General features: G+C 38.8%; 2 protein-coding genes across 2 annotated transcripts; one reads left to right on the forward strand and one right to left on the reverse strand.

Moving 5' to 3' along the window:
• Positions 1–27,834: 27,834 nt before the first annotated feature.
• On the reverse strand, positions 27,835–29,022 carry LOC149233596 (uncharacterized). Its single transcript, XM_089382235.1, has one exon. The coding sequence runs from the start codon at positions 29,020–29,022 to the stop codon at positions 27,835–27,837; it is 1,188 nt and encodes a 395-aa protein (XP_089238361.1).
• Positions 29,023–42,671: 13,649 nt separating this feature from the next.
• LOC149233597 (uncharacterized) lies at positions 42,672–48,205 on the forward strand. The gene is made up of 3 exons (XM_089382237.1): positions 42,672–43,301; positions 44,039–45,480; positions 45,604–48,205. The coding sequence occupies exons 1-3, from the start codon at positions 42,672–42,674 to the stop codon at positions 48,203–48,205; spliced, it is 4,674 nt and encodes a 1,557-aa protein (XP_089238363.1).
• Positions 48,206–72,089: the final 23,884 nt, after the last annotated feature.

The following is a 72,089-nucleotide window of genomic DNA, read 5'->3' on the forward strand; positions in this document are numbered from 1 at the left end:
GAAATTTGATAGTTGATTTGCACTATTCGACGCCACAAATCTGATGGTGCATTTAGATTTTCCATTTGCTCATTTCATTTTTCGGCCATTTTTCTAAGTGTAGTGCAGGTGTCAACATTCGATATGCGAGCAGTCATTCCATGAGTTTCGACGCCACGAGATTGATGGTACGACCAGCTTCAGTAGTTTGATATCCTTTTCTTCAGATGGCCTCTGGATGTGAGGTGTATGCAGTGTGTTCATGTACTTCTTTTTGCTATGCATTATGCTGCACAGATCACTGTTTGATGTGGGATCTTGTTTTCTTACTGTTTCACGGTTCCTACTCGATGTGATGCAGAATCATTTGTGGGATGTACTTGTTGTCATGATTCGACATGTTTTATTTGAGATCCCTTTGTCGTCATGTTGACGGGATACTCATGTTGTCGCCATGTATGTTTGCATTGAGATCCCTTTTATGCCATGTCGGTGGGATGCTCGTTATCATCATGCATGAGTTTATGTCATACTGATAGGAGTCATTTTTGACTGAGAGTTCCTGTAGCGAAACATTTCTTGGAGTCACTGCTGCGTGAGGACATTTTCCTTGTATGATAGAGATGTCACTTCTTATGTACATCATCACTATTGACAATATTTAATGCAACGACTTATACCATCTTGACATCAGGGCCCGGAGATGTAGTCTCTCTTGGACGAACTCCATTATCAACGAATTATGTTTTCATGTGTTGATGATTGTCATGTTCCTTATTCTTTACAACATGCAGATGTATTCATTTATGTTCTTTTAAAAATGAAATTTAACACATCACGAAAGTAAAAGGTCTTGGAAGGGTCCTTTGTCACACCCGGACTCGGATCAACTGGTATCAGAGCAGTCTTTGCGTGGATGTGAATTGCAAGCATGAACAATGGAACGTGCAGTGAGAGAGGATGAAAAAGCGATGTACGAAATCATGCTCAAAATTTTTAAAAGGGTGGAAATAATGTATGAAACTCTACAGAAAGAGACAGAGGAAAAGAAGCGATTGCAACGTTAGTTGTAAGCCACGGAGGAGGCCCTGAAAAAACTGAAGCACAACAAACATAATCTTCAAATAGAGAACACTGAATTGAAGATGCTTCTACATGAAGAGAAGGAGGAAAAACAGAGTTTGCTACGACAACTGCAAGCTAAGGATGAGGCCTTGGAAAAGCTGCAGCGTGACCCATGTGAGGTAAAAAGTAATTCTCTGAATTCATGTATGTGTCCTGATGATGATTTCAATATTTTTGAAAATCATACCATAGGTATTGGCTCCAAACTGTTGAAGAGAAAGGCTTGGGCATTAATGGCCAAGGCATTTTCAACCCCATTAAAGTAGAAGAATTACCCCGTCAAGGAGGACTTGGGTATGTCAGAAAGGAAGTTGGGGAATGCGCTGAGATAGCTAGCGAACCACCAACAACAGATGATAAGAAGCCCTCATTGGTTCTTTCTAAATCGACGGAGGAGGTAAAATATGTTGATTTCCTTTCAGTTTCGTCTTCCCATAGTATGATTCTGTTGGAGATTTGGATATCCCAATTACAGGGACAAACATGAGGGTCCTTACTAGGATGAGGCACGAGGAGGAAAAAGAACTTAGTGTTAATAACCAAGGCATAACTCAACCACCGGAGGTTGTGCAGAGACCTGAATTTGCAGGCTTGAGATACACCGAAGGAGAATGCTTGAAGGTGTCAAATTCTTTCGAGCCATCGTCGAAATCGTTGAAGAAAGAGAATGATGAGAACAAATCCCCATCATCCCATGGCAGTGCCCATTGCAGGGAGAGAGCTGAGGCAAACTCTCATCGCCATACTTACACCAGAGACAACAAGGAATGGAATAACCACCCTCGACATTCAAATGTTCATTTCGATTATAATCATGTTGTTAATGATGGACATAAAACATGGCATCCAAAAACATGTACCTTTTGTGGATTACATAACCATACATTTTCTAAGTGTTGGAAAAGAATGGCAACACACAAAAGGATGAGACATGAAAGACCCTCTCAACAGCATGTAAAGAAACATGTTAAGCAGGTCTGGAGGAAGAAGATGTATTGTAGTCATTGCAACATAAATGGCCATCAAAGAGCCACATGGTGGAGGCTCCATCCAAAGTAGCGCCTTAAAGACGAAGTGTTGGTGCATGAAACAGGTGAAACAATTGTTCGACAAACAAAACCACCATAGGGGGATGACCCATTCACAATGATAAGTGAAAAATGGTTTCTAGATATGTTAGCTTGTCATGGTCGTGCTTTTGTAAATCATTTGTTGCATTTTAAAATGTAAAAGTGATGATGTGTTTTCCATCACATGTTCAACAACAATGATGTCTGATCTTATTTTGAGTTGCATGATAAACTGTGAAAGTGATGTCGTTTTTCTATTATTAGTCAAAGAAGTAATAGTGTTTGGCCTTATTTTTGTAAATCATGTGTCACAGTGATGGTGTGTTTTCCATCACTTGTTGGAGCAACAATGATATGTTGGCCTTGTTTTCGTCGTTGGGGTATTGTGTCCATCTTGATGTAAACTTGACCATCGAGTATGTGTTATAAAATCATGGCAAGTGTGGGATGCTTGGGTCATTAGTTGGTCATGAAATTTAAGCATGTAATTTTCAAAACAATGTACTACAGGTTGCAGAGGTTGCAGGTATCGGCTCATTGCCTAAGGCTTCGAAGAACAAAGTTGAAGGAGATGGAAGCGAGACCTTTCAGGACGCTTGTGATGCAGAGAAGGTATAGAGAAGTTGCAGATTATTTTTCATGCTTTTGGGGGACCAAAAGCTCCTTAGTGGGGAGGATTGATCTAGGTGGCTCCAGAGACACACAGAAGAGAAAGAGGGCTTCTGGAAGATCGAAAATCAAAGTGATTAGAATGCTTCAAAACCAGGACCGGAGTGTTTCGTCGGCCTGATCGCAACGGTGCGAACGGTTTGTCAATCCGAGCTTGTATGAGGGAGAATGAGCCAGTCAAAGTTTTGGTTGACTTTCGCTAACTGGGTAGGCTTAATGGAGACACAATTTAGAATTTTTCCGACGGACGCAATCCGGCCAACTCCGGCCGGATTCTAGGCGAATTTGTCACCTCATTAAAAGGTCTCCTTCGGTCCAAATTCTGGATTTTCAAAAACGACCATATTGTTTTTTTATAAGAAAAATTATTTAAAAAAAGGGGTGGCGGGCCACCAACCCCGCCACCCCAATCCTTATATATATATATATATATAATTGGAGGGGTGGGCCACTACCCCTGGCCCCTCCCCCATACTTGGAACCCCGTGGTTTTTGGGCGGGCAATCGCCGTTGCATGTGGAGGAGTAAAGGTGGGGCGGCCCTTGAGGCATGGACCCAACCACAACCAACCGCCACATTAATAAGGATACGACCCCGTTGGAGCCAACGACAGGTTACGTGGGCGGGCTGCCCAATGCGGGCCCAACTCGACCCCATTTTAAAAGTAATACTCAGTTAGTAAAATGGGAGGGGGCGGAGTTTGACCGCCCAACCTCCTCCATAACAAACGAATATCTAACCACTTTGCCCGAAAATTTATAAATAAACTCATTTTTGTCAGTGCGCCGGGAAAGCATGGAGGACCTAGGGGCGCGCACCGAAATCGAGACGTAATATTTTTAATTAATTTATTGCAAGTGGAACCATGATTGGGTGAAATTCTCAAGGGGGTGAAATTTTTGTAGTGTCCAAATTGGACAAATTTTATGTTGATCCTATACCTCTCGGCGACACGAACCCGATGGTGCAGTCAGTTTCCTGATTTGAACAGCAAATTTGCAGAGGACTCGGAGGAGGGAATATTTGAAGAATCTAGGGGGAATCTAAAATATTCCTTAAGCCCCAGATTTCCACTTTCTTAGAATTCAGAAATTTGACAGTGAATTTTGCATTATTCGACACCACAAATTTGATGGTGCATTCAGATTTTCCATTTTCTCATTTCATTTTTCGGCCACTTTTCTAAGTGGAGTGTAGGTATCAGCGTTCGACGTGCGAGCAATCATTCCATGAGATTCGACACCGCGAGATTGATGGTACGACCAAGTTCAACAGTTTGACATCCTTTTCTTCAGATGGCCCCTGAATGTGAGGTATATGTAGTGTGTTCATGTACTTCTTTTTGCTATGCATTGTGCTGCACTGATCCTTGATGTGATGCAGAATCATTTGTGGGATGTACTTGTTGTCATGATTCATCATGTTTTATTTGAGATCCCTTTCTCGTCATGTTAATGGAATAATCATGTTGTTGCCATGTATGTTTGCATTGAGATCCCTTTTATGCCATGTCGGCGGGATGCTCATTATCATCACGCATGAGTTTAGGTCATACTGATAGGAGTCTTTTTTGACTGAGAGTTCCTATAGCGGAACATCTCTTGGAGCCACTCCTGCGTGAGGGCATTTCCCTTGTATGATAGCAACGTCACCTCTTATGTACATCATCACTATTGACAACACTTAATGCAATGACCTACACCATTTTGACATGGGGCCCTAGAGACGTAGTCCCTCCTTGACGAACTCCGTTATCGACTTATGTTTTCATGTGTTGATAATTTTCATGTTTCTTCTTCTCTACGACATGTAGATGTATTCATTTATGTTCTTTTAAAAATGCAATTTAACACATCACGAAAATAAAAGGTCTTGGAAGGGTCCTTTGTCACACTCGGACCCGGATCACTAAGTTGAGCCTAAGTCGGGGCCAACAATTTTATTGGATGGGAGAAGAACAATTAGCCTCTTAAGGTTTAAGAGAAATAAATATAACAAACAAGCTATAAACATTCAAACCATGTACACCATGATTTACCGAGAAAACCCCAATTGGGGGAAAACTAGCCAACAATAGATCTATTATTGTCCTTAGCTAAAACACAGCCAATCCGGTCAACAACCTGAGCTTTGACCGCTCAACCTTGATGCAATACAATGCAGAAATACCTAAGCCTTTTAATGATTTCAACTACATCTAATACTATGAGCCACCAATACAAGGTGCCCAAAACCACAAATGTTAACCATAACTATTGACACAACCTCAACTCCACCACTAGGTCAAGTTTATCTAATAATCCCCCCTTTAAACTTGACTTTGGGTTTTCCTAGGCCAAATCTAACCAAACCACCCAAGTGAACTAGCCACCACTCACTTCCAAGCCGTACCAAGTCATCGTTAGGGTATTTGAGAATTTCACATGTTATCCTAGCTCAACATGCTTTATCATACCATCACGTGTCCCCATATCACCTAAGTGGACATTCATACTTTACCAGTGATTTACTGGGGTACGCATGCCTTATCAGGTCTTACAGTTGTATGCCCATTTGCATGAAATTTTTTGAACTCCATTAATTTTTTCTTTTGTTTTTATTGCCATCCTTGATTTAAGCCAACATTCTCTCATTACAGATTATTTTCCACACCAAAATTCAAGCATGCTCTTCCTCTTGAAAACTTTGATTGATATATATATATATATATATATATATATATATATATATATATTGTTATTGCTTTGACTTCACCCTACTTTTCCCATGATATCAAACATTTCAAAGACATCATCTACCAAAAGGTATCCATGATATCTCATTGAAGCATTCCGTCAATAACCAACTTCCATAGTTTCTCTCTTTATGGACCTACACACCATGTCCCAACTCAAACAAGTTGTCGACACTTAATCTTTTGGATTAGGTAAATTCATGTAAATATTGTAAACAGGAAAATAAAGAGAATTGGAAGACAAAGAGACTTTGGGAGATGAAACCCAATAGTCTCCCTCTCCATGTATATATCCATGTTCCATCTTAATGAAAAAATAATTCAATTTGTGGAGTTACTTCTTGGTCTAATATGGAATTAGAGCCAACCCCTATTTTTAGTTTTTTGCTCCTTATAACTCCTCTCTCCCATGACAGGTAATCAGTCTTTGATTCCCCTGGATGTGCACTGATTTCTCTGTCGATTCTCTGTCTCAAACCTTCACATTTGATTTCTTCGTATTCCCTTGCTCGCTCTCCCTCTTCAGATTTTCCTGTCATTTTTTTCATACCTGAAATTTTCATGGGACGTCATTCTTCTCACGAATATTTTGTCCTCATTGTTATCTTGGCAAGCAAATTTGTGAAGTTCTCTTTACTTCCTTGTACTTGGCCCCAATATCCCTTTGCTACACCCTCTCCCCGTGACAATTTCATTCTTAGACTGGATTATAAGTTTGATGCTGCATCGTTTAGTACATTGATAGCATAATCAAAATGTTGTTGAGTGGTGGTTTGGAGACTGTGCCGAGGAGAGGAGAATGACAGGGCGTTGTTGTTGAGGAAGACATGCGTAACCATGGTGCCTCCACGCAGTGTAACGGTGGTGCCTCCACACAGGACCTAACTACGGACCGTGGTGCAACATAACTGTGGTGCCTCAACCATTGGGAAGCCAAGCGAAGTGAAGGGAGCATTGTAGGTCTTGGCGTTGCGGTATATAATATCGTGTTGCCCAAGCCCGTGCGTTGATATATCTCCTGGTGCGTGTTGTGATGGTGATTGAAGGTACACTGGTGATTGAAGTGTTGAATGTTGCATTGAAAAAAAGGTTGTTGCATTATAAAAGTCAATTGGTGATAGCCCAGATGAATATTGATGGACCCTTGACCATGGTACATTTTCCGTTATGTGTTAAAGCTTTTTGAGGGCCCCAACTTATGATATGTAAAGAGTTAATTTAGTATGATGCGCACTGATTTTTTTTATGTTCATGAAAGTTGTATGTTACATGGTGGTTCATGATATGTATGTGTGGAGATTAATGCATATATAATCATTGAGTTTTTAAAGAAGGTGCATTCATAGTTTATAATTCATATGAATTATGTGAGGATTTGAATGCATAGTATGTGAATGATATTAAATACATTATATAGTGCATAGTAAAGCATTTGTATGGAGGTATATTGATGACATTTTGAAGACATATTTTGGTCCCAATTAAAAATTATATAATGCATTCACTCATTTCCATAGTGGGAGTAGTTTTCACTAGCAAAGAGAACTATTCTGAGTGGTCTCAAAAAATAAAACACACCCTCATTTTCAATGAGTTGTGGAACGAGATTTGTGACGGAGAAGGAGATAATAAACCTGAAAAACCCCCTTCAAATAAGGAGCTTGCCATTTGGGAAAACGAGAACAACAAGGCCCATTCCTTAATTGCGACATCAGTAAATGAAGAGGTGAATCGACATATTTCGTCATTTTCAAATGCTTTTGAAGCTTTAAAGAAGTTGAAGGAATTGTATGACTCATACTCTAAACTTGAAGTTGTTCAATTGATGATTAAGTTGTTCAGTCTTGAGTTGAAAAATGATGACCCTCTTGCATTAACATCAGAAGTAAGATCCATTATACATGACATAAAAGCCACTGGTGTTGAAATAGATATTCCTCTCATAGCTTATGTCAAGGCACTATATCCCACCTATTCACATTATCTTTAGTCATTGCAAGCAAGTGGCAACCTTAAGGAGATTACCTTTGACTCCCTTGAGAAGAAATTTGCTAAAAGAGAGAAGGCTTTTGGGAAGAAGACAACTCCTTAGTATTTTGAAGAAGTTGTGTGCCTTGCATAAAAGGAGAAGAATCATGCACAAGATTCTTCTAGAGGAAGAGGTGGTCGAAGAGGAAGAGGAAGGAGGAATTTTAGAAGTAGGGGGGCAGACAATTCCAAGGAGAAAAGTCTGATCTTCATTGCATACGATGCAATACGGATGGGCATGATGCTTCTACATGTAAGCAGCCTTGGAAAAGAGTTGAGCAGGAAAGAAATGAAGGAAAAGGTAAAACACATGAAAAAGGGAAAGGAAAAGCACCCGAGTCCGCTCATTATGTTGTGGCACATTGCAATATTAGAGTAACTGAAGATTTATTCAATGCTTCACTTGTTTCATGGAAAGATGCATGGTTTCTTGATTCAGGGGAAACTTCCTACATGAATTTTAGGAGAGATTTCTTTGAAGAACTCATTGATAATGTTGATGCAGAAGTATACTTTGCAAACAAGTCAAAACTTAAGCCATCAAGGATTGGCACCGTTAGGCTCAAATTGCCTCGTCTTTCAGAATTTCTTCTACATGATGTTTTATACCTCCTGTAGCTGAGGAGAAACTTGCTGCCTTTGGTCCACATTCGTCAGCAAGGACACTCCATTCATTTATTTGATGGCAAGGTTGAGGTCAGAAAATCATCTGATCACTCACTTGTCATGATGATGATAGAAGAAGAAAGACTTTTGAAGCTGCAAGGAACCTCTGCTTCTGCACATAACTTCTCATACAGTTCTCACTATGATGAAGGTACATTTCCATCAAGTCTTTTATGACATGCTAGATTTGGACACTTGAACTATGACAACCTCCGTTTGTTGAAGAAAAACTGTGTTACTGGTTTGCCTACTTTTCCTAAGAAACTTAAGCAATGTGATGCATGTATCTTAGGAAAGCATAACAAACAATCTTTTCATGATTTTCATTTCAGAACACATAGAAAAGTTGAACTCATTCATTTTGATTTGTGGCCCAATTCTTGTTCCTTCTGCAAATGGTAATAAATACATTATGACATTTATGGATGACTACACCAAAATGTGTTGGGTTTATTTATTGAAAAACAAATCTGAAGCTTTTGAAATGTTCACGAACTTTCATGCATGGATTGAAAATGACGCACAATATCATATTGGATCTATTCGTACTGATAATGAAAAAGAATATACATTAAATGAATTTGGAAACTATCTTCACCAACATGGGATCAAACATCAAACAATCATGTCTTATAATCCCCAGTAGAACGGAGTAGCTGAAAGAATGAACAAGACAATCTTAAATATGGTATGTTCCATGATGTTTTTCCAGAATGTTAAACGGATGTTTTGGGCTGATGTAATTCTATGTGCCATGTATATAAAGAATAGGTTTCCATCTTATGCTATAATAACAAGACTCCCTATGAAATGTGGTATGGCCACATGCCTTCGATGATGCATCTCGGGTTTTTGGTCCCACCTATTATTCCTTGATACCTAAGGATTAGAGAAACAAAATCAATGCAAGGAGTCACAAATGTATCTTCTTGGGGTACTCAAATACCTCCAAAGCATACCATCTCTATGATGAACTTATAAGAAGTTTATAATATCTAGAGATGTGATCTTTTCTTGAATCTTCCAATATTGACAATGTTGTTGAGCGACGACTTGATTGTTTGGATAGATTCGGACATGCAAAGTTTTTTCAAGAATTTGATAATGAGATTCTACATCTTGAAGGGGGGATTATTATAATGGATCAATCAGTGGAATATTCTTCTGAAGCACTTTCTCACCCACATGAAGCTCCAACCACTGATGACAACTTGAGTGATGTGATTGACAAAATTGGGAGACTAAATCTTGATTCATCCCCATCTCAGTCAACTGAGCAGCCTGGGCCATCTCAGAAAGGTCCTCCAAATAGCTGATAAAGACACTTGGAAGTGTTCATTCTGATGAGGTTGGAAAGATAGGAACAAGAAGCTCAACCAGACAGAATGGAGGTGATGTACACGATTCTGATTCACCTATTGATATGGATGTTTCTTATGATTGTGAATTGAATTTGTCTATAGATTTCGAACCAACTTTCTTCAAAGACACTGATTGTCATGATGAATGGAAAGAAGCGATGTAAAAAGAGTATGATGCTTTGATAAAGAATGACACCTGGAAGCTGGTTGATCCTCCATTGGGAACCAAACCAATAGGCTGCAAGTAGGTCTTCAAGAACAAGTAAAAATTAGATGGGTCACTTAACAAGCATAAAGCCAGGATTGTGGAAAAAGGTTTTGCACATAAGGAAGGGGTCGACTATGAGGAGACTTTGAGCCCCACATCAAAATGAGCTACCATCTGGACACTCTTTGCCTTGGCAACAAAGATCAGTTGGAAATTCCATCAAATGGTTGTAAAATATGCTTTCTTGAATGGAGATCTAAAAGAGAATGTTTTTATGTCCCAAATAGAAGGATTTGTTATGAAGGGTCAGGAACACAAAATATGAAATCTTGTAAAATACTTGTATGGTCTCAAGCAAGCACCATGAGCTTGGTATAACTGAGCATCTTCTAAAACTCAAATTCAAACATTATGATCTTGATGATGCAACTTTGTTTGTCAAGAAAGTTGGAAAAACAATTGTATAGCTTGTGGTTTATGTAGATTATCTTATGATGAAAAGGAACAATGAGAGCTACATTGTATCCATAAAGAAGGAATTGAGGAAAGGTTTTGAAATGACAAATTTGGGTTATGTTCACTACTATCTTGGTATTGAAGTAACTCAACATCCGAAGTTTATATTCCTCTCTCAGAAGAAGTACATTGGAGATCTGTTGAACAAGTTTGGCATGGATGAGTGCAATCCTTTGATTACTCCAGTGGCATAAAACTTAAAGCTCACATCCACTAAAGGAAAAGAATTTGAGGATGCAATGAAGTATAACAACTCATAGGAAGCCTCAACTACCTGACTACTACCAGATCAGACATTTTATTTGTTGTTGGAATCCTATCCAGGTTTATGCAAAAGCCTTGTGAGGGTCATTGGTCTACTGCAAAAAGAGTTCTAAAGTACTTGAAGGGAACTTAAAACTTTGGACTTAAGTATACATAGGTGGGCGACTTCAACTTTATTGGATCCTATGATTCAAACTTTGATGGAGATAAAGAAACTGGGGTATCTACTTCAGGTTATGTTATGAGTCTTGGATCAGGAACTATCTCCTGAAGGTAATGCAAACAATGCGTTCCAGTAGATTCCATAACTGAGGCAAAATATGTGGCAGCAGCTGAAGAAACAAAGGAAATTGTGTGGCTTAGAAAAATTCAGGAAGATTTGCAGGAGAAACAAGTGAATTCAACTCCTTTTTTGATTGACAACACTTCTGCAATGAAGTTGGCCAAGAACCCAAAGTTCCATGATCGAATGAAGCACATCAATACAAAATACCATCTGATATGACATCATGTTGAGGCCAAGGCAATCCACCTACACCATTGTTCTAGAAATGAGAAGATTGCAAACATCTTCACCAAAGCGCTTGGAAGACAAAAGTTTGAAAGATTCATAATGATGCTTGGAATCACCAAAATCCCTTCAGATTAAGGTGGGCAATGTTGACACTTAATCTTTGGGATTAGGTAAATTCATGTAAATATTGTAAATAGGAAAATAAAGAGAATGGGAAGACGAAGAGACATTGGGAGATGAAACCCAATAGGCTCCCTCTCCATGTATATATCCATGTTCCATCTTAATGCAAAAATAATTCAATTCATGGAGTTACCCCTGGCTTGACACAAGTACACGTACTTTTCATTTTTATTAAAATTTACAAACTCTCATACAAAGTAAATTTTTTAATTGTTTTCACTCTTATCAACCCATCAATTTTTTTTTAGAAGCTCAAACCCAAAAAAAAAAATCCTTCTTCTTTTTGAAAATCCTACTTCAATCTTCTTAGCAATAGATTGATTTTCACCAAAATTTTTCTTCAAAAAGAAAAACCCTAGAAACAAAATTCAAATTTTGAACAATTTTATCTAAATTTTTTTTACCTGGTGACAATTCCTTTTTAGGTCTCTATGTTATGAAACCAGCTCAAGAAAAGATAGAAAAGATAGATCAACACCTTAGAATTCAGCCTCTTCGAGGGGGCAACCTCCTTTACATTACATAAATGAACAATTCTTGGATGATACAAATGACAAAACCTCCTTTCTATATATAGGAGTCTAAGGAGTCACAATATAATCCAGCCGACCTAACAATAATAATATAAAGCCACAAAAATAACAATAGAGGGATTCTATGGGGCACAGAAATAACAATATGGGGGTAATAGGGGCACAACAATATAAATAAGGGGTATAACTACAATAGTAATGGGGTAATCACTAGTATTATAGGGACCCAACATGCCCCTCTCCTTCAAAAAAGTGTTGTCCTCAACGCTTGAGTAGTTCTGGATACTTCTGCATAAAATTCTCATCCTCCCATGTGGAATCTTCAGCGGATAAGTTCTTCCACTTGATAAGATACTCTGAAATTGATCGATTTCGTAGCTGTCGAGTTCTTGTTTCTGTGACTGCTTCTGGTTCCAATATAATTTTTCCTTCCTCATCAAGTTCTGGCAATATTGTTTGAATTGGGAGCTTGTCACCTATAACCTTCTTTAAACATGAAACATGGAAAACTGGGTGCAATCGAGAAGCTGCAGGAAGCTCCAATTTGTATGCCATAGTACCAATCTTTTGCAACACCTTGTACGGACCATAATACTTTGGTGATAATTTATTATCCTTCTTAGCTTGCTTTAGGGACATTTGCTTATATGGTTGTAGCCGTAGGAATACCCAATCACCTACATCAAAACTTCTTTCACTGCGATGTTGATCTGCCTGTTGTTTCATTCTATTTTGTGCCAACACGAGGTTATCCTTTAAGAGTTGGAGGACTTGTTGTTGATGTTCGATGTGATGTTCCACTGCCTGAACCTTAGAATTTTCTCTTAAATATGATGTGATGGATGGTGGTTGATACCCATAAAGTGCCATAAATGGGGTCATTTTTGTTGCTGTATGGAAGGAAGTGTTATACCACCATTCAGCCAGAGGCAACCATTTGACCCATTGTGTCTGTTTATCAGATACAAAGCAACGAAGATATCCTTCCAAACATTTGTTTACTATCTCAGTTTGCCCATCAGATTGAGGATGATAAGATGAGCTATGAGCTAACTGAGTACCAAGACAAGAAAATAATTCTGTCCAAAAATTTCCAGTGAAAATGGGATCTCTGTCACTTACAATAATCTTTGGGTTTCCATGTAGCTTTTGAACTGTTTCCATAAATGCAGTAGAAACTGTACTGGCTTTAAATGGATGTGATAATGCACAAAAGTGTGCATACTTGGTAAGTCTGTCAACTACCACCATGATGACACTCTTTCCCTCAGACTTGGGTAAACCTGTGATAAAATCCATTGAAACCTCCTCCCAACGTTGGCTTGGAATGGATAAAGGTTGTAATAGACCTGGTGTCTTAATTGTTTCAACTTTATTTTGCTGGCAAACCAAACATTCCGCCACAAACTTTTGAATATCTGATTTAAGGCCATCCCAAAAAAATTCCTTCTTAACCCTGTGGTAAGTTTTTAAAAATCCTGAGTGCCCTCCTAAGGGAGAAGTGTGCAATTCCATAAGAATCTTTTGTTTTAGCTGGGAATTCTTACAGAGGTATAAGCGATCTTTGTACCATAACGAATCATTTTGCCAGCTAAATGTATCAGAAGTACTGGAATCTTGTTGTAGCTTTCGAATAAGTGCCCACACTTCTTCGTCATTCTTCCATTCCTCCCTTGCTTCGTTTATCCAATCTGGTTGGATAATAGAAATGGCACACAACAATGCTTCCACATCCTCATCCTTTCTTGAGAGTGCATCTGCCACCACATTTTGCTTCCCTTTTTTGTAGATGATTTCAAAGTCATAACCCAACATCTTTGTGACCCACTTTTGTTGCTCTTCAGAGGATAATCTTTGTTCTAAAAAGTATTTAAGGCTATCATGATCCGTTTTTACCTTGAAGTGTCTTCCCATTAGGTAGGGTCGCCATTTCTTAAGTGCATGGAGTATTGCCAACATTTCCTTCTCATAAATAGCTTTGCTTAAAAACTTTCCCTTGATTGGACGACTTTCAAAAGCAATGGGTCTTTCATCTTGCATTAGAACAACACCAATTCCATTTCCTGAAGCATCACATTCCACAATAAAGGTTTTTGTGAAGTCCGGTGTAGCTAAGACCGGTGCTTGGCACATTGCCTCTTTAAGATGTTCAAAGGCCTTTGTTGCTTCCGGAGTCCATGAAAATGAATCTTTCTTCAATAATGTTGTTAGAGGTGCTGCTATTCTCCCATAATTCTTAACAAACTTGCGATAATACCCTGTCAACCCAAGAAATCCTCGCAGATGCTTTATGGATGTGGGGATTTTCCATTCCTTAATGGCTTTAATTTTGCTAGGGTCTACCTTAACTCCTTCATGAGATACAATATGACCCAAATATTCCACCTCCTGGACTCCAAAGAAACATTTGGATCTTTTTGCATATAATTGTTTCTCCTCCAATAGTTGTAGCACCCTGTCAACATGTTCAACATGATCCTTCCAAGACTTGCTGTAGATTAGTATATCATCAAAAAATACTAACACAAATTTTCTAAGGAATGGTTTGAAAATTGAATTCATCAAACCTTGAAATGTTGAAGGTGCATTGGTAAGGCCAAAAGGCATGACCAAAAATTCATAATGACCCTCATGAGTTCTAAATGCCGTTTTCGGAATGTCTTCAATCTTCATTCTGATTTGATGATATCCCGAACGAAGATCCAACTTGGTGAAGTAAATTGATCCATGCAATTCATCCAGTAATTCATCAATAACAGGAATGGGGAACTTATCTTTAATAGTGAGCTTGTTGAGCTCCCTATAATTCGGACACATGCGCCATGATCCATCCTTCTTGTGCACCAATACTACTGGAGCTGAGAAAGAACTTTGACTTGGTTGAATTATACCAGCCTCTAGCATTTCTGCAACCATACGTTCAATTTCACTTTTTTGGACATAGGGATATCTGTACGGCCTGATGTTTGGAGGAACACTTCCTGGAATCAGATGAATAGCATGATCATGATCACGCATAGGTGGGAGACCTTTGGGAGTCTCAAATACCTTGGAATGATTGTCCAGGACTTTTTGGAGATCTGGAGAAATAGATGATTCCAATGTGGAAACATCTAGCGAACATAATTGTGCAATTACACCTCTTTGCTCCTTTTTTAGAAGCTTTGTCATGCCATTAGAGCTGATTATCTTTCCTGGTTTCCCTGCAATACCCCTTAATTCAACTTCCTTTCCTTCCGTAGAAAATTTGATGAAAAGTTCTTGAAAATTAAAAGCTATTGTACCCAAGGATTGTAGCCATTGGACTCCTAGTACAACATCAGCACCTCCCATTGGAATGGAAAGCATTGGGCTAGTCAATACATATTCTCCCATGGATAGCTTGATATTATGGCACTTTCCAGAGCAATTTATTGTTCCTCCATTTGCAATCATCACTTGACACTCTGGTGCTGGATATAGGAAGCAATTCAATTCTTTTGCTACCCTACAATGAATAAAATTGTGGGTGCTTCCTGAATCAATCAACACTATTACCTTTTTCTTCTTGATTTGTCCTTCTATCTTGATGGTTTGAGGAGTGGTAATTCCCGCCAATGCATTACAAGATATGGTCGGATTTATTTGTTCTTCATCTAGGCTTTGTTCCTGGAGTATATCTTCTTCTTTTGACCTTTCTTGCTCCTTTTCTTCTTCCTCTTCACAATCTATGTAGAATAATTTCTTCTCAGCACACTTATGACCTTTAGTGTATTTGCTATCACAACTGTAACAAAGCCCTTTTGCTCTTTTTTCTTCCAATTGTTGTGGTGTCAACCTTATAGGTTGTGGAAGACTAGGGGCAACAACACTTCCGTCTTTATAGTTGTGAGTGGTATGCTTCCTGGTTGCCATAATTTTGCTTTCCATTTTTCTTGCTAACCTGAATGCCTTCTCTAATGAATCAGGTTCCCAAAGGCGAACATCATGTTGGATATTATCCTTTAAAGACCCTATGAACACATCAATCCTATGCTCCTCTGGAATATCTTTTACCCTTATGTTCAATTTTTGGAACTCCTCAATGTGCTCCATTATTGAACCCTTTTGTTTGAGACTTATCAATTGGCTAAAAAAAGTGTTGCTTTTTGTATCTTCATAATGTGCTATCAATTCTTCCGTAAAAATTGCCCAAGTGATAAATTTTTACGAGAGCAAAGCCATTGATACCATACAAACTGATTTGGTTCCAAATATACAGTTGCCATACGTACCTTTTGTGTGTTTTGCACATTATTGAGATCGAAGAATTGCTCCATCTGTAATATCCATGTGGCGGGATCCTTGCCATCAAACTTCCTCATATCGATTTTTGGAATATGGTGATTCTTCGATCCAACATTAGCGTCTATGGAATCATGATTAACATTTCTTTTGTTCTCATCATGAGTTTCCTTTACTACCTTTTCACCATTAGTGACCCTTTCTTGTAGCAACTTCTTCAATTATTCCATGTCTGTCTTCAAATCTATCTTCAAATCTGCCATGTCTCTCTTCAAATCTGTCTTCGAATCATCCATCTTAGCTTCCATGGCCTTTATCTTAGATTCCACGCCACTTATCTTAGCTTCTGTTAGCTTTTGTGAGCGTGACATTTGTTGCACTTGTTCTTGTAATTTTGATATATCATGTAGCATTTCTTCCTCTTCTTCATGAGTCATGCTAGAGCTTTCAGGTTCCTTACTAGGTGTTTGCATTTTCTTTCCTCGGGGCATCAGTTACCGATAATAATGCTTTACTATGCCCTTTGAATTCCGTTAAACCAAGCTTACACAAAAATTAAAAAAAAAAAACTACACACCTTTTTTCACTTTATAGAAGCCTGATATTGAATCTGATGTATCTCTGTAATTTCGGATCATCCAGTTCTGAAATTGCTACCTGTAGTAGCCTTCTGCGTCCTCTTTCCAATGCCACAAGTCTGAGCCAAATTGGATTCTCCAAGGAAGAGTTATGTGAAATCTCCCACAGTGACTTGCTTTTAGACTGGTTCAGTAGAGCGAACTTGTACGACATGCCACGAGTCACTGTTTCAATCTTTGAATCTGAAACACACACACAAGAAACTACATTCCATCCTCTTTCTTTACCTTCTTACGAAATTTCAATCCGATCCCCAGAGAGAAAGTTATGACGATTTTCCCCAGGTCACCTGTTTTGAATGTAATTCAGGAGTCTGCAAAAAGACCAACTTCCTCAGATCATATCTCCGCAAATATCGCGCGAAAAGCTCTAAAATTCGGACCCAAGGTTCAGCACGATTTCTTCTCAAATGGGTTTTTTTTTCGACTTCTGAAACATCACAGAAAAAAAGTTATAGCGAAAATACCACGATGACCTGTTTGGAGCAGCGAAACCCTAGAATCCAAAGCTTTGATACCAAATGTTATGAAACCAGCTCAAGAAAAGATAGAAAAGATAGATAAACGCCTTAGAATTCAGCCTCTTCGAGGGGGCAACCTCCTTTACATTACATAAATGAACAATTCTTGGATGATACAAATGACAAAACCTCCTTTCTATATATAGGAGTCTAAGGAGTCACAATATAATCCAGCCGACCTAACAATAATAATATAAAGCCACAAAAATAACAATAGAGGGATTCTATGGGGCACAGAAATAACAATATGGGGGTAATAGGGGCACAACAATATAAATAAGGGGTATAACTACAATAGTAATGGGGTAATCACTAGTATTATAGGGACCCAACACTCTAGGACTCTTTGTCCACTCTTCTTTACTACTGGTCATTATCTCTGTGTGGGCTCGACTGGTCTTTTTTGACTAAACAAGGCAACATGCATAAATCTTCCTCCTAGTCAAGGCTCTGTTCTGCATTGGGTTCAGACTCTCTATGGCGGCGACTGCTTCAGTCAGCAAGAAAACCTCGATCAGCTAATTAATTGCTTCTGGTGGCTCCCAAAATGGTGGCTTTGCATACCTGTGCGAGCTCTAGATAATTTCTAACGACCCTTGCCAAACTTCAACGTGTTGAAAATAGCAACAAGACATGCTAAAAATAGAAATGCTATAAATAGAATTTTAGGTACCAGTGTTGAAAATAGCAACAAGGAATGATAAAATAGAAATGCTAAAAATAACATTGCTATAAATAGCATTTCAAGATATATTCCAATTTTAATTAGTCCCTGAATTAAAATTGAGAATTAAAATTCGAATTTAGTCTTAGCAGCTGCTTGAAAAATAAATAAATAATTAATTATGGATTAATTAGTTGGAGAAATTCAAACATGAAGTCTTTGTGAAGTCATGCAACAGTTATCCCTTTGATTGAGGAAGTTATCCTTTAATTAAGGAGATAAGGATGAGTTGTCTTTGAGTTGTAATTAGTTAGCTCAGTTAACTGAGTTAAGTCCAGTTAAATTAGTTCCAAACAATTGGAGGAACTAATTGTGAGTTCAGTCAGTTAATGCATGCATGCATGCAACTAGTGTTCTCCAAATAACTGAATATTCTCTCATAAATAATTCATGCATGTCAATTCAGACAAAGACCCAATTGAGATTAAAGACAGGGACATTATCCTATCAGTTGGAGGAATTTTCCTATAAAATAAACTCATCCATGTAGAAGAAACAAGGTTCCTTGAGGATTGCGCAGTTTTATAGGGTGTGAGATCAGTGTGAGTGATCAATGTTAAACTTGGTAACAACTGGATCACCCAAGAGAAACTGTGCAAGGAAATAGGAGGCTTAGAGGGCAGAGGAGAAGGTTTGTGAGAAGCCTTGTTTTCCTGTGAGCATCCAGGAGGATTGTACTGAAAGCTCGCTAGTTGTGAGAGCTAACGATTTGTGTAATTCTGATGTATTTCCACCTTGTATGATAATACAGATAGTGGGGTTTTTAGCTAAGGCTTTCCCCTGAGTATTTTCTGTGTTTCCTCTTCTTATGGTTATATGTGTTCAAATTTGATTCAACTCGATATTTAAGCTTTCACAAGTTTGATAGAAGTAGATTATAGTATTTTGCTTTGGTATATTGCATTATCGAGTTAATCTACAGTCAGATTTTCTACATAGATCTCAGAGGTAGATTTGTAGAGAATGTGCAGGAAATTCTACATGGTATCAGAGCAAGGTTTTGTAGAAAAAGTTCTACACAACGAGTGACAACTCTTCTTACTCATCTCCAGGCTTCAAAAACTTCTAATGAAAGCGTTGGCTACAATATTTTTTGTAATGACGACGGTTATGTGGGCTTAAGACAAGGTCGGCTCCTCATTGTGACTTTCTCAGGGACGACAGGCTTAGTTTCTCCTCTGGCTACGATAGGTCAGTTTCTCTACTCCTTTTATGGTGATTTCCTACTGCAATCTTTGGCAGACTTAAAGACTTCTCGTGGCAATAACTTTTTTATTCACACTTTACTTCATGGTCTCACAACCATATAGCTTTGATACCACTTGTTATGGTTCAAGATAAATAAATATAACAAACAAGTAACAAACATTCAAACCATGTACACCATGATTTACTTGGAAAACCCCAATTTGGGAAAAACCATCCAACAATAGATCTATTATTGTCCTTGGCTAATATAAGCCAAGCTGGCCAACAACCTGAGCTTTCATCGCTCAACCATGACTCAATACAATGGAGAATACCCAAGCCTTTTAATGGCTTCAAATACATCTAATACAATGAGCTTAATACCATGAGCCACCAATACAAGGTGCCCAAAACCACAATTGTTAACCATAACTATTGACACAACCTCAACTCCACCACTGGCTCAAGTTTATATAACATAGCTCACAATGGGATGCTTAGCATGAGGATTGTTTGATACTCGACCAAGCTTGGATGCCCCTTGGGATAGTCTTAATTCCCCAAAACTAGATTGTATCTTCAACCCCTCCCCATAAGATTTAAACCTATTTTTTCATCCAACATTACCTTAACCCAACCTAAATTTAATATATATAGATATTTATATATATTACCCGTTCAAATAAATGAACGACAAAACCATAAAAAAGTATTAAAGTCGTGGATTACATTTTTCAATAGTTATGCTATAAATTATGTCGATCTTGTCCGGCCTACACATTTTAAATGATTCGTCATTGTGGTTTTCACCATTTACCTTATACCTATTGTTTTTGGTTTTTGGTAAAAAAGATTTGACTTCTATTAAAACCAAAAGATCTTATAAAGTCTTCATAATGTTTTTAATAAATTCATATTAAAATAAATTTAATTAAAAATTAATTTTTGACTTTTCTAAGAATCATTATTTATTTATTTGTATTTGGTTTTAAATACATCTATTAGAAAAAAATATTTTAAAAATAATAAAATTGAAAAAATACCTAATAATGACACCTAGCACAAGTTCTCATTACGTTTAGGGATTTTGTTAAAACAAAAGCAGCAACACTGCATATTATGTTGTTTTTTTTTCCTTTCTTATTTTCTTCATATTTTTCATTGCCGAATGTGCTTCTCTTTGTACAAACCTAGATGATATGGATACAATGGCTTCCAAAGGTTACAGGTGGAATTTGTGACTATTGGCAAGGATGATCAATCAATTGTTCTCTGTGCACGCATTATTGCATTTTCTTATATCATCTTCAGAGCACCAGATTAAAGGTATGGAAACACATACCTTCAATTAGATTATCTTTATCATCATTGATGCAGATCCCTGTTATAAACTTTACTTGAGAATTATTATTATCAAGCAAACTTTGCTTGATATTACGGGTTGGGGAATTAGTTGACCCAACCTTTTTGACATCTTAGGACTTTTAATGTATAAAAATTTCTGATGTGACACCATTTCTTAATCTGTGTAGCTCAGAGTGTCAGACTTCAAAGAAAACAAACAAATTGTCACTCCTCCCGATTTGACACGTTGCTTAATTTCTCAACTCAAGAGGAAAAAACAAGTTAATTGAGTTTGTTTAGATGGACATAGTCTAATTGGGTAGCAAAATGATTTTTTAAGCTATAAATCGTATAAGAAATTCACAAAATTTTATCATGATGTAAGCTCTCTGCAGGATGAAATGATATTTTTTGAACAATGGTCTATTTTAACTCCGACTAATCATTTAGAGCCCTCAGATCATCATTTGCTCACCTGGGTTTTGTCATGCTTTTCCTTGGAGACAAGCCCAGGTGTACCATTCCATCACTGTTGTATTCACTCCATCATTGGGTTTTGTCATCTAGGTGCATATTCAACTAATGTATAAAAATTTCTGATGTGACACCATTTCTTAATCCGTGTAGCTCAGAGTGCTAGACTTCAAAGAAAACAAACAAATTGTGACTCTCATTTCTGGTAGAATATCCAAGAAATATTCCTTCGTCAACCTGAGAATCAAATTTTCCTGGCGAGTGATCATTGATCTTTATGAAGCATTTGCTTCCAAAAATCTTGAAGTATTTTACTGACGCAGGTCTTCCTTTCCATAATTCATAAGGAGTCTTCTCATTATTTGGTATTAGTTGAGTTCAATTCAAGGTATAAACTGTTGTCCCGACTGCTTCCCTCCAAAATTTTGGCTGCAAGTCAGCAGTTAGTAACATAGTTCTTGCCATTTGTTGAATAGTTTGGTTTCTCCTTTCAACTACCCCATTTTGCTAAGGTGTTCTAGTAGGGGAAAGTAGTGGAAAATGGTGGAAAGTATTGAAGGGAACCTCCTGTATTAAATTTTTATACATTAGTTGAATATGCACCTGGATGTTGGTGAAGTTGAACATTCAATACTCCCAATGTATAATAAAATGTTGGGGAAATCTTTAATCATTAATGGGAGAAATTTGCTTCTATCAAATAATTTAGATAAGAATGGTGTTGTCAACGACTAGCACTATCTATGCAAATTTGGTTTATTAATATTTTTTTTTTAACTTTCAAAAGCAAAAAAATTATGAAAATATACAACCATTCATTAAAAAAAAATGGTGATCATCTTTTATTGTTAATTTATAGGAATGTCAGTTTTCAACTACAATAAAAGAGATAAGTGCAAATAAAATTATCTTTATGCCCGTAAAACAAATTGAAATATTCTAATACTCTTGAAAAACAAATGAAATATCATTACTTGAAGTGTAGGTTTAGCTTCCACTGGTCTATCATCAGACATTTGAATATGGGCATCTCTCCTTTGGGTTTAAAACTTCAGTCCATATATAAATCCATGTATTTTCCTATACTCCCGGAACTTAATATGAAGTCCACAATAGCCACTTAAGCAAACCCATAGCCCAATATAGCCACTCAAGCCAACCGATAGCCCAATTGAAATCTTTAGGGTGAATGACGCAACCCATTATCATTCCAATGCTTATTTGTATTGTTCATGACATTTTTTTCAGTACGAAAAAAAGTTGAATATATTATATATAAATCTGGTACAGGATAGAATGTTATAGGGTAAATATAAGAAAAAATTGCCTTTGCCATATAACAGATGGAAAACATGACTGCATATACAGAAAAACATATAACTTGGCGAAATGACTGCATATACAAAAGAAACATCTAACTTGGCAGATAGAGTATTAAACCCATAATCAGTGAAATGAAACTAACAGTGATACCTGAGCATGATACTGTAGATAGATAGTTAGGTTCATGAAAACATACCAGGACATTATTGAATTTCCTATATACCCGGCATTGAGAAATGTTGAATTTGGTGTGTGACGGACCCCACTGTGATGCTCAAGTTCCATATTCTGCACTGTGAACGCAGGCCCCTCTTAGATAGTTCATCAGCGATCATATTCTGGGAGCGTTTGACATGGGCGATGGAGTAGTGCTTTGAAGATTTCCAGATAGAGGAGATTCTATACATCCATCCGGCAAGATTGGCATTGTTTATGGAGTGTTTGCCGGTAACATGATCTATAATGATTTTTGAGTCTCCATAGATCCGAAGGGAACCAATATTCAGGAAAGAGCAGAAAAATAGAAGACCATATAATGCCATGGCTTCAGCTTTATTGTTTGTCCTTGAACCCCCGTTCCAATATATTGCATAGTGCTGGTCCTCCAGAATATTTATGTATACTCCGCATGCACATATTCCATCTTTTGCAACACCATCAAAGTGTGCCCTCGGATATAACAACTGGGAATGAGAGGATTCATTTGATTTTGTTTCACTTGTTGGGGAATGGATGGGAGGATAGTGAGATATAAGGAGATGACATGATGAAATAAGTTCTTGAATTTATCTTTGTAGTCGTGAAATATGACCTTATTCCGCCATTTCCAAATATACCAGAACACAATAAAGGGGATTGGCCTCCATATCACTTCTAAGTACTCCACCATTCAAATGCATCTTTAATGGATGAATGAGTATTGTTCATGACATTTAGCTACATCAAAATTTCCAATTGGGAATTTTTGAGGTCAAGTTAATGCCCATCCTAACATGAAGCATGGAATCAACAATTAAATTGTTAATTGTGACCAGAATTGGGACCTTCAGCTGCAAGGGGATTGTATGCAACTTTTCATAGTTTGATTTGGGATTTAATTTGGGCTCAATGCTGTTATTTTTTTGGATAACGTAGTTTTTATTATTATTATTTATTTTAAGATTTTCATGTTTTTTAACATTGATATTCTTATTAAATTTTAAATTTTTCCTGATTTTGAGCTTTTCCTTTATTAGAGTTTTTACTTTCATAATCTCTAGTTTTTATTTATAGAGTTTTTTCTTTCATCTTTCACAATTCCCAATTTTTATAATTTCTCTTGGGTCTAGTCATGATGAACAATGTCGTGTTTCTTTTGAGGTTAATTGAGAAAGTTAATATGTTTCTTTCGAAGTTAATTGAAAAAGCTAATAAATTTTACATGCAACATTATTGTGCACCTTACATAATTTTACTTAAAAAATGACTATATATATATATATATATATATAAAACCATTCATTATATATATATATATATATATATAAATATATATAATGCTTTTTCAAATAATTTTCTTAAAAATTATAATTAAATTTTACTAAAAAAAATCATCAATTATTCCTAATATAAAAATGAAATAAAAAATCATTAATTATTATATATTTATAATTTAATTGAAATGAAAAATAAATTTGTTAATAGTTTTATTTATTTTATTAAATGATTTTTATATTATTTTTAATTAAATTGATAATAGTTTATAAAATTTTAACTTATAGCTAAATATTTATTATAAAAATATAAAATAAATTTAAATTTAACAAAAATATATATATTTTAAATATAAATCTACACATATTTCTTACCTATTAAGAAATAGTTAAATTAAAAATTTCCAATCTTAATTTTATTGTTATATATGTATTTATAACCTTAAAATTATATTTAAAAGTTTATATATATAACCTTAAAATTATATATTAAGGTTAATATAGATAATACCTTATAATATATATTTATCTATTTTTAAAATATGTATTTTTAAAAAGATTTGATAACGTTAATTATGGTAATTTGGAAAAAGATCTTATATAATCTATTACATATTTTTTACCTATTAAAAAAATAGTTAAATTAAAAATTTTCAATCTTAATTTTATTATTATATATGTGTATTAATAACCCCTTACTTTTATATATATATTAGGGTTAATACATATATTACTTTATAATAATATTTATATATATTAGCGTTAATACATATATTACTTTATAATATATATTTATTTATTTTTAAAATATGCATGTTTAAAAAGATCTGATAATATAATTGTTGTAATTTGGAAAAAGGTTCTTATATAATTGGTTTTTCTTTGACGGAAACAGTTAGTATGATATATTAACTCTTGGCAGAAATGCCTAAATTCAGGTTACAAAGAGATAGGCAGTGCTCAGATTTCTCCTCGGCCAGGAACCAAATGGCTTCCCCACTAATGAGCCTGCGAATTTTGCAAACTATAATACGAGCAATCTTCTCTATCTTCCCTAATTTGCAGATACAAACAAACTGCTCCAATAAAATACAGTAAAACATTTTAATCAGACAGTTATGGGATGGGATCCCAACCTTCATCTCCATCTCTTAAAAGGACTCCGAGGGGGAGGAGAACTGCTTTATTGGCTTCAGCATCAGCTTCTTTGTTGTTATCTCTCTTTACATGAACGAATTCCAAACTCTGAAAGGATTTTAACATGGATCTAATTCTGCTCATCAATTTTGATAACCTTAAATCTGAAGGTGAAGAATTGTCCACAATGGCTTAATAGACTGGGAATCACCAAATACTATTGCATCTTTGATACCTAGAAAAATGAGCTGCTTGAGCCCCTGGAGAAGAGCCAGAGCTTCAGCTTGAATGCTGGTATTGAAGCTCACTCCCTAGGCGTATCTAAATTCAGTTCTACCCTCTGCACTTTTGACTACTCCACCTGCTCTGGAAATACCAGGATTGCCTTTTGCTGCCCCGTCAAAAAAGAGAGCATTTCTTGCCTTCTTGGTGCAAAACTCAAAGAATTCTGCAGCCTTAAGGCGAATTTGCCAGTGTTTTAGAGGAGAGGGATGCCTGACTATATCAATGAAGTGGAGATCAAGAGTAGCGCCCCATTCAGCGTCTTGTTCACTAAGATCTGCCCCGTCAAGCTGATCTCCCAAACAGTCTTTTAGCTGGCTTTTAATTTTTACCCAGACTATCTTGGGATCGCTCTTCTTGTCTCTGAATATCCTTTGATTTCTTTCCAGCCATATTTGCCAGCAGATTAATTTGGGAAGGGCGAGCCAGGCTTCTTTGATGTGAGCATTCTGAGGAGTGCCACCAGGGTACGTTAGCTTCCAGATTGAGAACAGGTCTGAGCAGCGATTAGGGGGGGCGAAGACGATACTCCATGGGCCTAAGGCCTCTTTCCAAAGTTCTGCAGCAAAATTACAGTAGAGCATCAGATGGGAGGCATTTTCTTCGTCTTCCCCACATAGCGAGCAACGGGAGGGCCCCATATAGCCTCTTTTCCGAAGCCTATCGTCGGTCAAAATTCTCTGATGGCATAGAAGCCAGCAGAATGAGTCGATTTTAGGGATCGATGTCTGAGACCAGATCCCCTGCCAGGGCTTCGGGTCAGGAGGTACATGAGGATGCAAAGTGATCTGCCTATAACCCTGCGAAACTGTGTAACGCCCAGGGATCGGACCCCATCCCCGAGTGTCTGATTTTCTGCTGTTCAAAGGGGCTTTGCCTTTTAAGAGGGATAGAAAGATTGTGTAATCTTTGGAAAGGTTCTTAGGCACCTCTAACTTTTCCCAACTCTGCCAATCACCATTCTCCCAATGAGATATGTCCCACAGAGTTTTAAAACCAGCTTTGTCCATCCAATCTTTCAACAAAACCAGGGAGCGATCATCAGCTAGGGGATCACAACCCATAATACGGTCATCCCAGATTTTAATGCGCTTTCCATTTCCAGGGATCCAGTGCGCATGGAGATTAATTAAGGAGGAAGCTTTTGCGCACAGTTTGTGGATCATCGTTCTAGAGGTTGTAATGGGATTGTCCAGACAACGTGTTCTCTGCCCACGGAAATATTTTTTCCACAACGCTAGCTGAGCCCAACCCGGATTTGGGGCAATTATCCTCCATAACAGTTTTGCACCCAATGCGATATTTTGCTTACTAATATTCTTGAAGTTCAAACCACCTTCCATTCTGGGCAAGGAGATTATATCCCAGCTTAATAGAGGGATTTTCTTCTCATTTGCTTTGCCGCCTTTCCAAAAGAAATTCCTTATGTACTCCTCCATTTTCCTCATGATGCCAATAGGAGCCATCATAACTGCAGACTGATAAATGGGAAGGCTGTTCAAGACAACTTTTATAAGCACTGTCTTGCCAGCCAGATTGAGCCAATTGAAGCCCCAGGAGTGGATTTTGGACTTAAATTTTTCCAACAGAGGCAGCCAGTCTCTGCTGAGAGCACTTTTTTGGAAAACAGGGAGCCCCAAATACTTGAAGGATGACCATGAAGAGGAGGCTGCGAAACCAAAACAGCTGGAGATGGCTTGGAGCGATCTGGCAGTAGAGTTCCAGCAGTAGATATGACATTTGCCTTTATTGAGGCTGCTTCCTGAGTCTTCACAATAGACATCCACCACATCTTTAAATCTTTTAGCCGAGGGCAAGGAGGCTGCACCCAACAAGAGAGAGTCATCCGCGAATAGCACATGGTTTATGTTTTTGACACCTCTTGCGATGTTCAATCCCATTATTTCTTGATCAGTCTGCTTTTTATTCAAAAGGAAGCTGAGAACATAAGCTTGGAGGACAAAGAGCAAGGGGGAGAGTACACACTCTTGCCTCAACCCTCTATAGGCTTTGAAGAAATCAGTAGCCCTCCCATTCACCAAAGGGGCAATCCAGGGCTCACTAATACAAGCCTTGATCCAATTGATAAATTTGAGGCCAAAACCAAATTTGTGCAGGACATCCAACAGAAATCTATGTCTCACCCTGTCAAAGGCGCTTTCAAGATCTAACTTGATAACCATTCCTTTCTCTTTCCGGGTCAAGCTTGAATGGATCGCCTCTTGGACCAGGATAAAATTGTCCACAATCTGTCTTCCCTGAATAAAACCTCCCTGATTCTCAGGAATAATGTCTGGAAGAATGGTTTTCAGTCTGTTTGCAATCACTTTTGTTATCAGCTTGTAGCCTATATTGCAAAGGGAGATAGGATGAAATCTGGTGAAGGAATTGGCGCCTTTTTCCTTAGGAATAAGGGCCAGGAAAGCCGAATTGGTGCTTCCCCCAATTTTCTGACAAGCTTGTGATTTCCGGACCATTCTGCATAAATCTTTTTCCACAATCTGCCAACAATTCTGCAAGAATCTGGCAGTAAAGCCATCTGGGCCTGGGGCCTTATCTAGCTCCATTGCAAAGAGGGCGGTTTTTATTTCATTATTAGTGACTTCAACTTCCAAAAACTAATTCTTTCTGGCAGAAATCAGAGAGGGCACCTCATTCACTAAAGTTGAAATATGCCCCAGTCCCTCTTCTTCGCTGTACAAATTTTTGAAGTGAAGGAAAGCAACGTTTTTTATGCTTTGTATATCTCTGTGTTTGATGTTCTCTTCCTTGATTTCTGAGATGGAATTGAAACTTTTCCGAGCTTGGGCTTGCTTGTGAAAGAAGGATGAGTTCCTATCTCCTGCCTTAAGCCAAAGCCTATGGGATTTAATCCTCCAGTACTCTTCCTTGGCCAAGCTTGCCTTGAGTAGCTTTTGCTGAAGTTCAGCCTCCTTGTCTAGAATTTCTTTTGTGATCTCTTCATTTTCTGATTTCAGATGATGAATCTCGAGACATTCTTGGATCTTTTTCCTTTCCACTGTTGGGTTAGGAAGGGATTTTACCCAAGTTTTCATTGCAGCTTTCACTCTCCTGAGTTTTTCCTCCCAAACAAAGAAGGCAGAGCCATTGACTGGTTGCTTCCAACTATCTTTTACTAGTTGCATAAAGGACTGTTCCTTGACCCAAAGGGGACTGAATTTAAAAGGGATAGGACCTTGATCCATATGGGCCAGAAGATCAAGTTTGATGGGTCTGTGATCGGAGACACTACAAGGGAGAATATGCATTCTAGACTCTAAACCAAGAAGAAGAAAAGCACTTTGAACAAGAAATCTGTCTAACCTTGCAGCAATATGTCCCGGACCGAGTCTTTTATTGGACCAAGTGTACTTGCCCGACGAAGGTTTAATGTCGATCATGTCCCAATCCTGAAGCAGATCCTCAACCCATTCTCGCGCCGGATCCCTTACAATGCTTCCTCCATGCTTTTCAGCCAAAGATAAGGTGAGATTTAGGTCCCCTGCAATGATGATGTTCGCTAAATCTTCAGAATCTGCCAAACTTCTAATGGAATCCCAACAGATCTTTTTCTCTCCTACGCTGACTGGAACATACACGTTGAAGAGACAGAGGGTCTCTTCTGAATCAACGTGTTGCAGCTTAGAGAACAGCCAATGGGTGTTGGCGACCTCTTTGATCCTTGAGAATTTGTTTGCGTTCCAAAGGGTGCCCAGGCCTCTTGAGGCACCACGAGCTGAAACAGCTTGCCCTTCACTTCTCTTCCACAATTTTTTGCCGATATGGAGGAAGGCCTTGTCCTCCATTTTAGTCTCCTGGATGAGGAGTATATCAGGAGATTCAGATCTTATCAGGCTTTTGATGGCTTCTTCTTTTATTCTGCTCCCCATACCCCTACAATTCCAGGAGACAATCTTCATCACTTGCTTTTTGAATGGAGAGCTCCTTTAGAGCTCTGGGACTGATTTCTGGTCGTCTTCGGTGTTTTTTCCAAGAGTTTCTCGAGGGTTGGTTGGCTTCCTTGGAGTTTGTCTTTATAAGTCTCCTGCTCTCTTTTTTCACGGGCAGATTTTCGGCCTCTCAATGATCTTCTAGCCGAGGTTTGCGAATCCCCTATTTCACCTTCTTCTTCTGAGTCCTCTGAACCTTGCACTTCCTCAGCCTCTTCTGTGGGTATCTCTTTCGATCTGTCTGCATTACTTTCGACTTGCTTTGGTCCCGAGGGGGGCTCTTTGTGGGGCGATCCTTCTTTCTGCATCTCTATTTCTTGGGTGTCTTCTATTGCTGAGCTTAACTGTGTAAATTTGTTTCCTTGTTCTTCCATGAAAGGTGTTTGTATCCCAGAGCCTGCCTGGGGGCCTTTGCCATTTATATTACCAGTTCTAGGGGCTTTGTGGGCAGTTTTGGTCCTTTTGACCTGAGTCCATCCTTCCTCCTTGCCTTTCTCCACTTCACTATTCTTTGGACAACCTCTAGCAAAATGGCCATAGACATGGCATTTCCGGCACTTGAACGGAAGCTACTCATAGTCCAGCTTTTGAACATGAGTCCAACTTCCAACCCTGATCTTTATTGCCTCGGGAAACCGACCTCAAGGTCAACTTCAACACAGATTCTAGCACAGTCGTATTGGTCTTTACTGTTTTCTTGATCAATGAATTTTCCCAAGGTGTTTCCGATGTGCTTAAGAGACTCCCAATTCCAACAATGCACTGGCAGGTTGGGCAGCCTAACCCACACAGGGACGGCTGTGGGGACGTCAACTGCTGGGTCAAAATCGGGCATCCACTTATTGAGATACAGCCCCTGAGGGCCCATGAAATAGGGACCGTTACGGAATATCAGATCCTTATCATCCTTTTCAGAGAATTCAAACAGAAAGAATCCCTTCCCTAGAAAATACGAAGTGACTCTGCTTTTAATCAGCGACGCCCAGTTCCTTGCGACCCAGCTCTCCGTGGTTTTGGGGGAGGGCCAGAGTCTAGTGAACTATCCAACCAAAGCACGCTCAGCCAAAGAAAGGGCGACCTGAATCGGACCCTCAGGAGGGAGCAAAATCTCAGGGATGTCATCCAAACGTTTCACAAACTTCGCAGCCTCGGTCGCTTTCTTCTTTGGAAGAGAATCCAAAAGTTTGAGAAAGGCATCAGCATCAGAAAGGGGAGGTGGCGGGGGTGGCTCCATTGATGCAGCGACGCCTTAGCTCGATCGAAACGAGCACACACAAATCCCAGCGATCAAAACATGGTCCTTCTAGCCAACACAGAAGTGATAGAGCCCCTGTAAAGCCAAGAAAAGAGCAGAGGGCCGATGCGCCGCGCAGAATGGCCAGAGCGCCGCGCAGGTTCAAAGCACCGCGCACAGTCAAATGAAACACTGGACGACCGACTCAAAGTGTCGCGCCGACCCAATGCGCCGCGACTCCCAGTCTAGGCGCCACGCAGGAACAGCTCAGGTATTGGAAAACCCAGCCCACAGGAGAAGAGCAAAGCCCTTCGAAGCGGCCACAGGGCCAAGGCAACGACCTCAATCGCAGAGGAGATCAGTTGCAGAGCGGCGGCAAGCAGGTTTTTCCCAAATTACTAATTGGTTTCTTATTAACATATTAATAGTTATTTTATAAACAAAATATATATTAAATTTCTGGTCATAGTTTATTTGATCATGTTTATATCATCACTTTCATTATTGTGCTATTCAAAGTACATGTTTTCTATAAATAACATCATTTTTCTTCATTGGGATTTTATGTTTTCTTTAAGAAAATTTTAAGAATTTTTTCAACTATGAACAACCATGTGGTATTCATAAACAATTGTTTTATTATGTGAAAAGTCATCTATTTTCAAGATATTAAAAATACAATTTCATTTTTTAATATGGATAATTTTTACATAGCAGTTTTCTTTTTATTTTAGTTATAATTTCTATCATCAATTGCTTTTCGCATAAGAAGCGGGTACTGCTAAGCAATTCTGCATGTTACAATTGTTTTCGTAACATTGTTATTATCTGTGTTTTAGTTTTCATCTTTGATTTAAAAATGAGTGTTTCTCACAGGAGAGAGCTAAACGTGTAATAAACAAAGATATAAAATTATTGAGTTAAGTATAGTGATCACGATGGATTTTGTTTTAAAGATTTTATTTGATTTAGATATTTTTAAAGCGAATACATTTTAATTTTAATTAATTTATTTAATTAAAAAATCTCAATATATGACGATAATTTTATTATACATTTAATCAATGTGTTTGACAAAATAGAGTATTTTATCTAGGATGGACATCTTATGTAACCATTTACTAATTTAAGATCGTAACGTCAATGCTTTTACATGGTTAAACCCCTTTAATAGGGAAGCATCCACATTCAATGTGGCCACTTCAAGTAATTTATTAATGCAAAAGAAAAATTTGTACATAAAAATGTTATTCACAATCAAATTACCCCTCCTTACTCTTTAAATAGAGATCATGGGCCAACTTGGTGTTAAGCCATGTAACAATAACCATTAGTATCGAGGAGAATATGCGTTGTTGGATCACTCTATGTTTACAACATATAATAATTGTTGGATTAGATAACTACAAATGCATACTAATGTAACACACTTTTATCTAAAGATGCACTAGAACAAGTTGATTTTTTTTTAATAATAAGCAAAGAATTTATATTAATAAAAAATTTACAGTTAGAACACACAACTAAGATACATTGAAGAGAATTGTATAGGGAATGTTTACTTCAGAGATTTTGAAAAGAAATGACATATAAAAAAAAAAGCCTCCTCCCATCAAAATGATAAAGGCAAGAAACCGAACAATAAACCTTCTATAACTTGATGTTATTGTTTATTGAATATACATGTAGATTCTTACAAGTTGCTTGCACAAAAAGATGAAAAAATAAAATGCGTCTAAAATTGGAGTGGAATTGACCCCACACTAGATCCAAGGGAGTTAAGAGATTGTTGGGTACCAAATTTTGTAGATCTCTTTTTGTTAGATTTTTCTACCTCTTGTTAATGGAGGGAAGGAATTGTTGGAAATACTAAGAATGGGGGTGAATTAATATTTCATTACTAATATCATTTTTTAGTTTTTTAACACATTGATGCACATAAATCATGAAACACAAATATACATATAAGAAACATTTATACAATTTATCTTTGTAAATATTTTGCAAACTTCTTCATAAAAAGTAAGGACCAACTTGCAAATTTTGTAGGCACCAACCTACAAGAGATTTCAACCCCTAATTGAGGACCAACTCAACAACTTCGTATGCTCCAACTTACAGGGGACTCCAATCCCCTAGCTGAGCACCAACTCAACAATTTTGTAGGCACCAACCTACTTCAATTTGTTCCTTGGACCCGTTAACAACAATTCTTGATTACAACCATCTATCCTTCTTATATTCATTAATTCTCTACTCTTAACTTAGCTTAAATCTTCAACTTGGCTTAAATTTCCAACTTGACTTGTCTCTTCAACTTGATTTGCCTCTCCAACATAAAATCCTTCCTTAGTATAATATTTCCAGAGTAGGAATTTTCAAGTTTCAACTTCCATTTAGTTGTAATAACAACCCAAAAAAGAAATCATTGTCATCACTCCTGGTATCCTTCCCAAGGATCAACATATCCTTCTTCAAACTTGTAGTCTTCAAATCCAAAACAATGTCAAGGAAACATTCTTCCTTAATACATTGGTAACTCAACTAAAAAGCCTTGAAATATAAATCATCACCACCTTCCTTGTTTACCTCTACCTCCTATTCTATTTACTCAACAATCATCCTCAACTTGATCCTTAAAACAATCATGTCAACACAAATCTTGGTCTACACTTTATGCTGACTTTCGGGCCTATAACAAGGCCTAGTTTTGGATTAAAACATGTTAGTATGCAATAGAGGTATACTTTAGTTTGCAATAGGACAAAAAATTTGAGCCTATTTGAAGGTTAGCTACTCAAGTATTTTGCCTGTCAAATTTAGGCATGTTTTAAGTCAATTACCAACTTCAAAAACAATAAAAAATTATCCCAAAAATAAACTCTTAAAAAGTGAGCCACCTACAACTCAGGTAGGGGCAGTGTTTTCTCCTTCAGAACCAACTAGAGTAACATGAAACTTCAATCTACTTCCTAGGGCTCGGCCCCCTCCAAAAATACCATAGCCTATCACAAAGTAACACCATAACGAACCACAACAAAAATTACCTTAGATCAACTTAGCCTCCTATAGAACTTGGCCAAGACTCAACCTCCCTTCTTTTCTTGTTCCTTTACTGTTCTAAAAACATAACTAAATCACTCTTCCCTCATCTCACCCTCAGCTCAAATTGGCACTCTTTCCTCAACTCGGTCTGAACTTGGATCTGTGGTTTATTTCAGACCTTATTCAACTTCTTCATCACTGAGTTTCCTACCTTCAAATGAGCCACACATTTGGTATTTATACCACACAAGAGGAGGGCCAAAAAGCTAACTTTTCCATTGCCTGGGTCGATTGGTGCAACTAGTAGAATGTATAATGAATATTCAAAAAATCATTTCTCCTTGACCATGAAGAGTTAGAAGGCATGCCATATATCATTCAAAATGTATCGGAATAAGATTTCCAACCATATATCCTATGCTCCCATTTGTGTTAAGTAAGTAGAGTAAACATTCCCTCAAAAATAAGGTATCCAAATGGGGCCTGCTTGGACAAACTTTGAAATCAATAACAACCATTTTCAACAACCTTCCCCTTTGTTATTGATGGAAATACTTTGATATCTACTTTTTTCTTACAATTTCCCCCTTTGTCTCTATTCTCTTCATCCTTCTTGTTAGGTGCTCCCCTTGTCTGCATTCTCACCCACTTTGACATCAATAGAAAAGGGACTTCCCTTGAGTTTGTGCTTCCTAAGAGCATTCTAGACTTAAGGATTGAACAAGGTTACTATTAACTTGTTTTTCAAGATTATAGTGCTTATTCTTGACACTTTCCTTACTTCATCAATCTCATCTAATGTGTGTGATTAATGTATCGAATTCCTTCTTCAATGGGGATTATACGATATAATGAGAATGCAATGATATTTTTGTATGTATCTTCTATGCTTGATACTAGAGCCAACAATGCAATTCTTGGAAATGTAAGGTGTAGTTCATTTGACCCTTTCCATATTTTGACAATGAATCATATGAGAAGAAAACATAGGAGCCAACTTGTGGACCATAGTTAATAAAGCATCTAGACAATAAAACACAGGTTTCATATTGATTTTCAACATTATCATATTCAACTTCTTGTCCGGCTTAGGATGGGTCTTCAAATTACGAAAAACAATGTTTCCATTTTACATAATCTACTTCCATGATTGTAGTGTCCCCGACACTCAACAAAACAACACCAACCAACCACACTGCATAAATGTCCTTAATGAAATTGTGGAAGTATATATACTATGTTATGTCGTAATATCGACATACCAATTAGAAAGTCTATTTCATACCGTGATATCGAAGAGCGAGAGTCCTATGCTCAAGAAAATCCCCTTCTGTACTGTCCCATCTGAATTATGAATTATATTTCCTTGCTCATCTTTGAGAAGCTGTTCTTCCATCTGTTTAATTAAAGTAGGAGAGGATTATGTTTCCCACCATTTTGATAGTGTGCCTATGAAACACTGGATAATTGTTTTGCAGGCTTCTACCTCAGTTTTTCCTCTTAGACACATAAGTTTATATTTGGTAAACATCATGTCTACCATTTGTCTTATCTGGCCGACACTGAGGTTATCTATAGTCCATTCCCTATGAGAATTAGGGAAGAAAGTGTGGGTTTCAGGCAGTTTGCCTTTTCCTCTGATATCAGGTGCTGAATACCTGCTGTACTGACTTTCCAAAGGCTCATATATAGGCATAACTTCTGGCTCTTTTTCCTCTTCCTTAAACAGACTTGCTATAGAAATATGTTCACTTGGAGTTTCAACTTTTTCTGGTTCTTGGGATGCAATTTCTTTGGGGAATAAAAAAGGAAACCTGTCGACTGGCTTGACAGGATCCTGAATACAGACACTTGCTTTATGCAAAAAAGAAGAAGGAACTGGTTTTTCTGTTTTGGATATAGATAATTGATTCATCTTCTGTACCAGTTCATTTATTTGTCCAGATGTAGAACCAATATGTTCTACCATTTTGTCTTCAACATTCTCTAGCTTTATTAGAGATTCTCTAACATATCCTCTAATTACTGAAGTAGAATTTTGAACATTATTCAAGGAATTATTTACAGAATTTAAAGAAACTTGGACAATATCAAATTTTTCTTTGACCTCTTTGGATTTGGCCATGTTCATCTCAAGACCTTTCACAGCTGTGTTTGTCCAATTTAGCTGTTCAGAAGTTTTATGTATTCTGCCATCAGTACTAAATGCACTGTCATCCTTTAATACTAATGGTCTTTCTTTGGCAGAATTTTGTCCTTCTCCAAGCACTATGCCTTTGTATGGAGTAAAAGTTGTAGGTGTTTCAACTTTAAGGCCATCTAGTGCTATCCAAGAATGTTGAGATTAAGTGGATGCATTAGTCATTAAAATCATTTTTTGCTTTCTCTTTTCTAACCAAACATAGAATGAAATCCATGTGTTAGTATAGTCCATGTGGTTTTTCCATTCTTGAGACAATTTTATTTTCTCAGACATAGAATGACTGAAACCAAATTCTTCTGCTTTAGGATTTGTAAAAAGATCCCAATTCAACATGGATTTCATCCATTTGGCAGGGACTCTATTTTTAAGACATCCATCCATTAAAGTAAAGAATTTGTGCATCTCCATGACTGCTAGCTTTTTGCAGTCATCCGGAACAGAACCAAATCAGCAATCTGGTATAAGGCCATTAGCTTGCTCAAGATAACCAAGACCATATCTTGGTTTGGTTGGTCTCATTACTGAAAACATTTTGGTTAACCTCAGATCTTCATTTTCCAAAATAGGAATCTCATGCATCATTAAAACATGCTCTAACTCATGAGGAAATGGAATTTCTGAGAACATAGGATTAGGACATGGATTGACATAAGTTGTAGGTGGGGCTTCACCAGTCCTAGGATGATGGTTCTCATGGATTAGGAAATCTACAAGCTGGCTTAAAATAACTGGATAATGACACTCTGGACATTTAACTTCTAGGGAAGAAAAATTTACCATCTTGGCTAATTCAAACAATGAAATATGTTTGCAAGTATTTACAAGAGAACTTGTGCAAGCAGTGTCAACAAGTTCAGGGTTTCTGTATAATGGTGAAATCCTGCACATTTGATCTATCCTCTTTCTGTCTATAGTAGATCTACGAGGGAAGATAAGACGACAGATGAGGACTCTTCTCTGATATCTGTAGAAGTAATTTTCTTAACTGATGGAGGCCTAGGGTTTGAAACCACCCAGTGTTCAGGGAATGTCAAATCTTCCCACCTGATTGTTTGGTGTTCTATTTTTTGATTTCTAGAGTCTGTTAACACCACAACACTAGCTTTAGAATCTTTATTGGGGGCATGCATAACAACAGGATACATGGTATTTGTGTGCCTGAAGCAACCTCTGGTTTGGATTGCTATATTATGTCTTTTCTTATTCATATCAAATCCAGTTGTTTGGATTTGAAGCTGGAGAATGCTCTCAATAGTTTCATCAAAGACATAAACTGAAAAATTTGGATAGCAATCAAAATACATTGGACCATTTGAAAGAGGTGCAGCTATCCCTCCTATTAATGAATCTGTATATTTGTTGTGTGTAAGATCTCGGACAATGGATAACACAAAAGTATTCAAACCCTGATGTGTTAATGCATGTATTCCAATTCTGATACAACCCAAATGAAGGTACTGGGTTTTTAGATGCTTAGCCTTAGCCTGTAATTGTTTGGGGTTAAGTAAAGGAATAGATTGTACACAGTCAGAATTTTCCTGAATCTGACTGATAGATTCCTTTATACTTATCCTAGTAGTAGCAATTAAATGGAAGGCAGACAGATCTGCATAGACTTCTGAAGCATTAATTGAAGGTAGCTGCCATCTAGCAGAGGGTTGGCTTTCTTCATATTCAAGTTCAGCAGAATTTAAAACCTTACTAGATGCAATAGCGAACATATCCCGAAGGGGATTTTCTTGAGCAGAGGACTCTTGCTCTTCGATATCATGGTATGAAACAGACTTTCTAATTGGATCCATTTTATAGAGTGATGAAAATGAGTACTAACCCGGCGAACTAGACGTTACTGGCTCTGATACCAATTTTATGCAAGGGCTTTCACAAAGCTTGCTACAGTGCCGTGTGCTCTGCGTGTTATGCTGCTGTCGCTCTCTGTTGACTTGGCCTTGCTGTGTCTCTTCGTTTGTCTTCACTGATCGACCTCTGGTGAACTTAGTGCGAACCTACTTGGATCTTTCATGCTCTGTGACCTTACATACGACTTCCTCGCCTTCCAATGGTCTGGCGTCCCTTCGAACCTTTGGTGAACCCCTAATGAACTTTGAGTGAAGATTATGAGACAACTACTACACAACAGCACAAATTAAAGCACACAGTACTCGAAAGCGGAAAATGAAATAACACTCTTTTATTGAATTTTTAGATATCGATTACACTTGATTTACAGTTTGTTCATACCAAAGATGGACTGTGTTCGAATTTACGAGACTGTTGCTACTCAATACTAAGATAGCTTACTAGAGGCTACTTGGTGATTACACAGACTCTGTCTTGGAACATATACTCAAAACACACATATAGACAAACACACTAACGATCTAGCCACTTTAGGTTCTCACCAGTGATCTCACACTGATGCGTAGGCTTCTCAGATCACCTAAAGACTTGAGTTCTTCTCGTGATGCAAGCAGATGAGACGGAACATCCGCAGTTGCATAGCAGGAGAAGCTCTCGACTCCCAACTTCAAAATACACAATAACTCTAACTCTCGATGCCCTGAATGAGCCCGGATCTCTTCGTTTTATAGGAAGAAGAGGGGAAAAACATCCGACCATCGGACCAACAAGTTTAGTACAAAAGATTCTATCAATCACGGAGATGTGGTTCAATATCCACCAAAATTCAAAGAAGTGCTCCGAGTCTCGTGACTAAAGAATATTTTTCCTATTACAAGATTACAATCAATCCTACGAAAAGAATATTATCTACAAAGTGGATGCCTTTTAACCAGTTAAGGCCCATGAGGAAACTGGCCATGAATAGTCCTCATGACTGGACAACATAATTACACAGTGGAGCTTTCTGGATAAACCCACGGAAACCTTTTTATGAAGAAGGACTAGCACTGTCGGATGATTCACCGAGAGCTGTGATTCTTGGGAACCTACTTCTGGGATAAATGAGGCCGTCCCATGCCTTTGTATAGATCCGCCGAACTATCATAGGTTTATTCAGCACATATTGATGCTTTATTTTAGTCATGACTAGCCATTCGTCATGCCTAGCCATAAATTGTTGTAGTATATGGTGATCTGGATAATTTAGCAGATCACTTACTGTGGTACAAGGAATATGAAAACATTCAATGGCATTTCTGTGGTAGCATTTGTCACATGACATCTGAAAATAACTTTCATAAAAGATTGGATCTATAACAATGCAATTTACTCCATAATCTCTCCACTAGTCACCTAACCATCCTGAAAATTGATTTCTTTGCATGGACCTAATTGATCCAAATTTTAATTTTGTATAATGGATTTCTTTATTTCCATCAACATTTAGGAGATCCCACCATTATTTTTGTAACCTGCAAAATTAAAAACAATGTCAGGAAAAATAATATTAGGTTTATTTTGTGGCCATAAGATATGAGAATTTTTGGTGATTGTCCAATCTGTGTTTTTGGTTCTGTTGATGAATAAATATCTGTGATAAATATTTCTTTGTCTTCCTCCTTCAGACCAGATCATTGCGATGTCATGGAAATTATTTTGTAATGCCTCTTCTGCTTGATGAGCTGCAACCATACTGCTAGTATACACCATATCATGGATCCAACGATTTCCTTTGGGAAATACTCTTCTTTCAGGCACTAGGTGTAAAATATCTGTATGTGGCTGTAGATCTACATCTAAGACTTTTGTTTGTCTTAGCTGCCAGGTTGGCTTCTAGTTCTCCTTGTATTCTTCCCAGCTTTGGTCCTCTTTGATAGTTCTGAGAACTTCTTGTTGATTATTTGGGTCCCATTCAGTAACAATAACAAAAACATGTTCTTGTTCTTGTGACTGGGTTTGTATGTATTCTCAGTTGAGAAAATCAGGTAGACAGTTGTCTTCTCCTTTGATGTGTTCCACTTCGAAATCAAAATTTGCAAAAAGGGCTTGCCATCTGGCGAATTTGGCTTCTCCAGCTTCTTGATATCTTTATTAAGCACCTTCTTAAGGGTAGACGCATCTGTCCTGAGAAGAAATGGTTTATTGACCAGATGGATCTCGAATTTGTCAATGCTATTCCATGCTGCTTTCACCTCTTTTTCTATAGTAGAATATATTTTCTCAGTGGGGTTCCATGTTCTTGAAGTGAACTGGATAACCTGTTCTTCATTATCTTTTTTCTGTTTTAATATACCCCCCCATCCGATGTTGCTGGCATCGGATTCTACAATCTTATAAGCTGCATCAAATATATACAGTATGGGAAGGTCTCTGACTTTGGCTTTAATCTTTTGAACTGCTCTGGTATGGAGTGGAGTCCAAGGTTCAGGATTTTTGCGCAGCCTTTGATTTAATAAGCTTATGTCCTTGGCGCAGTCTTGATAGAAATTACTTACGTAATTTAAACAACCAAGAAATCTTTGTAGCTGCGTCTTGTCTGTAATGATGTCTGGAAATTTGTTAGAGAATTCCAGAGCATGTTTTTGCAAGGAGATTTGGCCATTGAATATAGTATGGCCAAGAAATTTAATGGAAGTCTGAAAGACTTCGATTTTCTTTTTTCTTAATACAAGACCATTCCTTTTTATTGTATTTACAAAGGTCTGTATGTGTTTAAAATAATCTTGCAATTTTTTTGAAAAATAAGTATATCATCTATATACACAATCAGCCAATCGAAGAAGGGTTTAAATATAGAGTCCATCACCTTCTGGAACTTGGATGGTGCATGCTTTAGGCTGAAAGGCATTACATTCCATTCATAATGTCCGGCTAGGACACTGAAAGCTGTTTTAAATTTATCCTTCTCTGATATAGAAACTTTCCAAAATCCTGATTTCAGATCGAACTTGGAAAATATTTTTTCTCATGCTATTCTGCTTATCATATCTCCTTTGTGGGGAATTGGATATGTATTATCTACTAGTACTGAGTTCAAAGGCTTATAATTGATGACTAGCCTTGGGATGCCTCTGATTTGTTCTGCTCTTTTATTTACATAGAACCCATAACAATTCCACGGGCTCTCTGATTCTCTGATCAATTTCTTACTCAACAGATTCTTGATTTCTTTTTCGCAGAGATCACGATATTCCTTGTTCATCGGAATTGCCTTACTTTTACATGGCTTACCTGTATATTCTGTTTTATAGGGCAATTCAACACAATATTGCTTTCTGTGCCAAAAAGCATTTGGATCTTCTGCACAACATTCTTTCTCTATTTGTGCCTTTAATTATGAAATCTTCTTTTGTATTGTTGGTAAGCTTAGCTGTTGTGAGATATGAATGGTGGATTTCAGATCTTTTAGATCTGTTAGCTTTGATTCAGCTTTCTTTAGCTCTTCCATAGTCTGAACCATTGTCGAGACTCGTGGAGCTGAGACATATGGTAATTTAATTTTTCTTGGGCCATTCGAGGAGGTAGGAAGAGTAATAAAATATCCACCCTTATTATTTTTTGTTCTAAATGAACCATGTGGTTCAAATAACAGCAAAAAATATGTTACCTAAAATACAATCAACAGGGATGTCAACAACTGTATATTTTAATTTTATGCAGTGATTATCAAAGCACATAGATGACTTGGGAATTTCATACTTCAGCGTTTTACTTCCCAAGCCAATAACTTTTCTTTTTGCTGTCATCCAATATTTAGCAGGGATCACTTTTGTATTTAAAATATTTACGTCTTCTCCAGAATCAATAAGAGCAGTCAATTTGAACATTTGTCCCTGTATGCAAATATTTATTTGTACATGATGTTGCTGGTATTCGATGGCGAGTATCCTCATTCCTGAAAACCTAAAGCTATATCTTTTCTTCCTTCATAAATCTGTACGTTTGGCTTGTAAAATTCTTATGTATCATATTCTTCTATAGGATTTGCTTCATCAATAGATTTGCCTTTTTCTAATCTCACAATCTGAGATTTAAGAATAGAAATTTCAGATTTGAGATTATGAATTTCATGACTTACCTCCCCCAAGATAAGCGGACGAATTATGAATTATGAATTATATTTCCTTGCTCATCTTTGAGAAGCTGTTCTTCCATTTGTTTCATTAAAGCAGGAGAGGATTTTGTTTCCCACCATTTTGATAGTGTGCCTGTGAAACATGGTGTTATATGCTTAATTTGCAATTTTAATATCTTATCAGAAGCATAAAAATATTAATGGTACATACTACACAAATAAAATCCATGAACAATAATTCAAACACTTTTTTGAAAAAAAATAATTATATATATGTTATATATATTAATTCATATTTTTTTGATAGGTAAGAAATATGTAATAGATTTATATTTTAAACTATATATTTTTGTTAAATTTAAATTTATTTTATATTTTTATAATCAATATTTAATTATAAGTTAAACCTTTATAAACTACTATCCATTTTAATTAAAAATAATATACAAATTATTTAATAAAATAAATAAAACTTTTTGAAGTTATTAATAAATTTATTTTTCATTTCAATTAAATTATAAATATATAATAATTGATGATTTTTCATTTCATTTTTAATTATAAATATATAATAATTGATGATTTTTCATTTCATTTTTAATTATAAATATATAATAATTGATGATTTTTCATTTCATTTTTATATGGATAATAATTGATGATTTATTTTTTTAATAAAATTTAGTTATAATTTTTAAGAAATTTATTTGGAACTATTAACAAAATCATTTTTCTTTCAATTATATATATAAAATGGGTGGTTTTTCATTTTGCTTTTCTTTATATATATAAAATAATTGGTGATTTTTTAAGTAAAATTTATGTAATTTGTATGAAAAACAATTAATTATATATATTTTATATATATTAATTCATATTAATAAAACTTAATTAAAAAAAAATAAATTAGAATAATAAGAATGTATCGAACGATGTGAGGAGCGCGCGGAGCTGGATCGCGGGAGCGCTGAAGACTTGTGAGCAGCTGCAGCTTCGTCGCCTCGGCCTGGGCCGCGAGGCCTGCCTTTTGGGGCCTGGCCACCGCCATGGCCCATTCAGATCCATCTTCTGGGGATGCAGAGAAAGCTTTCTCTGATCTGGTAAAGTCTCTGCCCCCCGCCCGACCGAAACCAACAACTTCAAAATTTGTCAAGAAACTGGATATTCTCCAAGAAGTTCAGCTACCTCCATCTCTCCCTCGAATGGCAGCTTTATCTTTAGCAGAAAAAGGGCTCATAGGGCAGTTTACAGGCTTATGGCCTTCACCAAAGACAGTCCAGAGATGGGTGGAAAGGAATTGGTCTGATAAAACACAAGGAAAGATTTCGATTCGATTCTGTGGTAAAGGCTATTATACCTTTCATTTTGAAACCAAGGCAGACAAGGATCTGATATTCAGGAACGGGCCCTATTTTATGGACTCCCGAGGGTTATATCTGAACAAGTGGACTCCTGACTTCGACCTTGAACTAGATATTCCTAATGCGGTTCCGGTTTGGGTCCGTCTTCCCCATCTCCCCCTGCATTGTTGGGGAGATGATTCAGTCAAAGCAATAGGGAATGCAGTAGGTAAATACATTGACAGAAGCGAGCCTAAAGATAACATGCAAGCCTGTGCAAGGATTTGCGTAGAAGTGGACCTCGGGAAAGGCCTGCCAGAAGCCATCAAGCTGAAGGTGGATGACTGGAGCTACATACAGCAGCTGGACTACGAGCAAATACCCTTTAAATGTAAGGTATGTCACGAATACGGCCACTTTGCTAATAGATGCACTAAAATAACTAATCTTGAATCTGAGGATCAAGGAGGACAATGGGAAACTGTGAAAAAAAAGAAAGCAGCACCTCAGTCAAAACAAGATCCACCTTCTGAACAACCGGGCTCTTCCTCCCCCTGCCCCACCTCTCCTCCTTTCAATCCTCCTGGACCTTCCCATGAATCCTCTTTCCCCTCATCCTCCAACCCTTTCCTTATTTTATCCTCTGATGATCCTCAGACTGATCAGCCCTCTCTGGATCTGACCGATCCTCCCTTGATTTCTTCGATTCCCTCTCAGCCCCTCATTGATCCTCCCCCCCTCAGAACCACCAGAAGCTCTTCAAAAGACATTGGCGCCTCCAGCGATATCCACAAGAAGCCGGGACCAGGAAGAAAGTCAGCCAAGCAGCATCGGGAAGAAAGCACGCAAAAGGACATAGCCCTAGGGATCCAAACCCCTATGGACTCCTTCATTACAGGATCTCAAGAAAAAGAAACAGCAGGTAAAGACCATGAGAGGCGAGCACCTCCTCGCTCGAACGCCTCATGATGAAGCTTTTATCTTGGAACAGTAGGGGTATGGGGCACCCCTCTAAATCAGCTGCCCTACGAGATCTTCTTCAAACAAAAAGACCTGAAATTGTTCTGATACAGGAAACTAAGCAAAGTCAGAGCGAAATGCAAATAATTATAGATGCCCAAAAAAACTTTTCAGGGGCCAGTAGCAACTCCAGAGGAGCCTCTGGAGGAATCACAACCATGTGGAACAAGCAGTGCTGGGACTGCAAATCTTCTGTCCTCAATCAAAATTGGGTAAGGACCAACCTTAGTAACAAGGAAGAGAGCTGTGACTTCATCATTTATAATGTCTATATCCCCAATCATTACCGGGAAAAGGAACAGTGCTGGAAGGAACTGAAGGAAGACATAGACAACGAGCAGAACTCAAATGTTATTCTAGCTGGAGACTTCAATTTAATCCTCCATGCGAACGAGAAAAGAGGGGGCAACTTCACCTCCGATCCCTTCAGAAGACAGATGGAAGTGATAATGTCCGAACATGAACTGATGGATATCATCCCAAAAAATAGAAAATATACCTGGAATAATAGAAGGTTGGGGCCAGGCAATATTATGGAAAGACTGGACAGAATTTTGGTTAATGTCTCCCTCCTTTCTTCCTTTGCTGCAGGCCACACCAAAATTCTCAGTGTCACAGCTTCAGACCACTTTCCCATTCTCTTAACGCTGGACTCCCATTCTCAATTGGGACCAATCCCGTTCAGGTACAATCCTTTGTGGAGAGACAACGTTGAGGCCGAAGCTATCATAGAAGCAACCTGGAAGCACCATGTTGAAGGCTCTCCAAGCCATATTTGGGAAACAAAACTTAGAAACACAAGGAGAGCTCTCAAGGACTGGGCAAAAGTCAGCTATCAAGAGCCAGAAAAAATAAGAAAAAAAATACAGCAGGACTTGGAAGAAATCCATAAACAAATAGAGGACCATGGATTCACCCACCAGCTGAAAAGTAAAGAATGGGAAGCTCAAGGGCAGCTAATACAAATCAAGAGAGCGGAAGAAATCAAGTGGAGAATCAAATCGAGACAATTATGGCTGAAAGAAGGTGATAAAAATACGGCTTACTTCCATAAGCAAGCCACAGCCAGAAAAACAAGGAACAATGTAAACACTATAATTGATAGCCAAGGCAGTCAGCATAACGACCAAGAATCCATCAAAAGAGCTGCCTTCCTTCATTATAAAAACATCCTCACGGAAAATCAAGGAGATGTCGACTATTCGGCGCTTCTACAGCATCTACCGGAAAGAATCTCTCCAGAGGAGAATGACAGTCTAAATCGTGAAATAACAGAGGAGGAAATCGGAAAAGCTATCTGGACTTTACAACCAGACAAGTCACCAGGTCCAGACGGGTTCCCAATAAATTTTTACAGGGATCATTGGCATTTGATAAAAAAAGACCTTGCAAAAATGATGAAGGGAATCCAAAGAAAAAGGAAAATGGGGGGCTTCACAAACTCAACGTTCCTCGCCCTCATTCCTAAAGAAAATCGCCCCACTTCCTTCTCCAGGTTTCGACCTATTTCATTGTGTAACACCTCTTATAAGATCTTTACAAAAATTATAGCTGCTAGACTCCAACCCCTTCTCCCTTCCCTTATATCCGAAAATCAAGGAGGCTTCATGTCAAACAGGCAAATTCATGACACCATCACCTTGGTCCAAGAAGCTATTCATTCCAGCACATCAAGGCAGGAGAAAGGTTTCGTTCTTAAGCTTGACTTAGCCAATGCTTTTGATCGAGTAAGACACTCCTTCTTGTTTGCTGTCTTGAGGAAAATGGGATTCAATTCTGCCTTCATCAGCACCATTGCTGCTTGCATCTCAGGTCCCTGGATTTCGCCTCTCATAAATGGGCGCCCTTGCGAAGCATTTCAATCCTCAAGAGGGTTAAGGCAAGGTTGCCCTCTTTCCCCTTATCTTTTCATCATTATGGCTGAATCATTTAGCAGCACTTTAGATCACAACAGAAGAGTTGGCCTCATCTCTGGTATCAAGTTTGGAAACGGAGTGAAGAATATCAATCACTCACAATTTGCTGACGACACTCTGCTCATTGGAGGGGCTTCCACTACTATTGCAAGGCGCTTCAAGATCCTTCTCGATCAATTCATGGAGTACTCAGGGGGAGAGGTCAACTTTCAAAAAAGCTGCATCTATGGATGGAATATCTCCAATCAAACAGCTCACAGCATAGCTAACATTTTTGGAGTTGCCTACAAAGCAAACTGGGACCACTTCACCTACCTTGGGATGCCGGTCACCATGGGCTCTCTAAAAGCCACTACCTGGAATGAAATAATAGACAAAGTCAAAAGGAAGGTCCAACAATGGGGAACTCAATGGCTTAACCCAGCAGGCAGATTAATTTTGCTCAAATCAGGTATCTCCTCCTTACCTCTATATCGATTCACTCTTTACCAAGCTCCTGCCACTTTTTACTATAAGCTGGAAATTGCCCTCCGCAACTTCTTATGGCAAGGAGGGAAAAAAGAAAAAAATAGATTCAATTTGGTCAGTTGGAAAAGCGTAATCCAATCACAAGATAGAGGTGGACTGGGAATTAGAGCCCCTAAAATTCTAAATCTCGCTTTTGGGATCAAAATGGCTTGGAGGTTAATTAATGAACCAAAAGCCTGGTGGAAACAGGTCATTGAAAGCAAATACCTCTCCGACAAAAGGCAAAGACTTCTTGAAATTGATATTCCCAGTAGAGATTCTACTAAAATTTGGCACCTCTGTAAGAAAGCAATTCCCATCCTCAATCAAAACATCTCAAAGATCCCTGGGGGAGGGAACAGTATCAATTATGCCACTGATAAGATAATGGGTCTCCAACCTCTAAACACAGTCGAAGAAGCCATTCCCTTCATCCTCCATCTTAATAGCAAAGGCATTCAGAGGCTTGATCAAATATCAAAATGGGATGCTGATACAGGAGCCTGGATTAGTTGGGAATTTCCAGTTATCCCCTCAAATCTAGAATCAAGCTTCCAAGCCCTTCAAAAAAACCTCCAGAACAGAGCACCCATTAAAAAAGGAGCAGCAGATGGATTTCGATGGGATCCCACGGGCTCAAGCTACACCATCAAGTCCGGCTATCAATTTATCTGCAACAGCACCTATCAGACTCCTATCTGGAATCAATGGAGAACAATATGGAAATCTGAGGCCATTCCCAAGGTTAAATTTTTCATATGGCTGTTGTTAAAAGGCAAAGTCCTCACTTCTGAAAATTTAAGAAAGAGAGGGATACATGGACCTTCAATTTGCCCCAATTGCTGCTCAGCAGAGGAAACCATCTACCACCTATTCCTCGATTGTCCCTTCGCGAAGAGATGCTGGATCAACTTGTCCAACTTGGGCAATATAACATGGCAACCTCATCAGAACATTGCAGAGGCAATTCAAGAATGGAGAAGGAACTGCCCATGGAAAGATAAAAGGAGCAAGATTGTCAAAAGAACTTGGGATATCATACCTCACAATCTTCTATGGAAAATTTGGCTCACAAGAAATAAAAAAATCTTCCAAAGCAAAGAGAGTAATGTTCGGATGACATGCAACAAGGCCCACATCTTGGCGCAGGAGACAATTGCAGCAAAACACACAGGGAAAATCAAAGCAGCAGATTACTCAATTGAGGAGAGGTCAATTATCAGGCATATTCTAGGCCATCCAGGACATCAACAGGATACTCAGAGAACTGATAGACAGCATCAGGATCAAACCAGGGAGTGGGAAATCAGACTTCCAAACCAGGACTATAAGAGGTGGATCCAGAGTAGCAATTGTCCAATTTTATACTTTGATGGTGCCTCAAAGTCCAACCCAGGACCAGCAGGCGCGGGAGGAGTTATTCTAAATGAATCAGGAGAAGAAATCTGCAGCTATGAATGGAACCTGGGAAAAAAAACAAACAACAACGCAGAGGCCTTAGCTCTCTATCAAGGTTTGTTGCAATTAAAAAACCTGGGTATTAGAAAAGCACTAGTATTTGGAGACTCTTCTATAATTATTGGCCTCATGAATCATAACCAGAGATCACCGAACAGCAGCCTTCAGCAACATATTCGACGCATTAAACTCCTCCTCAAATACTTTGAAAACATCAGACTCTACCATATCCTTCGCACGCTCAACGTGGAAGCTGATAAGCATGCGAATAACGCAGTTGGAAAACAGGAAGGTGCGTTGAGGCACAACAACAGAGATACCTTCCAACCTCTGCCATGACACAGGCAAATCCTGACATTGCCCAGATTCGCAGGTCCATCAAGCATGCGAAGGGCATGGCTTCAACAGCATCAGGACATTTTGCAGAGAGCACGAAATGCACAAGCAGTCTTATCCAAGCATCGATTCAAAGAATAATCTACTACCCAAGGAAAGCCAATCAACTCAGTGCCGGCCGGAAGATCGAAAACACTGCATCAGTAGATCGCCAAAGAGATCTCGGAAAATATCTCATCACTACCGAGGGTCCGGCTCCTGCTAGGCACCCAGGCTATCGGTGGATTCACTCCATAAATATGGGCAGAGGCAAGCCAAGATTTGTCATTCACTGCTATGCGAAAGAGCAGCTACACTGGCTTGATGAAGGCGCTCTCGTTCAGAGTCGAAGAAAAAACCAGTCTCTGGTATTGTCTCTTCCTGCTCTGTTTAACTTTCCTCTAATTTCTGTCGTGGTGTTTTTCAGGAGTAGTCTCTGCGGGGCGGCTAGTCTAGCTGTTCCACCCTCTCTTCACTCTTTGCTTTCTTCTCATCGCCTCTGCCAACCGCCTTCCATCTTCCCCTCTTGCCCCTTCAGCAAGTTTTCCTCTGTTCCATCCTCCCTCTTCTTCGTCGTTCTTCCTTCTGGCTTGCGCGCCTTTGCCCCGCCCCTTCTATCCTCCTCCCTTGTCGCTCAGAAAGCGGGATCTGCTATCTCCCCGGACAGCGTCTTCAATTTCCGTCTGCAAGATATCATCTCCAAAATCTCCCTAATCTCTCCCGCCTTCTGGACTCTTTTCCCATTTTGCATCCTCCTTTCCATGGCGCGCAGTGAGGATTGTCTGCACTGTGCTGACCTTCAATTTGAGCTGGAAGAAATAAGGACTCAGCAGTCACTGATAGAGGAAAAACAGGGTCTGCTTGCTGCAAGGTTAGAAGAGCATGACAGGCGTCTTGATGAGCACAGTAGGAGACTTTATGAACAGGACCGCATCAACACGGAGAAGTATAAAGCAGAAATCCAGCTTTTCATGCACAGGGTGTCCTCTCTCCGAGAGCAATTTGAGCAGCTCTCAAATCGCTGTGGCCATGTCGAGGAATCGCTCGCCATTCTGAAATCCTGGCTGGAAAAGAACACCATCGTCACCAGCTCCTCCAGCGCAAATCATGGAGCCAAAGATGAGAATCCAGAAGAATCAACAGCAAGACACATTCAACACATAATGATTGACTGAATGAAAATCAAATGTATCTTTTTGTTATCCTCCTTTATTAGAATCTATACTAGTGCCATCTCTAGCAGTAGTAGGGAAAAAAGTAGTCTAAGGATCAAGGGGGCAGCCTCATTTTGTAAACCCCTTGCCTCCTCTCAATCTGCGAACTCTATGTACAAAGAGGAATTTAGACCCTCGTTTTTTTTCAGAATATAATACATAGCAACCGACTTTTTCAAAAAAAATAAAAATAAAACTTAATTAACAATATAGTAAATTATAAACCTTGCAACATAACATTAAAAGTAAAATTTATTTAAACCTAGGCATGGAACCCGATCACATAGGGGCTCGTGGTTCTGGCCTTACCCCACCATAAGGTGTGCTCTACCATGGGTCCCTCCATAAATTCGAGCCTAAGAATACCATACCATATGTTCAATTCAATATATAATTAATATATTATATGTGGGCATACATCCACAACCTTATATACTAAGGTTTAATTAAATGAAGGCCCATGTTATATATATTAATTTACATTAATAAAACTTGATCAAAATTATAGTAAACTTTAAACCTTGCGACCTAACATTACAAGTAAAATTTATTTAAATCTAGGTGTGGAACCCGACCACACAAGGGCTCGTGGTTCCTGCCATATGCCACCATAAGGCGGGCTCTATTGTGAGCTCCTCCATATATTCACATCTAAGACTACCATACCATATGTTTAATCCAATATATAATTAATATATTATATGCGGGCCTACACCCACAATCTTATATACCAATTTTTAATTAAACAAAGGCCCAAACCCTAGTTAATCCAATGGTGGCAGGGCATCACAAAAAAATACTGAGATTAAATGAATCACTCCCCTCCCCCACTGACATCATAAAGGGGGTCCACAATCAAAGTTCCAACTTCGGGTTCCACTCCTCCCATTCGACGAATATCTTACCTCGGGATTTTTTTACATATAAGATCAAATGCAGACTTCCCCTCCCTCACTGATGTCATGGGGGCTGCTGCTCTGTAATCAACATTCCAACTCCCTCCTCACAGTTTTAGTTCCAGTTATGACATTGAATTCGCCACCCTCATGGAATGCTGAAATCTCCACATAAATGTTGCAGCCCTCCACCTTGTAACATTCGTGGCTCGGTTCCTAGCCACTGTGGCCACATTTTGTAATTCTATAACTTCCCATGACTCTGCCTGGAGTTTCGCAGGCTCATCATGCACCTCTCTGAAGCCACAATGTAACCATATATAAATATAATCCATTTACATAATAAATCTATCTCCCAATGCTAATAGAATGAAACATTTCATACATGGAAATACATTACGACTATATTAATCTTTACCATGCTCGCATGCATACATACATACATACATACATACATACATACATACATACATACATACACACACACATATATATATATATATATATATATATATATATCTAATGTGGTTCACAGACACTGGGTGGCCGCTACATCCATGAGAAAATCCAGGCAAATCAACCCAAAGGGATCTACTCGTTGACCAAACTAGGAAGGCCTAACCCAAGGGCATCGAGGAGATTTGACCCCATGACCTTTCCATTGGCAAGGTACTTAGCAACGATAACTCGACCGATTGAGATATCCCTTGGGGCTAATATATATATATATATATATATGACCTCATCCGGTTAATCCTGTACTTATCCTTAGTAACCATTTATATGCCTTCCTTGACACATGTATACTGGTTATGTAGTGAATTTACATTATTCATGTCAATGGGGTTTTGACAGACATTTGATAGCAAAACTATAACTTTTCAATTATGTTATGGATTTGGTCCATTCCAGCCCCAAAAACATCAAGTCTAATCTATAATTTTATTAGACTTTGCCAGATATCCTTTATTGACATATGCTCTAGGAAATGACAAGATTTCTTTTACTTCCACCATATATCCCTTTGTCAAACATATGTTGGTCAACCTATAAATTTCAGCCCAACTTAGGCTCAATGATGTAACTTGCTCTTATACCAATCTGTAGTGTCCTTGACCCCCAACTAGGAAACACGAACCAACTACACTGCATAATTTCCTTTAAATTAATTATGGAAGCATGCATACTATGTTTTGTCGTAAATATTTAGCCCACCTCAACAATAATTTAATTATGGAATGCATCTCTACATGCTATGAAAACATGGTGCATTGTGCTTAATTTTCAATTTAAATATCTCAACGAATGCATACAAATATTAATTGTACATACTGCAAAAATAAAATCCATGAATAGTAATTCAAACACTTATCTATTGAAAGAATCTGGCTGGCCGCGATCTCTCCATGTTCCTCCCATCCATATACCATGTGGTTCATAAGCTCAACCATTGGTCACCCCCAAGTTGGGACAACAAATCAATAAGAAATAGTTGGCTATCAACAATAAACCCAAGTTACGACACCAACCCCAATATCCTCAACCTCCCATCACAAGCTCATGTTCCCTTGATCGGCACCCAAGTGGTGTAGCTCAAGTCCCCTTGGTGGTTCCCACCTTTTAGGGAATCTTACGGTTGATCGGAATAGTATCATCCTACAATGTTAGGAGCTATGTTGTTGTTTGGTGTCCAAGTGCCAAAAATTGAACCGAAATCCCCACAATCGGTTCCAGAGCCCCAACTAGAATGCACCAACTATCTCCAACTGAATTCCCCACAGTAAATCCATGGCACCAAGCCATAATTAGGGCCAAAAAATGATCCAGAATCTTTTGCTTATAGATGTATGAAAAAATTACATGCATAAATTGTATCTTAAACATAGAAATTTAATGTGCACATGAGAGAAGAGGAGGGCCTGGAGATGTAGTCCAAATTGGACGAACTCCGTTATCAAGTCTCTTGTCTTCTTTCATTCTTTTATGTGTTTCTCCTCTTCTCTCATGTGCACATTAAATTTCTATGGTTAAGCTACAATTTATGCATGTAATTCTTTCATACATCTATAAGAAAAATATTCTGGATCAAGTGGTATCAGAGCAGGTCTTTGTATATGTGAATTGCATGTTTGTATGCTAACAAGAAACATGCTCCGAAGAGGCGAAGGGAAACTGAAGTCTTTCGATCCTGAAGCAGGGCGTGCACATCGAAGGAGAAACATGGCAGATGAAGAGGCTCATATGAAGAGGAGCTCAATTTATGCAGAACCTTCTATACAATGGCAGAAAATGTCGGCTAGTTGCTTTCAAGGCTGGAGAAAGAAGAAGGGAAAAAGGCAGAAGAACAAGGTTCAGTGCATGGAAATGGTGAAGAAGAACCCCCTCCTTCTTCTTCCACGAGTGAAATTTCTTCTTCCTCTCATCACCATCATCGTAGAAATTCAAGGGATGCATCGAAGAAACCTTTCTTTAAATTAGATGTAAAATTTGATCTTCCCATGTTTAACGGTGAAAGTAATGCAGAAAAGATTAATATCTGGATTAGGCAAATTGAAATCTACTGCTGGATTCAGCAGATCAAAGAGGACGACGCAAAGATTTAGCTGGCCTCTCTTCGGCTGAGTAGCATTACTCTCATCTGGTGGGAGAGTAAATTGCGAAGCAGTAAGAGTGTGCGTAATCTTCTTTCCTCATGGCCTAGTTTCATTTCTGCATTAAAGGAACAATTTTATCCCTTGGGTTATAAGAAAAAAGCCTTAATGGATTGGCAATACTTAAGGCAAGGCAGAGGTCAGGATGTTGAAAGCTTTACAAATGAGTTCAGAAAACAAGCACTTAATTTTGGCATTGCACTTGACTCACTTGAAGTAGTAACTAAGTATATTGGATCATTACATTGTTACCTTAGACATTCATTATTATTGTTTGAACCAACTACTATTAACTCGGCCAGTGTGAAGGCCATGCATCTTGAGAACAGGGGAAAAAATGAAAGAGATGATCATTTCAAAAAACCACCTTTCAAACCTCTAAATGGAAAACCTAATGTGAAAGGAAAAGGAAAGGAGAAGAGGACGACATCAACCAAGAAAGATGAAGGAGAAAGGCCTTACTGCACTCACTACAAAAAGGAAGGTCATGACGATGATCATTGTAGGAAAGTGTACCTGGAAAAGAGACCAAGGAAGTATGGAGGAAAAGGGAAGCAGAAGACAGTGGCAACTGTGTAGCAAGTTCTTGGATCTGATTCCAGAGATGAAGCATTGGTCATAGCAATAGGAACAAAAGTTACTCTTACACCTCATGTTAATTCTAAATCACGTGAAGGCACTACTTCAATAGATGATTCTCTTACTAATGAACGAAAGAGAATTGAGCTATTTCATATTAGAGTTATCATAAATCATGCAAAAGTGGAAACTATATTTGATATTGGATCCCAAGGAAACTTAATTTCAGAGTCCTTGGTAAAGAAGCTAGGCTTAGAAACCAAACCACATCCAAAACCTTACCCACTTGGATGGATACATGATAAAGAAAAATTGAATGTAACTAAGTAGTGCAAGGATAATTTTGTGATCATTTCTAAGTTAGTGGATGAGGTAAAACTTGATGTGATACCATTGGATATTTGTGGCATGGTGTTAGGGAGTCCATATCTATATGATAGAAAGGAAATCTTCTTCCGTCATGAAAACAAATACCAAATCACAAAAGATGGGGTAGAATATATTGTAAGGGCTCATCAAACTAAAATCAATGCCAGCGCTATAAGTGCAGGACAAATGAAGAGCTTGGTGAATTCCAGTAAGGGTTGCATGCTTATGGTTGTAAGGGGAAAAGATGAAGAATTATCCGATGCTTTCCAGGGTTGTGATCATGTGCATAAAAAGGAATTATGTTTCAGGAACCAAGGGGATTACCTCCGACGAGGGAAATCCAACATGAGATCCGTTTGCAGCATGACGCTCCTTTACCGAATATTGGCATGTACAGGATGTCAACCATTGAGATGGAGGAAATCAAAAAGCATGTGTAGGAACTATTGAACCAAGGGGTCATCAGACTGAGCACTTCTCCATGCGGCTCAGCGATTGTCTTAGTGCTGAAGAAAGATTGCACATGGAGGATGTGTGTGGATTACCGAGCACTAAACAAAATCACGGTGAAAAATCGTTACCCTCTCCCACGCATAGATGATTTATTATATTAGTTAAAAAATGCTATCTATTTCACCAAATTGGATTTGTGTCGTGGTTATCACCAGGTCCGAATTGCAAATTAGGATGTGTGGAAAACCGCCTTCAAGACCAAACAAGGGTTGTTCGAATGGTTGGTGATGCCATTCGGATTTTGCAACGCTCCAGCCACTTTCATGAGGGTCATGAATGATCTCTTTAGGCCTTTCATTAATGAATTTGTTCTTATATATCTAGATGATATTCTTGTCTTTAGTAAAGGTTGGAATGAACATGTATGCCATGTGAAGAAAGTGCTTGATGTATTGAAAAAAGAAAAATTCTATGTAAAATTGTCGAATTGTGAGTTTGGGAAAACCTCTTTGGTTTACCTAGGTCATATTGTTGGTCATGGTCAGTTAAAAATTGATCCTTCTAAAGTTGAAGAAATTGTATATTGGCCTAAGCCTACTAGTGCAATTGAGGTTCGTAGCTTTTTGGGTGCAGTACAGTATTGGAGGAGATTTATTGCCAATTTCTCTATTATTGCAACATCTTTACACACATTGACAAGTGTAAAGCCGGTCTTTCAATGGGGAGGAAAGCAACATAAGTCCTTTGAAACATTGAAAGAAAAGATTAGCACCGCATTGGTCTTGGTCTTACCAGATCTCCACAGCGATTTGAGATCGAGACAAATGCCAGCAGATATGCCATGGGAGCTGTACTGATGCAACAAAAGAAGCCGATATGTTACCATTCAGAGAAGTTCTTTTAGGCTGTGATAAACTATCCCACTTATGAAAAGGAGTTATCTGCCTTGGTCCAAAGTGTGAAAAAGTGGAAACACTACCTGATCGGCAAGGAGACCATCATCCACATGGAACATCAGCCCTTGCAGTATCTTCAGTCAAAAACTAAGTTGCAGCAATCTCGTCATTTTAGGTGGATGGGTTTTCTTCAGCAATTTCATCTGGTAATAAAGTATAAGAAGGGCACTAGAAACAAGGTGGCCGATATGCTATCTTACCCTCCTATTTTTGCTTATGTTATTTTTCATAATCCTTCGTTACCTTTTGAAAGTTATGCTGAACAATATGCTAAGGATGATGACTTTAAGGAGATTTATGCAAAACTAACCCATGGTTCACAGGTGGAAAACTATCACTTGTAGGGGAAACTGTTGTATCACCTTGGTAAATTGTGCATACCCGCAGGAGAAAGGGTACATGTAATCCGGGAGGCCCACACCTCCCTTATGTCTGGTCATTTTGGTGTTGAAAAAACTTTGTGTCATGTACAAAGATTTTGTTTTTGGCCTCATATGAAGAACATTGTGACTCACTATGTAAAGGGATGTGTGATGTGTTCTGTTTCAAAGCCCTCTAATAGAAAACTCGGGCTCTACACACCACTCCCTATTCCGAGTCGTCCATGGGAAAGTGTGTCGATGGATTTTGTAGGAGGTTTGCCTTTGTCTAGAAAAAGTCACGACTATTTGTATGTCATCATTGACCATTTTAGTAAGATGTGTATTTTAATGCCTTGTAAAAAGTAGATCACTGCAGAGTAGATTGCTTATCTTTTCTTTTAGCATGTTTGGGTCCATTTTGGGTTGCCCACATCGATTGTGTCAGATCGGGACTCTCGCTTTCTCGGAGAGTTTTGGACCAACTTGTGGAAGATGATGGACACCAAGTTGAAAAGAAGCACGACATTTCATCCATAGACTGACGAATAGACAGAGGTTGTCAACTGCACCGTGGTGCACTTGTTTCGAGGCTATTGTGGGAAACATTCTAAGTTGTGGGATGAGCATCTTCCATATGTGCAACATTCCTACAATCGAGCAGTGCACTCATCTATGCATCATTCACCATTTGAGACATGTTTTGGCTACCTGCCAAAAGATCTTTTTGATATGGTCTTTGGAAGGGAAGATGACTCTAGTGGACGTGATGACAGGGACAAAGCGCAACGGTTCATTCAACGGATCCAGTTGATTCACCAAGCAGTACAGGAGCAGTTGGAGAAAAGTCAGGCTCGATACAAGGCTTGACATGGCAAACACCGAGTCGACCTTCAATTTCAAGTGGGTGACAAAGTGTGGTTCCATATCAGCAAGGATAGGATAAAGGGAGAAGGGAAGAAGTTGCGACCAATCTGGTATGGTCCATTCACCATCTTGGAGAAGATTGGAAACAATGCCTCCCGTCTTGACTTGCCAACATATATGCAAATGTACTCCATAGTGAATGTGGAAAACTTAAAGTTGTATGAGCCACCATTGATTATGGACACCGAAGAGGTGGGAACAATTCCTATAGTTGATTACTTTGCACCAGAGTATCTCGATGAGTTACCTGAAGATATCATCCTTGACAGAAGAACCAGGACTTCACGACGGGGAGATGTGGAATACCTTCGAGTTGGTTTCAAAGGGATGCACCCTAGCAAGGAAAAATGGCTGGAAAAAGAAAGAGTGAGGGAACAATTCCCTCACTTGCCAATTGACTGATAAAGCTTTTGGCAGTCCAAAAGCTCCTCAATGGGGAGGATTGATCCAGGTGGATCTCTAGACACCAGTGGCATGGAAAAGGCTCAAAATTCAAAGTGGTGGAAAGTTGATTAACTTGACATCAGATCGAAGTGCTTGTCGCCCTGATTCCAACGATGTGAACGACACTCCAATCCGAGTCCGGATGAGGAAGATAGTTGCAGTCAAAGTTTTCGTTGACTTTTGCTGATTGGGCAGGTGTAATGGAGACACAATTTGGAAGTTTTCCGGTGGAAGGAATCCAGCCAACTTCGGCTGGATTCCGGGCGAAATTTTTGCGTCGTTAAATTGTCTCCTTCGGTCGAAATTCCGAATTTTAAAAAATGACCATATTGTTTTATAACAAAAATTATTAAAAAAGGGGGGTGGTGGGCCATCAACCCCGCCACCCCAATCCTTATCACATATGAATTATGGAGGGCGGGCCACTACCCTCGGCCCCTCCCCCCACACTTAGTAGAACCCGTGATTTATGGGTGGGCCCTTACCTTTGCACAAAGGAGTAAAGGTGGGCTGGCCCTTGGGGCACGGACCCAACCATAACCAACCACCCACGTTAATAGGGATTCGGCCAACGTAGAGCAGGTGGCAGGTGAGGTGGTCAAGCAGCCCAAGGAGGGCCCAGCCTGACCTCCCGCCCAAAAATTAATTCAGTTATGTAAAATGGGATGGGGCGGGGTTTGACTGTCCAACCGCCCCCACACTAACCAGATGTCTAACCACACCGCCTAACGGAGTTCTTGAAAAATCTGCCCACCTATTTATATTTAAAATCAATTCATCAGTGTGCCCAGGAAGCATAGGAGTGTGCACGCAGTTCAAGACAGATCAATTTTGCAGGTGGCGGAACCATGAGCAGTGCAGAGAGAGGGGCAGAACCATGATCTGAGCAATTTCTCCAAGGGGCCAGATTTTCACTTTGTCAGATTTCGACAAATTTTATATGGTTTCAACATTTCTCGATGCCACAAACTCAATGGTGCTCTTCGTTTCTCCAACAAAGTTCCGCATTTTTCAGCCATTTTCCAGAATGGAGGTATAAGACTCCTTTTTGTAAATGATGATTGTACTCTTCTTTCTCATGCCACTTAATGAATGAAGGCCTCCCCATTGATCGAGCAGGGCTCAGAGACGTAGTCCAAATTGGACGAACTCCGTTATCAAGTCTCTTGTCTTCTTTCACGCTTTTATGTGTTTATCCTCTTCTCTCATGTGCACATTAAATTTCTATGTTTAAGCTATAATTTATGCATGTAATTCTTTCATACATCTATAAGCAAAAGATTATGGATCAACAAACCCTCAAAGCCACCAAGCACCCAGAGCCACTGAGGGGCTCACATAGAATCCAAATGCATCCAATTGGTTTGATTAATTGAATAATCCCACTCAAGCTAGTTCCAAAGCCCATTTAGCACTCACTAGCTCCCTAGTCCCAAACTTAATTCCATGAATCTATATTGAATGAACAATCAATACAAAACCATTCCCCTTCTAAATGCATGGCCCCAATTGGCCATGTGGCACTCACTTAAGCCACGTGGCCCTAGGGCACACACTTTTCCACCACCCAACTATTACCTTTTTACTTTGGAGTTACATCCCCCATACTCTCTCCATGGAGTGGGCTCTGTAGAAAACCTTATTTTTATTATTAAATTGAAAAATATGTAAAAATATACAATACTTACATCTTTGTGTTCTCAACCACTTAGCAAAACTAGCATAAAAGGATATGGGAAACTAACTATTGGAAATGTGCTCACTACTGAGAGGGGGGGTGAATTAGTAGTGACAATTATTAATAACTTTTCAATCTTTTTCCAATTACTAGATCACACACATACATCAACCCATTAGTATATCATATCACATAATAAGAATACATGGAATCCATACAAAAAACCAAATAAACATGCACAAGAGGACACAAATGATTCCAGTGGAAAACCCTCTCTAGGGAAAAAAACAACCTGCTACTAAAATAATTTTATTATTCATCAAGCAATTCAAAACATAGAAAATACATATGGTTACTATCAGTAAGAACTATGATCCTCATCTCACGACTCTATAAACATCCATCTGCTGGAAGCCACCACGACCAATGAGCCTCGCCCAACATCTATTGGACTATGAAGAAAATTGATCCTCATCTCACGACTCTACAAACATTCATCTAATGGAAGCCACCATGACCAATGAGACTCGGCCAACTTCCATTGGACTCATGAAGAAATATGTTCTTTGTAATGAATTTTAAGGATCCCCCACTCCACTCCTCTATGTGACCCTCATTTCATTCATGTTTAGACCAGAGTCAATATGAACTGCTCAACTAGAACAACACAACAACCACTAGAAATATAGGATCAAAACAAATATAAAAATCTCACTGAAACAATTTTTCACAACTCACTCAATCACTGCAAAACTCCATTGATAACACATGCTGCAACCAAATTGATAATATGATGAAAACACAATGAGAAAATGTATAGGACATTATTTATAATCATTCCATACTCCATCACATTACTGTTGCATAAAATCCCGGCTGAATCATACTTTTGCTGCCATATTCTACAACTATGAACTACTGAAGATTTTATGTAGAATTCCCCACACAACTTGCACACACTACTCTTCTCACACACACACTCTCCAAGCACCCAACCATCACTTTTTCGCCTCAAGAGAATCGTCCAATAACCTCATGATCTCCTCCTATTTGTAATCTTCTGAAGTGGTTAACTCAATAACTACAATTCTATAGTGGAGCTCTATTCATATGTTGGAAGTGGTCTGGTTCATTGCTCCTTGACTTAATCTAGGTAATAACTTCACTTAATAATGAATATTCTCTTTTTAACCATATTCTAGAAGTTATCTTACACCTACAACAATTAACACTTCAATATGAGCAAGGAAACCAAAGAAATTCACAAAGTGGGCGAGGAATACAAAACAATTTCTAATTCAAGCCACAACCGCACCCATAGAGCTATTGAATTTCGGTTGCAACTGCATGCATAGACCTGTCTCCCAGTGGTTGGAGCTCTTCCACCACATGCACAAACTTAACTCCATGCGGTTGGGGTAGAGGATAGGAAAATGAAAACTTCCTTAGCTCAGAACCTACCCAAAATTTCTCCACTGCTTGACATACCTCTGTAAGACCCCAGGGACCCTATATAACTATTGCAACACTCAAGCAAACCACTGTCACAACTCCAACATCATCACAAGTCAAACTAGGTTGACTTAAATTCCAACCAACAACTGCACTAACACTTGAGCCATCAAATTGCTCCACAACTTCTCCAACACCTGCACAACCTTCAAATCATCAATGATAAGCCCTACAAATCTTGTTATGCTCTTAACCTGCAAATCAATACCCAAGCGAAGAAGAGATACCGAGAACACAAAATATGCGAAGAAAATATACCCAGAACACAGAATAGCAATGATTTTATTATTCAGAGAGAAATGTTCACAGGCCTCTTCGAGGGGGCAACCTCCAATAGAGCAGAGCTCGATTACAAAACAAGACACAATGCTCCTCGCAGGGAGTCTCTATCCTTTATATATGACTCATACATGCAATACCACGAGCCAATATCGTGGGCTTTATTAATACCATCTATCTAATACTACCGCCTATTTACCATCTATCTAATACTTCCGCCCATTTGCAACTAACTGTGGTCCCATCATTAATTGCGGGTTAACCACTTACAAATATTAATATGGGCTTTATTGACTCTTGACTATGACGTGATCCCAAGACATAAATAAGGGGGTTAGGGTGGGACCCTAACATGCCCTCCCCCTTAAGACTAGCCTTGTCCTCAAGGCTGAAGCTGCGGAAACTGCTGAAGAATAGGGGCTGGTTCCCAAGTTGCATCTTCCGGAGAGGTGTCTTTCCATTTGACGAGGACCTCCTTAATCATGCGGCCGCGCAGGTGCTTGTCTCGTGTGTCTAGAACATGTTCAGGTTGAAGCCAGATTGACCCTTCTTCGTCCAATTCCGGTAGACTGGTTTGAACTCGGCAATTGTTCCCAATCACTTTCTTGAGGCACGATACATGGAAAACTGGGTGGATTTTTGTTGTAGGTGGCAAAGCCAACTTGTAAGCCACTTCTCCAATGCGCTGAAGTACTTGGTATGGTCCATAGAATTTTGGGGAGAGCTTTTGACAACCCTTGTCTTTGAGTGATGTTTGCTTATATGGTTGCAGCCTCAAAAAGACCTGATCCCCTTCTTGAAATTGGCACTCTGAGCGATGTTGGTCAGCCTGTTGCTTCATACGGTTCTGAGCTTGATGAAGATTCTTGCGCAGATGGGCAAGCATGGTTACGCGGTGTTGTAGGAGTTGATCCACGGCTTGTACTTTGGAGCACCCCGTGAGATAAGAAGTAGGGGAAGGCGGAAGTTGTCCATAGACTGCTTCATAGGGAGTCATTTTGGTGGTGGCATGATAGTTGGTGTTATACCACCACTCCGCCAGAGGTAACCACTGTACCCAAAGGTGTTGCTTTTCTGAAGTGAAACACCTAAGGTAGGTTTCTAGACATTTGCTGACGGCTTCGGTTTGACCATCTGTTTGCGGATGATATGAAGTACTGAGTTTGAGTTGAGTGCCTTGTATTCTGAAGAGCTCCTGCCAAAAATTACTGGTGAAGATTAGGTCACGGTTGGATACAATAGAAGTGGGCATGCCATGCAATTTGAAGATCTGATCCATGAAAGTTTGAGCAACCAAGGTTGGTGTAAATGGGTGGGGTAGGGCACAGAAATGAGCATACTTCGATAGTCGGTCCACAACCACCATGATGACTGACTTGTTCCCAGACTTTGGAAGACCTGTAATGAAATCCATGGAAACCTCTGTCCAAATTGACGCCGGAATGGGCAATGGTTGTAATGTGCCTGGTGTGTTGATGGTTTCCCCTTTGTGGCGTTGACAGACGTCACATTTTTCTACGAAAGTAAGGATGTCCTGTTTCATGCCGGTCCAAAAAAATGATCTTCTGGTGCGAGCATACGTTTTCTGAAAGCCCGAATGTCCTGCAATGGGAGATGAGTGCAATTCTGCCAAAATGCGACTTTTGAGGGTGGATGTTGGTGATATTACGACTCTGTCCTTGTAGCGAAGAATATCATTCTGCCACGAGTAGCCCTTGCTGGAATTAGGATCTACCTGCAATTGAGAAATGAGTTGGGAGAGCCCTGGATGTGAAAACCATTCCCTGCGAGCCTCTTCAATCCAGTCTGGAATGGGGAGGGAAATTGCGAGTAGAGTACTTTCCTCCTCAAATTGGCGCGACAATGCATCTGCTACCCTGTTGTCTTTCCCTTTCTTGTAAATGATCTCATAATCATATCCCAGCATTTTGGCTAACCATTTATTTTGTTGAGGGGAAGATAGGCGTTGCTCCAAAAAATATTTAAGACTGTGATGATCTGTGCGGATTTGGAAACGTCGCCCCAACAAGTAAGGTCTCTAGGTCTCGACTGCATGTAAGATGGCCATCATTTCCTTCTCGTAGGTAGATTGGCCCAGATTCTTCCCACTTAGTTGTTGGCTGGTGAAGGCCAATGGTCGCCCTTCCTGCATTAAGACCGCTCCAATACCTGTTCCCGAAGCATCACATTCAATGACAAATGATTTGGTGAAGTCCGGTAGTGCTAAGACAGGAGTGGAACACATGGCGGTTTTTAGAGCGGTAAATGCCTGTTGTGCTTCCTCATTCCAGAAGAAGGAATTTTTCTTTAGGAGTTGCGTTAGGGGATTCGCTATGCAGCCATAGTTGCGGACAAATTTACGATAATAGCCTGTGAGACCCAAAAATCCTCTCAAGCTTTTCAAGGTCTTAGGTTGAGGCCATTCTTGCATGGCTTGGATCTTTTTGGGGTCCACCTTGACACCTTCGCGCCCCACAATGTGGCCCAAATACTCAACTTCTTCCATGCCAAACGAACACTTAGACATCTTGACAAATAATTTATGTGTTCGGAGCAGTTGCAAGAGTAGATCTACATGCTGAAGATGTGCCGCCCAAGTGCCACTATAGATGAGGACGTCATCGAAGAAGACAAGGACAAATTTTCTGAGATATGGTTTGAGGAGGTGATTCATAAGGCTCTGAAAAGTAGAGGGGGCATTACAGAGACCAAATGGCATGACGAGGAACTCATAATGGCCTTCATGAGTTCTGAAAGCTGTCTTGGGAATGTCGACTTCCTTCATGCGAATTTGGTGATAGCCTGAGCGAAGATCCAACTTAGTGAAGAATTGAGCCCCATTGAGTTCGTCCAGCAAATCGTCAACCACTGGGATGGGAAATTTATCTTTGACTGTTAACTTATTGAGGGCCCTGAAGTCGAGACACATCCGCCACTCCCCATCTTTCTTGAGGACCATGACCACTGGGGATGAATAAGGACTAATGCTGGGACGAATGACACCTGCTTCCAACAATTCCTTGATGATTTTTTCTATTTCATTCTTTTGGGTGAACGGATATCTGTATGGCCGCACATTTGGGGGTTGGGCCCCTGGAACCAATGTGATGCTATGATCATGTTCCCCTCGCGAGGGTGGAAGCTCATGAGGCTTGTCAAAGACCGTCCGATGTTTATTTAAAATATGTTGCATCTCAGGATGAACTGGCAGAGACATGGTGTCTATTACCTGGATGGCATTAAATTGAGCTACCACTCCATGATGGCCCTTTTTTAACAATTTTTCCATTCTATGCGAGCTGATGATAGAGGGGGCTCCTGCCTGAAGTCCACGGAGGGTATGTGTGGAGTTGTTCTGCTTAAAACTCATATATAACTCCTGGAAATCCATTGTGATTGGCCCAAGGGTGCGGAGCCATTCAGCACCTAGGACAATGTCGCATCCCCCCATGTGTATGGCAAACATGTGGGTTTTCAACTGATAATCCCCCATTTGAAGTTTGAAATTTTCACAGCGGCCTTCACATTTCATTGTGCCCCCATCTGAAATTTGGACCTGGAAGTTAGAGACTGCCCGTACATAACAATGCACTGCTTCGGCGATTTTTTGATGGATGAAATTATGGGTACTTCCACTATCAATCAAGACTATTACTGGGCGATGTTTAAGAAAACCCCTGATTTTGAGAGTTTGAGGGGAAGAGATTCCTGCCAACGCATTGAGCGAAATAACTGGGTCATCAGATACAATCTCCTTTTGGTTGTCTTCTTCGATCGCCTCCGGTTCCTCAAGAGGTGGATCTTCCTCGGTGGAGCTGTAGTCAGTGGCATCTATTTGAAAAAACTTGGGCTCCTTGCATTTATGCCCAGGGGAATATTTTTCATCACAGTAGTAACATAGTCCTTGCTTTCTTCTCTCGGCCATTTCCTGAGGTGACACCTTTTGGACCTTAAGTGTCTGAGTCGTGGTATGAGCTTGTGGGGGACGACCTTTAGTGGGGAAATTGGGGCGGCTGTATTGGGCTGTTATGGCACGCTCCACCTTACAGGCTACCTGGCAAGCCTTCGTCCATGTGGGAGGGTGGTGGAGTAGAACTTGAGCTTTGATGGCTTCTTTGAGACCACTGATAAAACATTCCGTGTAGAACTCATCTGAGAGATGGTCAGTGCGGAAGGCCAAGGCTTCAAAAGCGGTGATATATTCATCCACTGTACCCGTCTGTCGGAGCTTAGTGAGACGGCCCAAAAAGGAGTCTCCCTGTTCAAAGCGATCTCGAAGAGCTTTGGAAAATTGGGCCCAACTCGAAAAAGGTGCATTGCGACGTTGATGCCATTCTGCCCATTGCCATCTTTCATTGTCCAAGTACATGGTCCCCACTCCAATCTTTGTCCAATCATCTTGGAGATGATTCAATTTGAAATACTGTTCCATTTGTGCTAGCCATGCGGACGGGTTAGAACCATCAAATTTCTGTATATCCAACTTGGGAGGTCGCTGACTATCCAACTTAGGAGGTGGTGGATGGGTGTGCCAGACGTGAGGAGAGTGGCTAGACTCACCCTCAAGGTGTATATGGTCATTATAGGGTATCTCAAGAGCTGGCTCCTTGCCCTTAGCGAGTGCTTGCCGTACCATGCTCGATAGGTCCTTAAGCGAATCTTTGAGCTCGTTCATATCTGTTTCAAGTTTGTCTAGTCTTTCATTGGCCATTGCTTGAGCTCTAGTTTCTACCATACACCAACTTGATGAAAATTTGGGACCGCCAAATTTTTTTTTCTAAGAAATTGAATGGTACCACCGTGCTCAGCTCGTTGTCCTGATGCTGATGGGCTAGGTCACAAATAAGCACTTCGGAAGATCTCATACTTTTTTTTTTTTGGAAAACTCCTAACGAATTTTTACTCCTTCCTGATCAATACTGCAGTCGCCAAATCCTCAAACTGTCAATGCCGCCAAAAGTCCTGCGAAAATCATATCCAGGTACAGGAACCCTTCACAACTACTCCGATCTGGTGGATCTGAGATATCTGAATGGTGGAACAACTGCTGCTGCTGATCTGGAATATCCGATCTGGTGGATCTGAGAGATCTGAATGGTGGAACAACTGCTGCTGCTGATCTGGAATATCCGATCTGGTGGATTTGAGAGATCTGAATGGTGGAACAACTGCTGCTGCTGATCTGGAATAGATGATGTGTGATCCCCCGATAGAAAGGGAACTATGGTCTTGGGGAGTGTCAGGTGCTACAGATCACAATATACATAAGGGTCTGACAGTAGTACTCGGCCCAATGTTTCAGGGCTCTAACTAAGGAGGATCGACCGTACCCTTAGCCGTACAACCCGACTACCCTATCGTACGGGCGAGTAATCTCTCCGAGTGCTGTTCTCGGTGTACTGTAGCAACAAGACGGCCGAAGGTTTATCTATGGCGAGGTTTCAAGGGAGCTAGGGGGCTTCCTATATACCCAGAGGGTACGTGGAAGACAGTCCGTGCGCGGTTCTGTCTAATGCGCTACTACTCGAAGGGGTACCCACAGGGGTTACAAGGGAGTCCAACAGACGTGACCACCTCTTGTATTTCCTGCGTGCATGCCTCCCCAAATCCGCAGGTTTATGCGCTTAACGACAGATCCCGTGGTTTAAAGACGCCGGAACACGTCTCTAGCCAAAAATTTTTTTGCTAAAATTTGGAGATCCCACCGAGCCCTGGAAAGTGCTCTGATACCACTTGTTATGCTCTTAACCTGCAAATCAATACCCAAGCAAAGAAGAGATACCGAGAACACAAAATATGCGAAGAAAATATACCCAGAACACAGAATAGCAATGATTTTATTATTCAGAGAGACATGTTCACAGGCCTCTTCGAGGGGGCAACCTCCAATAGAGCAGAGCTCGATTACAAAACAAGACACAATGCTCCTCGCAGGGAGTCTCTATCCTTTATATATGACTCATACATGCAATACCACGAGCCAATATCGTGGGCTTTATTAATACCATCTATCTAATACTACCGCCTATTTACCATCTATCTAATACTTCCGCCCATTTGCAACTAACTGTGGTCCCGTCATTAATTGCGGGTTAACCACTTACAAATATTAATATGGGCTTTATTGACTCTTAACTATGACGTGATCCCAAGACATAAATAAGGGGGTTAGGGTGGGACCCTAACAAATCTGTACAACCTATCATACTGGCCAAAATCCATCCACACACTCTTTTGACATAAGACATCCTAACAAACAAGACTTGATAGTCTCCAATCATTTTTAACTAGGTGTAGCAACTCCATAACCTTCTAAGGCATCCACACACAAACCAAGTACCATCTCCTGCAACCAATGACCAAGCCAAGAACCTATTCCAATCAAACATGTGCATGCACAAACATTTTCAACACCTTCTACCAACAACTCATGCTATTAGATTGACATCAATGCTAACCAACAACACACCAATGCTACAAAATTGACATCAATTCCAACCAAAAACTGAGCCATAATGGCAACACTAGCCCCAAAATACATCTAAAATCAATACATTGGCACACAAGCCACATATTATAATTCTAGCTCACCATCAAAATTGTTAAAAAATATTCCTAGCACACCAACCTAATATAGAGAGCACACATATTTACATGGTCAAAGTAGGCAGGGGTATTATAATGGCCATAAAATACCCCAAATAAACCATCAACTCCAAAAGTATCAGTTACATAGAAGTCCTTCATTGAAGTTCTCGTGAACTTGCATATCAAAACTGAACTTGCTATTCTCACTTAGGCATCCATCATTGACAGGGCCTTGTTGAATTTTGTCTTTCCCTCGAAAAAGTAGAAGAATAAATAATTTATATATCTCATTATCCTTCACTTGAATTATTTTCTTATTGCATCTCTTAATCCATTCCAATCTTGGTTTACTTCCTATATTGTCATGAATACTAAATTCTTATAGACCGAATTTGTTTCTCACATACTTTCTTTTCAAGCCTGAAAAAAAAATCTTGAGAATAACCAAAATTAGCTACCAATAAATGGTTCTTATTATTTTCCACCTTAGTAAAGTCTGGGTCTATTTGTTTGTTAGCATTAGTTATAGATAGCTTTGTGTTACTGATAAAGAATGATCCCAAAAATGTCTCTGTTGTGTAGATGTTTTCTGTTAGAAACTAAATAAAATTTCTTGCCAACAATTTTAAATAAGTTTAGGCAATTAACCACACTTTTACTCATGAAGTAGCCATATAACAAGTTAAATATAGAAATGGAATAAGGTGTTCAATTATCCTCGAGCATTTATTCAAGCACTATTATCCCCATATTAGGCCTGCCTGCATGATAGGAGATCTTTATAAAGTTATTGTATACACTAGTATATGGAGGGTGTTGATTTTTGGTAGATATGGTCGGTATTCAAATCAAAAATTAAATTTATTACTTACAAGTTCATGTAGGCTCCAAATTTTCAAGTATACCACACAAGTTGAATGGGTTTGACCCTTGGTTAAAACCCGCATGATTTGACTACTATAAGTAGACCATTCGACCTCCACTATTTGGCATCAAATCAATTTGGATCATCAAGTCAAGAAGTATTTTGTTCACATGTGTGAAGGAGAGAGAGGAGATATGAAGTTGGCAAGCATTGACCAAGTTAATATTTGCTATGTTTGACCACATCTTTGACTACTTTGTTTGACTGAAATTCTAGAGGGTTGATCAAACTTATTTCTAGTTGAATTGATCACAAAATTGACCAAATTTCCGAGGCACAAAGTTGATTGAATTTTTGGGTTTGATAACAGTCTATTTGTGGAAGTTTGACCAAACTTTCTAAGGTAGAGTTGAATGTAGTTGACCGAGACTTTTTGAGGTAGTTAAAAACAATATTGACTGGGGTTTGACCAAACCTTCTGAGGCAGAGTTGACTGTGATTGACCGAGACTTTCTGAGTCATTTTGACCGCAACCTTGACTGGGTAGTTTGACGAAATCTGGGTAGAGTTGACCAAAAGTTTTATGGGTGGAGTCAACCAAATTCTGGGCAAAATTTTCGACTTGTTTTTAAGTTGTTTGACCATGTTTTAACTTGTTGATTTCTATGGTCAATTTGACAAAGTTTGACCAGAAAAAATAGATTATGTATTTTTTGGATTGAACAATATTTCTCCTAGAAAAAATTCTTGGGTTTTCTCCCAATGTTGGCTTTCCCAAGTGAAAATTCTCTGGTGTCTATTTTCTTATTATTCTACTATGATCTCTACTATTCTATTGCATTTATAGTTGATTTTTTTTGAAGTGTAATTGCTTAATGATAATTTGGAGTTTGCAAAAATATCATTAGAAGTAATTATCAATAGCAAAAAATTGTGCTTGTTTTTTTAGCACTAGAAAGTCAATAAAGGGAAGCCACGCATATGTACATCTAATAATTGAATATTCTAATAAATTTGGCCTATCTCACATAGAACAGAAAATACCATTTTGATAAATAAGTGACTAGGCACATGCCCACTCTCTTATATTTCAAGAGGAAATTTTAAGCCATATCTCCCCTTTTTCTTCTTCATAGTTGTTATCATACATGGAGTCCCTAAGAGCAATTTGACCTATTAAATTTTCTGATTCGACCATACTAGTAACGTTAGAGCTCATTGACAACAAGTTAACCTTGACATTGACATTGGAATCTCTCAATTTGTAATAAATGTTTTTCATTACAGTGCAGGGGATTAGTATGTATTAAAATAGAACATCATAGTACATAGTCCAAACTTCCCTTTCCTAATCTGCCTCAAATAATTCAACCTTGCATATATTGAAGAAGTTTTCATAAATAATTTAAACTTGTTCCTTGAGCATTCAAATCCATCTTTGGCTCTACTTTTTTTCTTCACCACACCTTGGTGTATTTTTCTTTCTGGCTAGTAGAAATATCTTCTTCCTTGATTTGTTTGGGAGCCCATCTCATGTTGCTTCTACAGTCACATGATATATACCCAAAATTATGGCATTTGTACCATTATATATTTTACTTGAAGAAGGGAGAGAATGAATTATGATTTATGCTACTATAGCCATTAGGATCTCTGATTTGATTGCCTTCAATTTTGTTTCTATAGGTCTAATAAGTGCCTCTAGAATAATCCCTATCATAGGCTAGACAATCTCTTGCTTTATCCAAAGTTTGTACATGAAAAACAATGATCAAGAAATATAGTTTTATACATAGATGAGAAGGATTGTCTCAATGAAGTAGTTCTTCTTTAAAGAATATTCACTTATTTGTTGATCCTTGTCTCTGATTACACTTCTACATGTGTTGTGTATGGATCCCTTGAGAGAATCAACATAGCTCCTTGATGTAGTATTTCTTCCAAAGTCATCCTAATTTCTTCCCTTGCTTCTAATGTGGTTGGGGGATATGAAGAATAAGTTAGCATGACATTCAATCTTTTCTTCAATTTTATTTTCTGGTGACTTAAGGCTTAGCATGGAAATTTCTTCCAATTTTGATAATTCAAATGTTTGGCATGCTTGATTGAGTGTTCTTTGTTTATTATTTTATCCTTCTTTGTTGAGGCTTTAAACCCTTGTCTTAAGGAACCTTTCCCATGAACAGGATATGCTTGGGCTCGTGGAGAAAATGTTTCTTATTGAGAGGGAGAGATGATGAGACACCATTATGAATGGACATTCTCCCTGTGTCTGCAAGACCTTGGTTGGAGAATGGTTTGATATTATCTCTGTGTCATTATGACCTTGGTTTGAGAATGGTTTGAAAAATTATATAACATCATGGATTAATATTCTTCCTGTGTATTTATGACCTTTGTTGAAGAATGGTCCAATGGACTAACATTCTTCCTATGTCACTTTGACCTTGGTTGGAGAATGATCTGGTAGAAGACATTCTCCATGTGTCATTTTGACCTTGGTTTGAAGAATTGTCTATAAGAGGATATTTTCTTTGTGTTAGTTTGACCTTGGTTGGAGAATAGTCCTAGAGGATGTTGAGATGAGCATGAGCCTCCCAACATCATGCTCAAATCTCTTTCTAGAGTGAGCTTGTTTATCATTGATGAGGCCTCTGGTTTTTCACCTAGACTATGTCTATAGTTGTTTGATGGTGAACTGCGATTATGTATGGTTGATGCTGGTGATTGTTATATTGATAATGATGATTATATTAATATTGAAATTTCCTTAGATCTATCAACTTGAGAGCATATGCCAGTCATTATGAATACCTCCCTAGCTAAGAGGGAGTGTTGAATTTTACAGCTATGGTCAGTATTCATATTAATATATTTATCATTGATACTTATGTAACACATGTTATTTATGCTCAAAATAAAATTTTATGTATTTTCAAATGAAAAATAGAAGGGATGTTCTTCATGACCTTGTCAAAAGGAAAAAAAATGAATTTTTGAATTTTAGTTTTTGGCTCCACAAGATGTCCAAGTCGGCCCTCAAGACATCAAGTTAACCCAACCCTTAATGGCACCCATTTGGCCTATTGATCACTATATATATAAGGTATTTGAAATTCACAAGAACCATTGATTTGATCATCAAGTCTTCTAGCCATATGAAGGATAAAAATGAGTGGAACAAAGAGAAAATCAAAGTCATTAAAGTATAGGATGAATCAAAGTGAAGGGTCAAAGGTATGTATTTGTTCTCTATGCTAAAGGACCGGAGTTCCTATGGTGAATAATCTGTTAATGGGGTTGTTCTATCACCATTATATGTGCTAATGAGACCAATATTCTATGGTTATAATCTGTGAAAGGAGGCTAAAAATTTGTGATATCTCTCTATTATCAAGATTAGACTCGTATGGAAGGAAGGCCAAATTTTTCAGACCTCTGTATAGTCCCTTGAACGAGTTGACTAAGGCAGATTGAGGAGGGCCTGACTTGGAATATTGATGGACGTCTTTTCTAGTCAGTTTGTCTTGAGTTTGATGTCTCTTATTGAATCGATTCTCTCAGTGAACAAGTTTTGGTTTTTTCCTCGATGTGGGTTTTCTCAGGGTAAATATATGTGTTATTGTATGGCTGTCTCTTTGTGATCCTTATGGAATTTTTGTTTTACTGTTCAGATCCTCTGAGTAATTGCTTGATGATTGAAAGATCACAAGAAAATAATTAAACTAATGGATATATTAAGAAGTAATTATTAGTTTAGATAATTACCTAAAAGTCTACAGCTCCAACCTTATATGTCGAGTTGAATTTCCATAGCCAATCCCTTTACCAAATCCATTTCCACACAAATCCTAACACTTATGAAAATATTAGTCTTAGGATTTTCACAAGTAATATATTGTCCCAACTTGTATACAATAGCTTTGAAAATACCATCATCCAAAAAATAATGGGTAGATGTAGTAGTCTAGTCCAAATAGGCGCAGAGGAAATTTGCATGTTAGGGTTGAATTCTAGAGACTAGTGGAAAATAAGCATTCCCATGCAGTCCGTGAAGTAGAGTCTAGATATGAAGATC

Source organism: Pinus tabuliformis, chromosome J, assembly GCF_031772625.1.
Source record: "Pinus tabuliformis cultivar Carrire ecotype Pingquan chromosome J, CPIR1, whole genome shotgun sequence".
Classification (NCBI taxonomy): Eukaryota; Viridiplantae; Streptophyta; class Pinopsida; order Pinales; family Pinaceae; genus Pinus; species Pinus tabuliformis.

Coding starts and splice junctions, on each gene's coding strand:
- LOC149233596 (XM_089382235.1), bottom strand. CDS start 29,022: ATGGAGGACAAGGCCTTCCTCCATATCGGCAAAAAATTGTGGAAGAGA.
- LOC149233597 (XM_089382237.1), top strand. CDS start 42,672: ATGGCCCATTCAGATCCATCTTCTGGGGATGCAGAGAAAGCTTTCTCT. Junction 43,302..44,038: donor CAGAAGCCATCAAGCTGAAG/GTGGATGACTGG, acceptor GTTCTGATACAG/GAAACTAAGCAAAGTCAGAG. Junction 45,481..45,603: donor CGCCCCACTTCCTTCTCCAG/GTTTCGACCTAT, acceptor CATGTCAAACAG/GCAAATTCATGACACCATCA.